The 72089-nt window shown below is 39.7% G+C and overlaps 6 protein-coding genes across 6 annotated transcripts in view; 4 read left to right on the top strand and 2 right to left on the bottom strand.

The window, feature by feature from the left end:
* The window catches only part of LOC137273576 (uncharacterized), a 4249-nt gene extending 1585 nt beyond the window's left edge, over window positions 1-2664 (top strand). The window contains exons 3-4 of the mRNA XM_067806325.1: window positions 746-866; window positions 2341-2664. Of these exons, the coding sequence (XP_067662426.1) occupies window positions 746-866; window positions 2341-2599 (380 nt within the window). The 3' untranslated portion in view covers window positions 2600-2664. The remainder of the gene's footprint in view (window positions 1-745; window positions 867-2340) is intronic.
* A 4212-nt stretch (window positions 2665-6876) lies between these two features.
* Window positions 6877-11027, top strand: LOC137272472 (beta-microseminoprotein-like). Its single transcript, XM_067804853.1, has 3 exons — window positions 6877-7067; window positions 9266-9386; window positions 10459-11027. The coding sequence occupies exons 1-3, from the start codon at window positions 6980-6982 to the stop codon at window positions 10592-10594; spliced, it is 345 nt and encodes a 114-aa protein (XP_067660954.1). The 5' UTR covers window positions 6877-6979; the 3' UTR covers window positions 10595-11027.
* Window positions 11028-12534: 1507 nt separating this feature from the next.
* LOC137271735 (uncharacterized) lies at window positions 12535-13500 on the top strand. The gene has a single exon (XM_067804145.1). It carries the CDS (start codon window positions 12535-12537, stop codon window positions 13498-13500), a length of 966 nt encoding a protein of 321 aa, XP_067660246.1.
* Window positions 13501-14960: 1460 nt separating this feature from the next.
* LOC137272471 (uncharacterized) lies at window positions 14961-17540 on the top strand. The gene is made up of 3 exons (XM_067804852.1): window positions 14961-15155; window positions 16140-16260; window positions 17333-17540. Exons 1-3 carry the CDS (start codon window positions 15068-15070, stop codon window positions 17466-17468), a joined length of 345 nt encoding a protein of 114 aa, XP_067660953.1. The 5' UTR covers window positions 14961-15067; the 3' UTR covers window positions 17469-17540.
* A 4241-nt stretch (window positions 17541-21781) lies between these two features.
* On the bottom strand, window positions 21782-48160 carry LOC137271734 (uncharacterized). Its single transcript, XM_067804144.1, has 16 exons — window positions 48021-48160; window positions 47744-47886; window positions 46674-46790; window positions 45394-45507; window positions 44209-44361; window positions 42803-43011; window positions 41747-41905; window positions 39856-40075; window positions 30034-30229; window positions 29775-29917; window positions 28704-28820; window positions 27369-27482; window positions 26194-26346; window positions 24788-24996; window positions 23731-23889; window positions 21782-22030 (listed from the first exon to the last, which is right to left on the bottom strand). The coding sequence occupies exons 1-16, from the start codon at window positions 48158-48160 to the stop codon at window positions 21782-21784; spliced, it is 2595 nt and encodes an 864-aa protein (XP_067660245.1).
* Window positions 48161-63117: 14957 nt separating this feature from the next.
* On the bottom strand, window positions 63118-70722 carry LOC137271733 (uncharacterized). The gene is made up of 8 exons (XM_067804142.1): window positions 70583-70722; window positions 70325-70467; window positions 69411-69527; window positions 67608-67721; window positions 66475-66627; window positions 65076-65284; window positions 64082-64240; window positions 63118-63297 (listed from the first exon to the last, which is right to left on the bottom strand). Exons 1-8 carry the CDS (start codon window positions 70720-70722, stop codon window positions 63118-63120), a joined length of 1215 nt encoding a protein of 404 aa, XP_067660243.1.
* Window positions 70723-72089: the final 1367 nt, after the last annotated feature.

The raw sequence follows: 72089 nt of genomic DNA, 5'->3' as shown, positions 1-72089 counted from the left end.
GTCGGCACCATAGCAGGGCCCTTAGGGTACACCATAGTGGTAAATATACTCTTAACAAAACTAGGGGAACCTGCACTTTTAAATTTCATGTATAAGCGTTAAGAAACGTTTCAAACACAGGCATCATATGAACGCAAAATCATTTCTCTTTACCACCACACTTAAACACAACGATCGGATGCACGTGCACAACGCACCAACCCTATGCACGTGCAGTGGTGTGATTCTTGGATTTGACGGTAAAACACTGTAAACGATTAATGTTTATTAATATTCTTGCATTACACTGTTGTTGGTGTTTGATTCTACCCGTTTTTATATTTGAAAATGAACGTTTCACGTGATATAAAATGATCGTTCTTGAGCGAGTACTGTACAAACAACTATAGCCATTAGGAAGTGCAAGTGATGATGCACTCTAAAAGCATTTATCATTATCACATGAACATTGATTCACCCCGATATATCACCCAATGTTTGTAATCGTAAATGAAACGTGAAGTTCACCTACCCTTTTAAAGAGTATATGTGAGAGGCCTATGCCATTTGGTTATCTTTTCGTATGTTTTTTTAGAATAAATCATTTTATCCTATACAAAAAAAAATTGAATGAAAAAGCAGTTATGATGTTTCATGTGAAAGATCGGGAGAAGGGAGATTACGTTGTGTTTTGCCAGGTGCAAATATTCAGCAAAGATGACCCCATTGTTTATGCGGCATATTAGGACGGACATTTTTCTTTCAGAGTTTGGAACGAAATTGGTCTACTGTGAATACCAGGGCGTGAACATGCTCCCTGATTCCATGTGGAGAACCGCCGACTGTGAGCAATGTGAATGCTCCAGCAGCGGACTGTTCTGCGAGGGGTAGGTAACTGAGATTTTCTAATCAAGTATCAGTTTTTATTCTGGTACTCAACAGAGACCTCAGGTTTGTAGTGAACTATATATACTACGCCTCAAAATGTTAAACTCATTTAAAGCACTCACTAGTTGTTTTTCAAATATTGTTATATCGAAGGTGAAATTCTCCACTAACTTGCGGGAACCTTGCAAATCGTATGCACGTGAACAGCATGAAGAGCAAGCATCAAATTGCAGAAAAACATATGCATATATCCTGCATGTGAACAGCTGTGTTTTGCTGCGATGTTAAGACTTTGCCTATTTTCACCAAATTTCATCATTTATTGTACTCTTGACAATCATATTTTCAGTGCTGTGAATATGGTTTACAATGCATCAGTTCATGTGTAAACAGTTCCTTTAAACATTTTGGAATATTTGGCAAGTTGACTGAAATAAGTGAAGTACGTTTCGATGGGTAGTATATACATTTGGTTTATACACGTTCAAAGAACAATACACTTTCTGTGTACAGATGGGTAAAACATTATACATGAACAGGTTTTCATTGATATTTGAACTTTAGTAGTGAAATCTTAAGCCTGTTTGGGTGGACATATATTTTTTCTTATATATTTGCTTCGAAGGTTACCATGGCCAGGGACCCGCGAAGGTCCGGGACAGAATAGACCTTAGCAATCCATGCTTGCCATAAAAGGCGACTATGCATGTCGTAAGAGGCCACTAACGGGATCGGGTGGTCAGGCTTGCTGACTTGGTTGACGCATGTCATCGGTTCTCAATTTCCCAGATCGATGCTCAGGTTGTTGGTCACTGGATTGTCTGGTTCAGACTCGATTATTTACAGACCGCTGCCATATAGCTGGAATACTGCCGAGTGCTGCGTAAAACTAAACTCACCCCTCACTCACTCACTCACCATGGTCTGGGTGCATGTGAAGAAAATGATGTTGGTCTTCAATTGCATTTGAATTACATAATTACAAATTTTATGTTCTCTGTTAATATTTACATATCTACCTTCCTCTATAAAAAGATCATGAGATGAGCATCGAAATAGTGTTAAATTTACTTCTTATTTTTTTTATACATTTAAACATGATGGACAGAATTTGGTATGGAGTTTGTTTTTTAAGCATTACGTAAGTGTCATATTTGCTGGAAACATACTGAACAGCAAAAGAAACACAAGTTTCGAAAAACTGAAATCTTATGAAAGTAATTAAGCGTTTATATTTACGTCTTTTATTTACAAACTTGACAAAAACAGAGTTGAGTTTCTTTTACTGTTCAGTATACTATACAAATCAAGGATACGAAGTTGAAATGCACCGATTGACCAAGGTTGACGATAGTAGGTTTCCCACTTTTCGCACTGCACCTACATGGCATTCCCACGTAATATATGTATCTTTTTGAAATGTGTGTATTAAATCTAAAAACGAACAAACCCCGTTGTTTCTTTTTTATTCAGATTTGGGTACAATGCGGGTGTATTCGGGGCACCAGACGGATGCGATGTCGTCAAAGATGGATGTGACATAAGGCTGGTAGTTTCGACAGATCACACCAAGGACTGCAAACCTTTCCAAGAAGGACCACCGCCTGGGTTTTTTGGGTCATTGCATGGGCCTTTTGGGCATCCTCCTGGGCCTCCTCCTCCGCCTCAGCCTTACGGGGCTCCGTCTGATGAGTTTGGACCTCCCCTTGAGCATTTTGAACCTCCCCTTTAGTATTTTGGGGATGGTGCCAGAAAATATGTGCAGTAGCTAAGCGACAAATAAACACGAAAACTTGACATGGTACTTTTACATGGTACTTTTGTTTTATTGTGAGTGAATGAGTTCAGTATACGGCGAGTGACACCAAATGGGCTTCACATATATTGAACTCATTTGGGGAATCGAACCCTGGTCTTTGGCAACCCCATCGGTCGGGTCTTTTGTAATCGCTCAGTCATCTCGTAGACAGGTGTACGAAAAACACAAGTGCCGACAGAGTTATTGATTCACTTGCCTTACCTATGTCGTCTCCATCACTTCTCGTACACCTGGCTGTTCCTCTCTTTGCGTTCCTCCCTCCTCCCTCGTAACAAACACTGAACTGTGTAAATATTTTAACTTCAGTCTGTTAAACAATTATTTTTGTCTGTAGGACGTATTCTGCAAAAGTCTCACAGAGCTGGTGTTGATTAAAAGGATACCACTTGCTGGTAGAACAGCCACGTGTGCAACTTCCACATGTGAAGATGTAGTAGGTCAACTCTTTCCACTCCGTTGTCTGAAGTGTAGCCCAATTGCTTAGATCGATGCTTATGCTTTGATCATTGGATTGTCTAGTCCAGGCTTGATTATTTACAGACTGCACCCAAATAGCTGGAATACTGCTGAGTGCGGTGTAAGTAAACTCACTCACAATTATTGATAATGATAGTACCAACCATTCGGTGTGTGGGGAGTTTTGTCTTTTTGAATTCATTTGTCCCGAAAGTAATTTTTCTCGGGTTTAAGGAAAACTTTATAAATGCACTGGTTGCCTGCACAGGATTGGCAGTGGTTGAAACACTGAGACATTTCCTTTCTCAAATATCAGCAACGTTTAATACAAAGAAAGCAGGATTAGGATTGGGACAGGGTGTATATAGCGCATGTATCCACACAACTATTGCATGCTCACGGCGCTGGTATTCTTTTCCTCGATCGTGGAATATCAATCTCAACGGCACATCGTATTGTTAATCTCAGCTCCCTGGGGAGTATACAGCTCAACCGAGTTATTGTGGCTTTCTCATCCTTACAAAGTACCCATCCACATCCGAACACATAGTCACAATACTTCGTCCAAGGTTTACTGCACGTCACAGGACCTGCAACAATGCAAATTCATGTGGCAATGAATCTTGGTCATACCAAATAATTCGTGGGTTCTTTTAAGCGCACGGAGTTGCGTACTGTACACGAATAGTTATGACAAAACTGAAAGAGTCGGCACACAAAGTTGAATCCAAGATTTTAATGTAAGTACGTCCTTGTGTACGTACCTTCCATAAGGCTGGGACGACGTTTTATAATTGCAGCTTTTTCAAAACGAGTAAATCGGCAATAAACTTCACTCACTTACCAACTTGCTCAAACTCAACAATACGCATTGTCCATATCATTTAATATAAAATGATTTCAGGCACTGAATCTCGTAGCTACTTAATTAGAAATATCCAACATGTTCACTGCGATTGTGTAAATGTATTCATACATTGCATAGACGTAAACCTATTCATAAAATTTGAAGTTGTGGAATTCTGGAGCAGACCACCATGCTAGAAACATCATTAGCACGGGTGTACATTGTGTCACGATCACGTGCATTGTCCAGCGAGCATGACCACCGCATTTCGTCTGTCGCCTCTTAACACAAAAATTGATTCCTGGAGATCAGTTCCAGCCCGCCTCTTGGAGGATAAGAGACTATGTACTAAGGGCAATTTAAAATTGGTGTTAGACTTGTGAACGTTATCTGGTACACAAAATCAGTTCTTTTTTTTTAATTATGTGTACTATTAACTTTGTAAAACATTCCAACTTTCAGCGCCAGAGAATATCCGCCGAAATAGATTTTGAAAAGGCACAATTTAAAATGCACATGAACGGATAAACAACATGTTTGTAGGCAAAAGAATGAAGATTCTTATGGATATCAGCTTCTTTATTATGGACACACAACGTTTCGGAGTTAATGCTTACTCCTTCATCTGGTGAATGAGAATGAGGTGTCTCGGCATCGTAACAGGAAAGTTAGATGATTACTGGTTTTCACAATTTTGCTATAGAACGGTTGTACCTGTTGATGGATGTAACTGCCTCAACTCCATGTTGCTGTCGTATCAAGTCTTTAAAAATCTTCATTCTTATGTATTTCACTTCTAAATGCCCTTTAAAGATGTTTGCAGGCGCCAGAAGACTTGATGCGTTTTCTTCTCCAGCGGTAGCACCTGCCAGTCATGCTCATGGCCGTGGTGTAACGAGGAAAGTCGGTTCTGAATCCCCATATAACTGCAATATGTGGAAGCCCATTGCTGGTGTAAGCCGGGATATTGTTCCAGTATTGATTAAATTGGCGTAAAACGTAACTCACTCAGTCATTTTTTTAATATTTTTTTTTCAAACATTTGTTTCAGTGTTACCTAACTCACCAGTACTCTTGTCCATCTATTACAATTACATCATAAGCATGCGGGCTTGGTGATCTTGTGACAATATATTTTGAGAAGAAAATGACACAATCCACGTCCGCGTGTGTTTACTATATACAACCCGGAGGGCACATCCTGGTGGTGGTGTGTGGAAAGAGCAGTTAGTCTGACTCTCTCATCTGTTCACTTTGCTCTTTTCATACTGAGCATTTGCCGGTAAGTTTGTTTGTTTGAGCAATGTGTGCGTAGATGAAAACGCAATTGTGCAGGTAAATTCTGTTTTGCTTTGTTTGTTGTTTGATAACAGCAGCGGTCTGTAAATAATCGAATCTTGGAAAATTCTGTCATCAGAACCAAGAGCATCACAATTAGGAAACAATGACATGTGAGGTATGTTAGCGAGCCTGATCACCCTATCCAGGTAGTCGCATGGGTTGTTGAAGTCCAGTTCTATTACGTATCTTCATATGTTTGCTGATAAGTAGAGTGATGTTGTTTTTAAAAGATTCTTTAAGGACACCCATAAACGGCGTCGACAGTAATGGATTGCCGCTTGATTTGGACAGAAACTTTAAAATGTTGAGAAAACTTCGCATGAACCTTTTTTGAAAAATAATCTGACTTAATTAAAACATTTACGACTTTAAAGAAGTCAGCAAATTCAAGCATGACACTGAGAAACTCCATTAACTCCATTGCACACAGGAGTCATTGCAATGTAAATGTAGTTTTTTAACATGACATAAAGTCACCTCCACATCGGCGTCAGTGGAGAGGCATGTCTGTTTGTCACACGTCAGCATGGAGGGGCGTTCAGACTATGTTTCTTATGACGTCAGCACATCAGTAAGTGTAAAAATAGATTTGTTTGCGTGATGACAGTAAACACAAACAAAAGTGTGAAATATAATTTCCATATTCATATTAAATCTCAGCTAAAACTATTTCGACTCTACCATAAACATACGCTTGTGATTGGTTGTGAAAATTAACTGATAGTGATTGTAGCAAATTCTAGCGCAAAGGCAGTCTCACCTTTGCAGAAATGTTTATGGGCCTGACTGTAATGTGTTTCAGGCAAAAAGATGTTGCGTTTTCACTCAACAAGACCGAAATGTCAAGCACGTGTTTCACAAATTCCTACTTGTAACGAGACCTAAGCATACATTCTTGCCTGACCGAATCCCGTTAAAACGCGCTATGTCCGATGAATGTGAACGTAGAATTGCTGGATGGTACATCCCAATCTAACCATTTTGTATGAATGGATCCTATAAGATTCCAGTGTGGTATAATACTGATTGTGCAAGAATAATACTACTAACTGTGCAATGATAACCTTTTTTCCTGTATAATGGTTCTGGCAGGATTAGCTGTATGTGTTGTATGTATATATAATACATACTGTACTGTTTTTCTTGGTTCAGAAGTATCAGTTTAATTTGATAGAGTGAAAGAATCAGAAAGAATATGACGTCCCATTGAACTATATCTATATTTTCTGATGATCGAAATTGTGATTGTATACTCTTTAAAATTCAATGATATTTCCAAGTATTAACACAAAGCTAAGCTACAACTATCTTCCTTGTGTGACTGTTGAACTTAAAATCATACGACATGCAATAATTTCCACATGCGTCTTTGAGTACCGCCATTCACGTATGGTGCTTTACTATATATTGATATATAAATCACAGACAACCTCATGTCACTAGGTTGAGCTGTTTAGTGTGCATTGGCTTTTCATTGACGTATTTTTGGAACACTTTTACACCAATGGAGTTATCTCCTTATCAGGGAATCTGTCGCTTCACATTTGTATGACCTAGCGAGGACGGCCATTTTGCTAGTTGTCAGTATAACAGTCGCCGGTTCTTTCCTTTCTGTAAAAGGTAAACGTCTCCATCGCCTCCACGACGACATGTATGTGAGCGGGTTGTTACTGCTTGGACTTGTGGTGTCAGCACAATGCTTCTGTTTCACAGATAAAGTCTACACAGACGTGTCCAGTGAGTTCCTTGACAAGTTGTTAAACGCCGCACTCAGCAATGTGTATGGTTACGGTATATCAAAATGGAGGCAATCTAGTGATCAGCTGTATGGTAAATCAATATATTGATTTATCAAAATAGTTTGTTGTACTTATTAACTTTTATCATGACAATGTCTGGTATTCTGATACCATTTATCCTGACAATATTTGGTACCTTGATATCATTTGTCAAAATTCTTCATGGCCCTCAGCAATATTCCAGGTATATGACGATGGTCTGTGAAAATTCGAGTCTGAGCTTAACACACCTAGTGGTCACACCTAGTGGTCAGCAGCATGAGAATAAATATACGTGATGACATGTGTCAGCCGAGTCAGCGAGTCTGACCACCCGATCCCATTAGTCGCCTCTTACGACAAGCATGGGTTACTGAAGTCAGTTCATTTGCCATCTACATGGAGACGTGGCAGTCAAGCATCTCTAATATAATAGAGAAGAGTCCCGCAAAGTATCATACCGTTTTTGTTTCAATACGTATTCAGCATGAACCAGGACGCTCTGGACCTTACATACAATATTGTCCTAATAGTTCCTTTATACGAAGACCAATGCTAATCCGTGTCATCTTCCGTCGATATCAAAAAGTGATCAAATGAAATGATCAAGAAAGATACTAGTATTTCATGGTATTAGCCTAATATCAGAGACTATAAGGGTATATACCCTTAAACATACTGAACAAAAAGGGGTAAGCAGGGAGATATGGTGAGGACGGTACGAATCAAATGTGGAACAATGAATCACAACCACGGCCACCTTGTTCTACAGAGATAACTTCGGGTGCTAATATTACCATATTAACTTCGTAAGTCCATGTTAAAATATGAGAGGTGAGACTGACTTGCCGCTAAGATAACCTTATGGAGGAAGCCTTAGCAGATTGTACATCCCATCTTTTGTCATCATTGGTGAAGTAGTGAAATATCACATCACAGTATCCTTCATTTCGTTTGTTAAAGACATACACGTTGCGATCATGTCATCTAGCAGTTCTCCAAAACGTATCCTCGCATTGTATGATATATGTAACATTTAAAAATTCCCATTTGATATAAGACTGCATAACCTACATTACTATTGGCCGAATTCTCAAGTCAAATCGTCATGCCACGACACTACCAATACCATTAGATATTAGCTCGCATGTCCCGCATTAGTTTTGACATTTTGACAATTAGACAAATTGCCATGCCTATTGTCACACTACCGTTAGATAATGCCATGTATAATTTTCGTGACTTTGGACTTCATTCTTTCGTAAATTTGTCATGCTCGGGCAATATCGATACCATTAGACATACGCGTGAGTGGCCTGCATTGTCCGAATTTTTACGTCAAATCGTCAAGCTACGACGCTACAAATAGCACTAGATATAAGCCTACATAACCTGCATTGCTTTTGGCCGGATTCTCACGTCGGAATGTCAGGCCACGACAATACCATTACATAATAGTCTACATAACCTGCTTTACTTTTTACCTTATTCTCTCATCAAATTGCCATGCCTATACGACCGCCGTTAGATATAAGCCTTCAAGTTTGGATCAGTTTTTGCTCCCTCCCCCATCAAAATATCATGCTTCGACAATACAAATACCATAAGATAATGCCATGCATAATTTTTGTGACATTTGACTTCATTTTTTCCTAAACGTGCCATGCTCGGAGAATATTAATACCATTGCGTATGCTCGTGAATGGCCTGCATTACTTTTGGCATCTTTCAAACATCAATTTTCACAGACCTGTGAAGATCCGGGGTAAAATAGGCCTTCAGCAACCCATGCTTGCCATGAAAGGCAAACTATGCTTGTCGTAAGAGCCGACTAACGGGATCGGGTGGTCAGGCTAGCTGCCTAGGTTCCCAAATGCTCATGCGGTTGATCACTGGAGCGCCTGGACCAGGCTCGATTATTTACAGACAGCCGCCATACAGCTGGAAAATTGCGGAGTGCGGTGTAAAACTAAAGTGCCTCACTCACTCAAATTGTCACGACACTACGAATGCCATTAGGTATCAGCGTGCATGACCTGCATTACTTTTGATCGAATTCCGACATCAAAGTGCCGAGACACCTGTAACTTTCGATTTGTTTCGTCTTCTTCCTTTGTTGAAATACCGTGATTGTCAAATATTAGTTGTGTTTTTCAGAATATGGTTCAGTTACGAAGTATTGCATGTACAAAGGATTAAAGATGCAGGTTGGATCACATATCAAGACAGCCGACTGTATTGAATGCACCTGCCACGACACTTCTCTGAGCTGCTGTGGGCAAGTATATTTGACACTTCGTTACGCAGTTACTGACAGATCATGGTGTCACATGCATTATGTTTATACAAAAAAGCAAATCTACGCATTCAAATGAATATAGCATTATAAGTCAGGTTTAGCGTTACGCAGTATCCTTTCAAGCAGAACACTTTGCAGTGGCATTGCTTCTCAACCATCTTCAACCACCTAAAACATTTGTTGAACAACAGTAATTACCATAACATGTACGGACGAGTATGTGCATATATTCTAAGGTCACAACATTACATCACCAATGCTTCGACATGAACAACAATCTAAGGCACCGGTATGTATTCTGAGGTCATGAACTACGTTCTAATAACAATGTGATGACACGGATACGTGATCTGAAACTTATGTATGGTCAGCAATCGGAAACACGAATATATGTCTAAGGTTCTCTTATGCAAAGCGATCTTTGTGCAAAGGTGATCGTCACTCCCATGTTCCAGTAGAGACTTAAGACGGATTTAGCCAAGAACTGACTTAAACCAGCTATGATTTCACAGTCACAATAGGATGCATCAGTTCTGGGATACTGGTATATGCCGTTAGTCTATTTCACATCCCAATGCTTAGAGTCAAGGTTGTGTTCTGACATTAACACCTGTTCTCATCTCCCCGAATAACATCGAATAGCAATATGTAGACATGATTATATCTTCCAAAACTGACGTTGACCTGAATATATTGAGAAATAAGCATGTATGTTAACGTCCTGACGTCATCTCTAGAACTCACCCATAAGGTTCGGGTTAGAATATGATCTGCAGCAAAGGATGCTTGTTGGAGGAGCTGACTAACGAGATCGAGTTGTCAGGCTCGCTGATTTGGTAGAGGCATATCAGACCATATGGTCGATGGTTGATGCTCATGATGTTGGTCACTTGATTTTATGGTCCAGACTCGATCTCGTCTGGTCCAGACCGCCTTAATATAACTGGAATATTGTTGATTGACATGTTAAACAACAAGCAAACTGAGCAGGAATAATCACACTATTCATACTGAAATCAGTCTTCAGAACGCGTTGTCTTATTCTCTGCAGATTTGGCATCAACGCTGGGGTTGTAGCTCCGCCACCGGGATGTAAGGTCGTCGCTGATGGATGCAAGATGCTGCTGGTGAAAGTTGACGACGACACCAAAGACTGCCTCTCTGGAGATTCTCTCGTTAAACCGTAGATCAATAGACCAATACCTGTGAATTAATGTGTATCATGGCGTTTGTGTTCCTTCTTGTGAATGTACATTACGTACAACGAGTCAGTAATCAGTAATTATTATATGGTGACACATATTTCATTAAAAGGGCCTATAATTTTCGTTTTAAAATGAAGACACTATTTAACACAGTGCGTAGAGTTCTTGTCGTAACGATCACGATATCACGCACTTTTCTCTTCAGAACATGCACACCTATTGGCATAGCATATTTCTCGTCAAACAATCGAAACAATATAACATCCACCGACTACATACAGTTCATTGACTTTTGTCAAAACACAGCGTTTCTTCTGCCCATTCGTAACAGCAATTCCGTAAACCAATTGTTTAGCAATCAGCTACGCGGGTATATGAGAAAGCATGCATCTGAGAAAAAAAGCGTCACGACGAATTGGTATTGTTTTTTTTTGTTTGTTTGTTTGTTTGTTGTTTTCTCCGATGTTTGCAAAACATGGCATTACCACGATGTTTGACTTTTTGCATACCTAATGTGCCACATATGTGTGCTCTTCATATATTCAGCTTCCTCTTAGTAGAAGATGGTTCATTCATCATAAAACTGGTTTATTAACAAAACATGTATCGGTGAAATGTCGTTTGATTTGGTAGTTTAACACCGCACTGAGCAATATTCCAGCTATATGGTGGCGGTCTGTAAAAGACAGGCAATCCAGGGATCAACATCATGAACATCTATCTACACAATTGGGATATTATGACGTGTCAACCAGATCAGCTAGCCTGATCACCCCCTTAGTCACCACTTACGACAAGCATGCTGACGACCAGTTCGAGGGAAACCGGCTCTTCGGGTAAACCACAGTTTGATTAAAGGGGGAAATCGTGTGACTTTTGATTTGTTTGATTGGCATTACTAGAAGCTGGTAAGTGATAAGAGGGTAAGATTCTTTATGGATAACAACTTCTTTATTGCATATGATGCGACGTTTCGGTATGGATCCTTATACCGTTGTCAAGCAAGAGTGGAGTAATACATCACAGAACAGACATATACATGGACAGGGATAAAGTAATAATAACACGTAGGTATGAATCAAAGGCGGGGGATTAACAACAACAACAATGGGTGGTAGTAATGATGAGACAATAAGAGGAAGCCAATAGTGTCTGTAGCTGTGGCAAAGTATACATTGCTGATAGGGTAATTAGTAACGGTGGCTGGTGAGCTCTAATCTGTTATTTTATGAGTTCATTGTATGCAGTTGGGATGAGATATCCCTGATCTCTGTTGATTGAGGGCTTGTGTCTCCTGATTTGAACTGCTTCTGCCAGTTTTCTTTGGGTGAAGTCCTTGTGGTTTTTGGATAATATCTCTACACTGTCCCAAATTATGCTATGATTGGGACATTTGATGATGTGGTCGGATATAGCAGATTTCCGATCTGATTTGGTTGTAGATGATAAGTGTTCTTTGATTCTGATGTTTATGGGCCGGGAGGTTTCACCTACATATGCCTCGCCACAGTCGCAGTTGATTTTGTAGACGACACCTTTCGGTGGCTGTTGTTGTTTAGAGGTGTTTCTGCCATTCGCTTTGAGCATGGTTTTCAGCGTTGTAGAACTGGTAAAGTAGGTTTCAATGCCTGCTTGTTGTTGGGGACAGAGGGGAGCCCATGGGCAGGCCGTGGATTTGTTCATAGTAGTCGTCTCCCCAGGTGAAGTATGTCGAGGTGATGCAGGCAGAGGTCAAGGCGATGGTGGAGTCAATGGTGAGGTTGGTGTCAAGGGGTGTTTCCAATTCAGATATGCGACGGCGGAGGATTTGTAGGGTTTCATCTATTTGGACACTTGTGAAGAGGTCCACAACGTCTTAGCTTAGGATTTGGTCAGCTTCGGTAATTTTGAGGAGTTTGTCCCCATTACTCACAGAAATCTATATGACCGCCTTTGAAAAGCAAGCCCTCAGCACCTCGACCATCAAACCCACTTGCTGGTACAGAAAGGTTGACGACACCTTTGTCATCCTACGTCAAGACCAAGACCCAGCTACCCTCCTGCAACACCTCAACCAACAGCACCCCCGCGTCCAGTTCACCTTTGAAACTGAAACAAATGGCCAGCTTCCCTTTCTAGATGTCCTTGTAACTAGGTCCCCAGACAACAAGATAGAAACCAGTGTCTACAGAAAGCCAACCCACTCCGACCAATACATTCATTTCGACTCCAACCATCCCCTGAAAACCAAAACTGGGATCATCTCTACCCTCACCAGACGGGCCATAAACCTCTCCTCCAACAATCCAAGTGCAGAAATAGAACACCTCAGCCATGTTTTCACCAAGTTCAACCACTACCCACCAAAGTTAGTTGATAAAATCATCAGATCCACGCTCCACCCGACAAGAAAAGAGCCCACCAACAAACCTGAACCAGCACCTATCCGCATCGCTTTACCCTTCATTGGAAAAACCTCCTACCACATCAGCCGTGTCCTAAAACAACAAGCAGGCATTGAAACCTACTTTACCAGTTCTACAACGCTGAAAACCATGCTCAAAGCGAATGGCAGGAACACCTCTAAACAACAACAGCCACCGAAAGGTGTCGTCTACAAAATCAACTGCGACTGTGGCGAGGCATATGTAGGTGAAACCTCCCGGCCCATAAACATCAGAATCAAAGAACACTTATCATCTACAACCAAATCAGATCGGAAATCTGCTATATCCGACCACATCATCAAATGTCCCAATCATAGCATAATTTGGGACAGTGTAGAGATATTATCCACAAGGACTTCACCCAAAGAAAACTGGCAGAAGCAGTTCAAATCAGGAGACACAAGCCCTCAATCAACAGAGATCAGGGATATCTCATCCCAACTGCATACAATGAACTCATAAAATAACAGATTAGAGCTCACCAGCCACCGTTACTAATTACCCTATCAGCAATGTATACTTTGCCACAGCTACAGCCATTATTGGCTTCCTCTTATTGTCTCATCATTACTACCACCCATTGTTGTTGTTGTTAATCCCCCGCCTTTGATCATACCTACGTGTTATTATTACTTTATCCCTGTCCATGTATATAAGTCTGTTCTGTGATGTATTACTCCACTCTTGCTTGACAACGGTATAAGGATCCATACCGAAACGTCGCATCATATGCAATAAAGAAGTTGTTATCCATAAAGAATATTACCCTCTTATCGTGTGACCTTTGTACCCTGATTTGTATTTGATGGCTTAAAGTTCCAATATGGAGTCTGTTGAACAATGACACAAAATTACTGTCATCAAGTTATCGTGGACTTTCTTGATTAATAACATCAGCTTACCAGGAACTGTCTTCGCCGATAGTATGAAAACGGAATCAGCTTTATGCATTGTATAATAATATTATTATGTGAATGAGTGAGTGAATGTGGTATAGCGCCTCTTTGAATAGAATGTATATCGCTTTGTTTTCTGATGAACGAAATGCGGTTCAAAGAAGATGAGGGGTCATAGCAATGTTTCTCAGCACAAAGAAAGTAAACGCTACCTTCCATGGAATGAAACTTCCTGTCTGTTAAACATAGCACCACAAGGAATGCCACGATTAATTCACTGGACCGATGGTTCTTTTGTTGGCGGACAGAAGTCCCATCAAGTGCAGAATAAAGTATGTTGATATGGTGAGTCAACTGCAAAAGACATATTTGAGAGTAGAAATAAAAATAGACCCAAACCGACCACACACCCTCACACATGTGGAATTATTTCCTAATATTCTGTATTTGCTTGTACTTTGCATATTTTCTTATTTGGTTTTGGAATCGCTGGTCTTCTGCACAGCAGTCATGAATCAAAATTACATAGCTAGATTTTCTTGTAATCTGCAGTGTGTTTAGAGACAGTCTTTGCATATGGTAGAACTGTTGTGCAACATCAGGCAACGATACACATTTTGTGAATTGAGGAGGTCGATGATCATGATGTCAATCACTGTGCAGCATCAGGCAGATAATATAATACCAGTTTTGTGAATGGCAGATACCACCGGTTGGACGCAACATCTTACTCTTAACGAGAACACCTGATGTCATCATTGTTTTTCCGCGATCCTTTAAAAAAATCACAGCTATGTTTTCATATACAACAAACTGAAAGCTGGGAATATTGAAGAATGTGTAATACTATTCATTTGCAAAACTGTTCTATATAATATTACTTCATTATGATATATAAATTACATAAAACATATGTTACTGGCTTGAGCTGTTTGGTGTCTAATATCTTTCCACTGTGTTATTCTTGGAACGATATATTTTTGTATATGGAGTTCTTCTTTTGAAAGCATCTGTTGGTTCACATACATTTGTATGACCCAGCGAGGACGACCATTTTGTTAGTTGTCAGTATAACAGTCGCCGGCTCGTTCCTTTCTGTAAAAGATAAACGTCTCCATCGCCTCCAGAACGACATGTACGTGAGCGGACTGTTACTGCTTGGACTTGTGGTGTCAGCACAGTGCTTCTGTTTCATAGGACAGGTCTACACAGACGTGTCCAGTGAGTTCGTTAACCACTTGTTGTTACCACCGCGCTCAGCAATGTATATGGCGGCGATGGTTCCAGAGTTACTTATTACAGTTTTGTAATAATATTACTTGAATATTCTTGCATACTGTCTGGATACCAAACAATCTGTTTGTTTGGTTTGGTTAACGCTGTATTCCGCCTACGCTGTTGTGTCAACTACGACTGGTTCCGTTAATTCCTGCCTAAAATTGGCACTATATACAAGACTGCGTAACCTGAACTACCTCCCAGATTAAATTGTCATGCCACTACCAATACCATTTGATATCAGCGTGTTTGACCTTCTTTATGTTTGACCGCCTTCTCATCTCAAATTGTCATGCCACGACAATACTAAATCTGCATATCGGCTTGCCTTGACTGCATTACATTGAGCTTAACTCTTTCATCGAATTGTCATGTCTCGTCAATACCTGTACCTTTAGACATATTAGATATGAGCCTACATGACCTGGATTTTTTATGGGTCCTTTCCACATCAAATGTTCGTGCTATGACAATACCTTAACATTTGATATACTAGTATATGTTTAGCCTCCCGTTCAGATCTAACTGACATGCCATCAAAATGCCATTATGCATAAGCGAGAATAGCCTGCGTTTTTTTCTGAAATCCGTTCCTTGTGAAATTATCATGTCACTGTATGTACTGGTCAAACATTAAATCGCTAGACCCGTGAAGTCCGGAGTAGAATAGGCCTTCAGCAACCCATGCTTGCCATAAACGGCGACTATGCTTGTCGTGAGAGGCGATCACTGGGATCGGGTGGTCAGGCTAACCAACTTGGTTGACACATATCACCAGTTCCAAGTTGCGAAGGTCGATGCTCATGCCGTTGATCACGAGATGGCCTGCTCGATTATTTACATACCGCTGCTATGTAGCTGGAATATTGCTGAGTGCGGCGTAGAACTAAACTCACTCGCTCACTCACTTATATCGCTATGTTTCAGAATATGGAACAGTTACAAAGTACTGCATGTACAAAGGATTGAAGATGCAGGTTGGATCTGAAATCAAGACAACCGATTGTATTGGATGCACATGCAGTGACTCGGGTCTGCATTGCTGTGGGCAAGTATATTTGTTACAAACAGAACGTGGTGTCAGGTATATTATGTTCATACAAACATTTCCACACATTCAAGTAGGCACAGTGTGATAAGTCAAGGTTAGCGTTACAGAAAGACTCTGTAATCATTCCAAGCCGTACACTGGTATTGCTTCGTACAGGTCTTCAACCACCTAAAACACCTGTCGAATGTGTGTGTGTGTGTGTGTGTGTGTGTGTGCGTGTGTGTGTGTATGTGTTACATGATCTGACAAACTGCAGCAAAAAGCAATACTGAGACACAAATATATGTATATGTACGTGTTCAAACTGATCATAGCGCAAAGACGATCGTAGCTTTCATACCAAAGACACGTTTAGCACGTTTAGCACGTTTGTGCATCGGGCCAAGAACCTGCTTCAGACAGCTATGTTACATGGTCTGATACTGACTCCACAGTACCAACTTTCATACATGTTCAAACATCAATTCAAATACCAGAGACTAACATTAAGTAGACATGATTAATTCAGTCCATCTAAAGTTGGCCTGACCATACTGACAAATGAGTGTGTGTGTTTACGTGCAGTGGTTGAACAAAGGTTGAACAATACCGTACACATTTAGGAACCAAACTGACATGGAAGCACATGTTTTGCAGTATCTATAGAAATTACCCGTGAAGTTCGGGTTTGAATTGATCTTCAACCAATGCTTGTCACAGGAGGTCGACTATGTGGATCGGGTGGTCAGGCTAACTGACTTGACACGTGTCATCGTGTCCCAGATCGATGCTCATGCTGTTGACCCCAGGATAAAACCGAAACAAAATTAAATGAATAACTCAGTTTGTATTAATTTAACTTAAAGAACAAAAAAGAACCCAGACTCATTCGTCCGCAACTCTCAGGATCAAGCGTATTGATCGATTGTTTTTTTACAGACCGCCGTCTGTGGAGTATTGCTGAGAGCAGATTTTAACAACATTTTAGAGAGTATCACAATATTTGTACAACAACATTAACATTAAAGTAAAACAATGGTTGTGTTTAATTCAATCTTCTGAACTTTTCATCTGGTGTTGTTCTTTGTAGATTCGGCATCAAGGGTGCTGTTTATGGACCGCCACCAGGATGTAAGGTTGTCGCTGATGGATGCAATATGTTGCTGGTGAAAGCTGACGACGACACCAAAGACTGCAACTCTGGGGATTCTCTCATTAAACCGTAGCAAAATCATTCTGCCTAATTTCCTATATCATGCACGTGTATCTTGTACATAAATGTGAATCACGGCGTATCATAATGTTGTCTTTTCCTGAATGCCAATGTAGATTATATTTTCAAAGCCATCGATAGAACATAACTGTCATTACGATATGCTGAACATACTTTTTTTTTAAAACTATTAACTGAATGCCATACGATTGCGCATTGTTTGACACACTATGTACAGTTCCTATTGTTACATGCATTCCTATAAGCAAAACATGCATATTTTCTTCATAGCTCTCATGCCTATGTTATAACACATTTCTCACCATAGCACACACAAACTATTTACATCAGACAGCTTGATCCTGCGGATGACTAACGTTTGTCAAAAAATACTGTTATGAACTACAGAATCGTACGAGTGAAAACGTAAATGAATTGTTTAACAATCGCCTACATGGACAGTCATCTGGACCAATCGGTATGCTTTTTGAAAATATTTCATAACAAACAAAAGCTGATCAAGCTGATGTTTGGATGTTGACACACACACTACCCCACAGTTGTGTGGGCTTACATCATTGTAGTATGTTGTTACTTTCTTGATGGCTTCAGGGTACCAGGAATTGTCTTCACCTATAGTATGAAGTTAGAATGGAAATTCTTGATCTATGGCGTAATACAATCACTGATTCTGATAATAAATATCGTCAACATAATACATAAATGCCTTACTACATAAAAGCTATTAAGTACCACGAACAGTCTGGGCAAATGCCACCAACACACTATACACTGTGTTAAAGGTCCACACCCGCGAAGATCCGGATTAAACTTGGTCTTCACTAACACATGCTTGTCGTAAGAAGCGAATAAAGAGATTGGGTGGTCAGCCTTGCTGACCTGGTTGACACGTTATGGTATCCCAACTGCGTGGATTGATGCTCATGCTGTTGACCGCTGAACTGTCTGGTACAGACTGCCTTCATGTAGCTAGACTATTGCCGAGTGCAAGGCTTAGTGTAATTGTTCCACACTGTTAATGCAAAAGCCTGGGTTACTTTAACCCAACAACGTGAAGTTATCTTTTAACAGTCAATATTATACTTGGTTAACATTAGATAGCAAAGCGTACCCATCTAATCATAAGAGAGCGTCTGCTGGTTCACACTCCTGTCTAGAAGACAGACAGTTTGTCTGTTATCTGACCTTAGATTTGTTGTCTGAGATTGACTGACGTCTTCATCTACTGCAACATGTACGTGTACACATTCTACTTCGTGGGTAGGTGGCATTAATCACGGAATGCTGTGTGATTGGGAGATCCATAGCAAAGATCTGAAGTAAGTTCCCTCCCGGCCACAACTTGTTCTATCATCATGAATGTTTGAGAAAGTATATTTAAGTTGGTTCTGTTTAGGTTTAGTTACCAGGCTAACTGTTCCTATCAACCACCCGCACCCCGCACCCCGCACCCCCACCCCCAACAGAAAAGCCTACATTGCCAGAAGGCTTGCACATGTTGTTGAAACATCTGTGGGCATGTCCTCTATGGGAATTTTTAACAGCCATCTCCCACATCTGTCCTTTTAAGTGAATAGAAGGGATATTCATGAACCTTCTGAAAAACACGAAAAAGTGACTCCAGAGACCACATTATATGGTCTCTGGTGAAACTGAAGATTGTCCGGGATGCAGTTAGTATAGGCCCGTTATTTAACTACGCACTCAGCAATATTCCAGACGGTTTGTATATAATCGAATCTAGACCAGACAACCCAGTGACCAACAGTATGAGCATCATTCTACATAATGTGGGTACGGTGACGTATCAACAAAGTCAGCGAGTCTGACCACCCGACCTCATTAGTCGCCTCCCAAGACAAAAATGGGCTGCTGAAGACCAGTTTTCACTCGGATGTAAAAGAGTCTCAAATAATTCAAAACAAACAACGTGTTTGCAAGTGGAGTGTGTTTGCAACTTCGCAACACATGTACAATTGCTGATGATCATTTGAATCTTTGTAATACTTTGTGCAGGGGTTTGATGTCTGCTTCTTAGTGAGATGGATTTTCTTTTGTTTTTCTCGTAATATCCCTCAAATCTTATACAATCTCACATCCTCGTACCCACGGGCATCATCATAATAACGTCCCTCTGCCCTGGAACTTTCATTATTCTATTTGTTTTGAAGACTGATGCGACTTTGTCTTGCCATCACTGAATATGATAATAGATATGACATACTTGTCAATTTAGAAAGTTTAGTGTCTTCGCTTACTAGCTTGGTGGTTTTATCTACTAGACATTATCGTGTTTGTCTGCTTAGACACTACCTTAGCAGACACTACCTTAGCAGACACTACCTTAGCAGAGCAAACAAATGTGGCAAAGATTCGTGCGTATCAAAATCGGAATTTGTGCTCCGTATCCAGAGATCAAACAGCCAGTTCCTTCCATTGACAATGTCTCCTGAACTAGAACTAAACGAGGTCTAGAAACGCTCTTGTAAGCGCTATGGGACAACGTTTGATAGAGGTTGGTATTAGAGATCAAGGCCATCAAAATCACCAACTAAACATCGATGGATGAGCGATACAATATTATAGTAACTCACTAATGCCGCATATAGTCTGAAAGAAATCAAACATTTCACATCAAAGGTGAGTTGTGACCTGTTCATGGTTGGATTACGAGCAATTCACCCCCTGAATATACTTTAAAAGCAGCCCATTAATAACGAATTAAGCGGCCCATTTAAATTTATTCATAATGCGTGTATTGTCTATTTCAATTTTATCACAACAGTTTCTCTCGATAGTATAGAGTTTTCATATCGATAATCGTTCTAATTTTCCTCATCGACAATGTTTCCGGTTATCGATCATTTTCCTCAGCCACAGTTGAGATCTTTAAGAGCGTAATGCGAAAACATTCTAGAATATAATCATAGCTCATGATAACATTTCCTCTTTAAGTTCACAAGGCTGATACATACTCCCACATACACTGTGCCAAATATCATAACCGTGGCAGGACAATGCATACAGCATGGTCTATTGCATGGTCTGACAGGAGATTTCATTCAGGTATCCCTGCAACAAAATATACAGACCAACGGATTGTCATAGCATAAACGGGGCGAAAATGAACATTTATGTATATTTCTATACATATTTATATTTATGCAACAAAGTAGCTCCTTAAAGGTGTTTAGCCAATTAAACGTTGAAACATACCGCACACGGGCAGAATGTCATGGCAAACGGGTAGAATGTCAATGACGGAACAAACAGCCTTGCAAGATCCCACAATACAATATCGGGATAGAGTCTTGTAGTAAGGTGAAAGTCTGCACTCGCGCAGAATGTCATGGTAAACATGTCGTTTGTCTGAGTATCAACAGACCTGTCGAACCCTGTCGAATAGTCTTGTCAGAGGTATGTGGCAGAACAGTTTTTTCAGCGACCTTAAAGGTGACGAGAGGAGTCAAGCTGTCTTTTGACGTCAGGCGTGTGCAATGGCACTGGACAGAGCATAGAGGTCAGTGGTATGATGGCGTGTCCGACGACAACGCTGTCCCATTATAACGTGGGGCGGCGTATGGAACTGCAACTCTTGAGTAAAAGTGTTAACCCACAACAAACGTATTTGTGATGCAAATAGTGTACTAAGGTAGAGAGATATATGTCACCATGCAGAACAACGATCCCTCCTCGACACAATGCTTTGGACGTAAGTATGACAACATTAAGCTTTTGGATATGAAATGCGATACTGACGGACATTATCGAAGAATAGGATGTATTGGTAACGGCTGTAAGGTTCGGAATGTAAAACATGTTGGTGAAAATAGAGGTTGCTTCTGCAGAAATCTGCTTGTGAAACAGTAGAAGATCAAAAGAAAGAGACACAAAACACATTACTACAAAACGGGACTTTTTTCGAAAACATATTGTAATGATCACAGTTGTTATTTAGAACTGTTGTCTGGTTTTGATATTCAAACCGCCTAAAACCGGAATCACATTTTCAATAAATATTTACAAAAACAAGAAGGTGCCAAACTGTTTTATTCTCAAAATGCAGCCTGTGAAGATCCGGGTTACAATTGCTCTTAAGCAAACCATGCTTGTCGTAAGTGAACGTCGGGTGGTTAGGCTCACTGTCTAGGTTGACATGCCATCGTGTCCTAATTGCATGAGTCGATGGACATAATGTTGACTATTTCGATTATTTACAGACCGCCACCATATAGCTGCAGCATTGTGGGTGCTGAAGGAAGCAACAACCAAGCCAAACGCATCCAAAGCTGAAGATGCAACTCCTCAAATCGTTTGAACATTACTGAAATTACACGTGGTATGTTCGGACTTGTGAGGCCATAACTGGTTCGTATAGGGATTTCTGCTACTTTGAATGACTTCCAGGAGACAGTCTGCCAGTCGCTTGTACTCCTCCATGGTGTTGTACACCTGGGTACTGATGCGGAGATACAGATGATCCTGGATCAATACGATGGCACACTGGATGTTGTACTTGTTGCGCATGTCAGTGTGAAATGCGATAGATCCTTCCTGTAATGTAGATGACATGACGTTTATGCTTTTTTTGGACATCAGTTAATGCTGAATTTGTAATTCGACCACTAAGGCGCGGGAGATAACGGGCTCCGAACCCAGAGAAACGGCCAGTCTGCCTAGAGAAAAAGGCCTATGTGTCTAGAGAAAACGGCCTATGTGCCTAGAGAAAACGGTCTATGTCCCTAGAGAAAACGGCAAATTGTGCAACATAGTTGTATCAAAGGAGATGATATGATCATATACATCCTAAACAATAACTCCTGATAATGTTTTACTAACTGATTGTTTCTTGTTTTCTTTGTTTTATTTGGGTTTTTTTTTGTTTGGTTTTTTTGTTTGTTTTTTTTTGGTTTTTTTTTTGGGGGGGGGGTTGTTTTTTTGTTGTTGTTTTTCTTTGTTTGGTTGGTTGGTAGGTTTTTTGTTTTATCTTCGATCTCCATAACATTAAATTCTAAATTCGGCCACTAAGACCTGAGATGATCAGGGTTAGAAACGGTCTTCAGCGACCTATGCTTGTCGTAGTAGACGACTAACGGGATCGGATGGTCATCCTCGTTGACATGGTTGACACGAGTCATCGGACCACAAATCGATGTTCACGATGTTGATCACTTGACTGTCTGTACCAAACCCATCTATGTAGCTGGAATACTGCTGAGTGTGATGTTAAGCAACATCCAGCCAACCAGCTTAACGATTAAGATGAAGAATGGCTTCGGTTGACTTTATTGAATCGGTAGTTTCATCCTTCGTTTATCAAATCAAAGCGACATAGCGTCCAATATAAACGGAATATAACCACAAAATAAATTTAGAAGGACTACATATGTTTCTTTTGCAAGAGCGCCCACATACAGGTAAAAAAAATTTCTGACATAAACACAGCTTATGTCATTACACCTTTCTCATTTGTTGTCTTATCTTGCCTGTGGCATCCAAACATACCTGACAGAGTGTTAAATCGAGATTTTCAGTCTATTTTACGAAAACATTTTGTAGGTAACAAGTTGAATTCACGTTGACTGCGACATGCTTACTTAGTGTCTCACCTTCTTCACGGCAGAAACAGCGGTCATATTAACAACTCGTAATATGTTCAAGAAAGTCCAAGATATCAGTAATTTATCATATTTTCTGAAAACGTCCCTTGTCTTCGGGCTATTAAAAGCTTATTATCCAGTAAACCTCCACTTTTAATCGAAATAAGTGAATTGCTTTGTGATTTTGCCCTGGTCAATTCGACATCGTCCTCTGTTGGTTAACCATCCATGACAAAATGGCCGATTCTGCTGATAAGGCAGCACTAAAGAACTCTGTGACACCTTTTCTGATCCCATGCTCAGAATACAAGTCGTGATTAGGTCTAATGCGAAAGAAGTGTGACACTCAAGTAAGCATCAGTAAATTATACGCAATTAAACCAAACATCGCTTACGTCTATTTGGCTTGTCAGTCCAGATTTGAGGGTGATTCAGAGTTTTCTAATACAGAAATGAGTGTCCTCTCTAGACAATTTACCGAAATTACGAGAGAGTGATCAAAGTTTAAGTACTAGTCAAAATCAAGGTGCACATGTAAAACGATTTAACTGAAACCAGTCTGTCATTTCAATGAACACACGATACAGGGTTCATACCTCTCATCTACGTTTACTTGCAACCCTGTCATGTAAGTGACGAATACTTGGTACATACCTTTGTGCAGGGGTACTGAGGCAAGTCTGGCAGTCGGATCACCCTCATTGTGGGAGACTCCATACTTTGAGGTATCTGTAATGGCTCTGCTTGGAGCTTCTTCAGAATATACTGATGTGCCTCTGTGACGAGATTGGATGAGTAGCCGATGATCTTATCCTATAACAATCAGCCTGTTTGCAATCAATCTTTGATAAACTCTGTAAAACATGATAGTCTGTCATATACTTTTACAGATTAAGAAAAAAACTGCAGCTGAGAGTGTTGCAGTCAGGCTGGTGAGGCCCATCATTATGTCAGTGTCCTTGCCCCCTCTACTCGCAGTCCAGACAGCGAATGGGACCTCTCCCAGGAAACACTGCCTAGTAGAACCCACCAAGAACTTCCCGGAGAATGTGCAGCCTTCTGGATAACCCGGTATGCCTAGTCTTGGAAATACAATTCCCCTTCTTGGCCCACTATAGAGAGGCGGACATCATCATCATCATCCATATTATTATTACGTACTAAGTATTCAACACATTTACATACATGCAATTCATCCAAATCAAGAAGCAAGTATTCCGTTTACATTGGTTCGGTCTTTATCATAAAAGTTCTGTCATCTGCTATATCTCCACACTTCACATTTCAAATACCCTGGCCATTCCCGTGGTTCTCCCAATACGTTACTCACCCTTGACTTAACCGACCAGTTTGATGCTTCTCAACACCAGAATGCATGACACCAGGACAAATGTTGGGTTGCCGATCTCAACAACCTGGTGATCTGTCTCACTGAATATGACGATGATTCTGACAAATGCAATCTTTAATATTTCCTGACGAGCCGAAAAATCCTAAAATTAATTATTATTGTTTTTCGCTCATCAGTTCTCTTTTCCTGATTCCTTTGACTGGTAAAACGTTTATGGAAGTCAAGGGCGGGTAATGTTAGAAACATTTGAAGGACGTGTCGGAGGGTTTGGATAGTCAGAAGCGAGCTATTGAGTTCTACATGATGTCATTCTGGAAACAAAACTCTACAACATTCAGCCACCCAGCTGCTGTTAGTTACCATTCCTCCAATCCGCTGGTAGAATTCAAGTGCATATTTGGCAGATGTAAATGGCGTGTGGTCTGCAGTAGCAGTTAGGAAGAATTGCTTCTCTAGAGACTGTCCGTGGAACCAGGATGTTACAAGCGGGCGAACCCAGATATGATGTTCTCGCTTCACGTGTAACATTGCACACCCCCTGGGAGTGAACAGCCATTTGTGGAAACTGCCTGTATAAGAAATAAACATTATATCTCCCAAGAGTGCAGAAATGGGCATTACTGAAGATCCTGTTTAGAACTGGTCTTCAGCATCCCATGTTTGCCGTAAAAAGATTCCAACGGGATCGGGCGACATGTATTCCAGATCGATAATCACTAGATTGTGTGGTCCAGACTCGATTATTTACACGTTATCTTCATCAAACTTTGTACAATTGTCAAGACTGATCCCTAGATGGTGCTTATGGGTTTCAGACCGAGATACAAATCGTAATTTTGCGTTTTCCAAAATGTAAACGTTTCGAAACGTAACTTATCGGCTGTGGCTATGAAGGTGTCTATTGTCCGGAGTAGATCTCCTGAACTATTCATACAAGTTTTATCAGTCTTGAGACACATATCAAGCATGACCCAAATGTGCCATTTGATGGTTAGACCCAGATATGAATTATATTTTTTTACCTTTCTATCATGGAAACATAACTTAGGCTGTGACTATAGGATGTCATCTTGTCCGGAACAGATCTTCCAAACTATACCTGCTAAATGCATCAAATTAGGTACTTATGTCAAGCCTGACCCACAGATGTGCCTTTAGGGGGTAGACTCAGATGTGAATCTTATTATCATTTTAATATCTCTGATATTGCAACTCCATGGGAACATGTTTTCAAAAATATAGATGTAAAAATGATACTAAATTACAGACAGTGAAATTAGTGTGTAATGAACTTTGCTCATTTTCCAATTTAATGTCAGAAGATTTGATATACGTGTTTTAGGAATGTGAATATGTGAAAACATTGTGGTTGAAACTGAAAGAGCCTATTCAAGATAAATCATCAGAAAATTTTACCCTGACAAAATATACAATCTTAACATGAGGACATAATACCGACCTAATGAACCATATATTGGTAAAACTTACATCCGTGTATCAGGTATTGCGTTAAACTTTCAGAAGTTTAATGCCAATCTGAACAAAAATATATCACAATTTGAGAGAAAACGGTCACCACTCCCGGCGTAATATAAATAAAATTTCCAGTATGTGTACATGTAATGCCTACTCATGTGCACTTCTGTTCTATTGTGTACTAATCCTGCTGCATTGAGCATTGTGTATATTTGTATCTACTGACTTTAACGAATACAAAAAAACAAATAATAAAAATTCTCAATCGTAATATGTGACATACTAATTACCAGTAAATACGTCGGCGCCGAGTTTGGTGAGATTGACGGGAAGGGTACCAACAGCATGTGAACCGTCTACAAGTGCCATAACGCCATACTTGTGACACAGATCGACGAGACGCTTCAACGGCATTACTACAGCTGAGGGACTGGTGATGGCATCTGACATATAATAGGTTTGAGATCAGTACAAACATAAAACGATATCTGCGTTATCCAACAAAATGTGGATATTAAGAAGATACTGAAAAGATGCAAAGATGCTAAACAGGTTCCTGTTCCAAGAATAGTCGTAGAGCTAACACTCTCATAACTGTTTCATAGTAGTTTTACCAGCGGTTCGTAACACGGAGCCCTAGATTTTCTTTGCATTATGTGTGTGGTAGAATCGAAATGTGTTCACTATTAAACGAGTGGAGCATTTCGCCGCACTCCGATATTTCAGGTGGTTGCGGTTAGTGCTGCGGTTCGGCCAAACCAGTTTTTTGGGGGCGGCCAACTGCTCACAATGTCTATATACAGTGAACCACTGAGACAGTATGGCTTTATATCATGACGGCGATTTGAGATTACGCTAGTACACGTCAACACATCGTTATTCACAGTTTAAAGTGCGTTGCTATGGGGCTGTGGAACATGTGCCTCTGAAGCAGACATTACTAGGTTTTGTCATCGAGACACACTCATATTATACTGAGGACTATCATTTGTTATAGGTACACTAGTTGGTTAGTTGGTTGGTGTTGTACGCCGCACTCAGCAGTAGTCCAGCTACATGCCAGCAGTCCGTAAATAACGGAGTTTGGACCAGGCAATTAACAGCGTACGAATGATATACACAATTTGGGTATGATGATAAGTGTCAGCTAAGCCAATGAATCTGACGACAAATATATGGGTTACCGATTCTAATCTGGATCTTCACGGGCTCAGGACGGAAAGGATTTTAATACTGGTACATGGTTCATATATGGTGTCACATTCCTTACAAACATTAAGTATTGAAAAATTGTTTCTGAGTCCCGGAACACTCGGTAAACAAATGTTTAAAACTTGTTGATGTCATTTAATTAAATCCAACAAGAAGTTGTCACAAAAGCTGTTTCCCGTGGGTTGAATGGGTTGTAGAAAACAAATGCTACTCCCGGTCGGAACGGTTATTGGTATGCTGAACAAATACTCACCTATGATTGCAATTTTGGTGCTGGGGTGGGATTTGAAAAAGTCTTCATATTTCTCGCAAATCTCATCCTCACTAGATATCGGAAATTTTATCTCCATCTCAATTATTTGAACTCCTGGGAATAAAAATAATCCAATCAATGAAAGTGGGTTTGCTTCTCCGACTTCTCCATGTCACCTACTGTTAGCACATTCACTTTTCTACAAGACGTCTCCATAGAATTATTTCTGAAATCGTTCTGTTGTATATTTTCACACGCAGCATTGTGTGTGTTTTGCTTTACAGGTTGCGAATTGTTTTTCTCACAAACACTCAAGTCACTACATAAATATAACAACTCACACACACACACACACACACAGAGAGAGAGAGAGAGAGAGAGAGAGAGAGAGAGACAATATATATATTGTGTCTGTGTGTGTGTCTCTGTGTGTGTGTCTGTGTGTGTGTCTCTGTTGGCTCATGAGTACGTATAATTCCATATTGACATGGCTAACTCAAATAAACTTGTTTTCTCCACGCATGTACAATTGCATTCCTAAATTAATCGCTTATTAATCACTAAAGAAGCAAACCCAACGAGCACCATATCAATATCATAAAATTCTCGCTTTGTTGGACGGTCCTAGCTCTATATTGGGAAAGAGAGATGCTCATTGTGGGATCTGACATGATTGTTTATTTGTTTGTTTGTTGTTTAGCCAATTTATTAAACAATACATTTAATAAAGAAATAATATGAGTATCGGCACCACATGAACAGGTTGTGCATCCACGTTCCAATACCACCTCACTCAGTGTTACGAAAAGCAAGATTCATGGTTATCTACTTCTTTGTGGTGAACAACACGACGTTTTGAGGTATTGAGAAAGGAGAAAATGATGAAGGACCAAGCATACACTCCGTGTTATTCACAGTAAAGAAGCTAACATCCCTAAATCTTGATTTTTTAAAATATATACTACGAGTAAAAACTATGGGAACACCCTAAAATTTCCTGGTCTTGTATAAACTTAAACGTTGTGAGGTCGTTTATACCCTAAGGTAAATGTAACTTTTGTGTACATAATGGGCACGTTCAGCACCCGTGTTTTTCGCTGTTTTTGACAATGTGCATTTTCAAACTCAACAACTATGGAATCATTTGCCTTAATGCATGTTCTAACATGTCGTTTGTAGTGTCCATTAAGCACACAAAAAGTTGCATTTACCTTAGGGTATATAAATGGCCTCACCACGTTTAAGTTTATAAAATTTTAAGGTGTTCCCAAACCTTTTGTTTGTAGTATATATGGTCCACTTATAAATGCCCGTCAAAGATTTTAACTGACTCACCCTTAAAGAGATCCGCTGTGACTTGGCAGCCATAGGCGACTGACCTAAATGTCAGAGTTGTGTACATCAGAATATCCCCTGGTTTGTAAGGACAACACTTCAGCACCGTGTTTATACCTGTCATAAAATGTAGCATGTTGTCATGAAGCATTGAATTTGCATTTACAAAATTCCACTTATGTCAAAATGTGCCTATATTTTTCAAATAATTTCTGCAAGATTTCTGTGTTTGCTGAATTGCAGGTCGTGACCTACGTTTAAAAGGTGAACAGCCACTTTACTGTATCACTTTATTGGATAAACATTAACTGCACGGGGAACAAGGTGGACATTTAGATAAATGTCCTTTGTCCAAGCAGATACCACATGGTTAAGAATCGCTGAGGAATGCAGAAGGATGGGGGACTAAAAATACTCAAAACCCAGGCTGGGGAACCCAATCACTATCCCAGACGTCACGTCCGGATACCCAGAGTAATCAATGTTTAAGCATGCTCTACATGGGCCACCCATCCAAGAACCTCCCAAACCGCCCACACCTGCGAAACAACATTAAATAAAAGCCAAACTGAAACCGTAATGATTTTATCGGATCATGATGAAGAATTAACTTCAGTGAAACAAACATGGTGCTGAAAAACCTTGAAACATGCTGGGTGTGGTCATGGACTCGAGCCCACTCTCTACGAGAATCTAAATTACCCACAAGTGAGATAGTTCAGAAACAGAAATCCCTGAAACACACCCAATCTGTCTGATAAATAGCCTATATTTCGATTGACATACAGGCCACTGACTCATTACAAAGTAGAAAAAAAAACACCATATTACTTCCTTTGCTCGTGTGCTTCCATCAGTTCAACCATGTACAACAATCAGTTTCTAGGTAGGTACTGGTTTCTAAATTAAAATGGATGGTATATATGCATAATTATCAGCGATGTTGTATCAGCGATGTAACTGGACATTAAAAGTGCAACTTGTTGCCTTGACGAATGTTGTATATTTTTTGGCTCTGTATTTCCTGTTACATGCCATCTTGCTCATTTGCAAATTCATTACAACTGCTACCTGTGGTCGTATTCTCCACAAACACCAGATCCTGCTGCTCACAATGCAAGAAGTCTGCTGCTGCCTTCTGTGATTCCTGCCAATACGTGTAGACATTCCTCCTGTACCAGTCATCCGGGTGTCTCTCCATCTCATCCAGGAACCTGCAGTCATCAAAGCACTGATCACAATTTTCAGTTATGTTAATAAACAAAATTGAGTAACATGGTGCCTGGTCACACTCCTGGCACTCCACAAACAGTAATCCGCTGCAGTTTACCTTCGTCGCACTTGTTGGACACACTTAGGAACAGCACCAAATGATCCATGGTTGAGAAATGTCTCGCCTTTCTGCAGGGGAAATTCATTTCGTATGTCTGCCCCGTATCCTACAGCTTCATTTACACCTTCCAGTTCCATTCTGTGGACATAAACATTACTATCATTAGGCTGTGAGTTGACCTTCCAGTTCCATGCTGTGGACATAAACATGACCATCATCAAGCTGTGAGTTGACCATCCAGTTTCATGCTGTGGAGACAACATTAGGTTGTGACTTGACCATCCAGTTTCATTATATGGCTACAGACAAAGCCAATTTCTTTCTGTGGAGGTACGGTAGGTAAACATTCAATGTAATTTAAAACTCTCCACTTTGGAAATAGTACAATATTGTAGATTTTATGTATGGCTCGGTTTATATATACACACACACACATTCATACATGCATTCATACATACATATTATATATATATATATATATATATCCAGCAGGATCATTGCAGGAAGTAAATAGTCCTTACTGTGATGATCTACCTTCAGTTGTTGGCAATCAAGAGCCTGTTTTCATGCTGTATTGTTGTTAATAGTTAAAAGCTTTTAGAGTTAATGTTAAATTACTAGTCATAGTTTAAATTCGTATCGGTGATACTCTAGTTGTTTTACTGTCCTTCGGTGACAGATTCTTATAATTAACCATTAGTTTATGTTGTATAACAATTAACTGTTCTCGTGCGTGGCTGTAAATACAGCCGATGTGACGATAAATTTAAACTCACTCATTCACAGTGGAGATACACGTGGACATCATTAGACTGTGAGTTGACCTTCCAGTCTGATTCATAGATGTATACACAGATTTCATTAGGGTGTGTGTTGACCTTCCAGCCTGATTCATAGATGTATACACAGATTTCATTAGGGTGTGTGTTGACCCTCCAGTTTAATGCTGTGGAGATCAACGTGGATATACACTGGTTGTCCGTTGACCTTCCAGTTCTAGAGTCTCTACTTTCTCCTCCAAACTAGATAGAAACGTTTCAATAGCTGGTTTTCGTGCAGCAGTGAGCCGAGACACTCTTGAAAATCTCTTGTCACCGTATCAACGAACGTCTATTACTTGGATTCCAACTGGTAGATTTTACGTTTTTCAAAATGACCATAAGCTTAGTGGCTTTACTTTCAGTTGTCAATGTCTGTATCGATCCAGTTTCAGGCCCGGTCACCGGTTGACTGATTTCGATTCGTGTGTTGTGCAGGATCCAGATGAACCTGGGTTTGTCTCGACACAATCATCTTCTCCAAGTACCAGATGAAGACGGATCAGAAGTCACCGTCACACCTTTTCCTTATTTTTCGCCTTTTACGCTTCTTCTTGTCTGGTTTGTCCTGTTTTAACTCTATACTGGGAGAGACAGAGCCCTTGGGTTGGCGCTGAGAAGATAGTTTACTTGTTTGTTGTTTACATCCACCCTATTTCAATGAACACATACGCATTGTATTTATCTCGTAACACAAACGTTGGAGGCATATATTAAATAGACTATTTCATACTACCATCTCGTGATGAAATAGGTTTTCACTACTTCTATACGAGTGCATATATCTCAGTTTATCTGCATATATTTCAACAGACACGTGAAATATCCTAGAAGTAAACTGTAGGGGAAAATCATTTCCACATCTAGAAAAATAAATAAGCAGTCAGTTGTTACAATTCTGACAATAACATCACCATTTATAAATGATGAAAAATATTCTGATCCACACAAAACACACGTCATAAACACATGTAAAGCTTGTCATTTGTTCACCTAGAAGAAAAAGCACTCGGATTAGAGAATAAAGATTTGAATCGGCAATAACTGTGACTCGGATGCATCCAGTTTTCATATTATGAAAAAGAACTCGACCTGCCTCCAAAGGGAAGTTTTCCAACAGTGTGGTTTCCTTCTGGTTATCTGCAATGCCAGTCTAAAATTCCCAACAGCCAGCTCGAAGTCCTGAATCTCCTGTTTGTGTGGAAGCAGGTGTTAAGTGCTCTGTTTTATCATTTTCACATTTACACATCCACTTAATATTCATACGCGCGTATCTGTAACGGAGTGAACGGCACAAAGCATAATCCGTTAAAAACACAATTAACCTATACGATTGTAGCATTATGAACAATAGAATTACATGAATACTGCATTAGTCAAACCCAGATGAAAAAAACTCAACAGGAGATATTATCAAAAACGTTCCTCATTTGTGAGAACTCACGTCCAGTTGACTATACCTTGGGCCCTGCATGTTGTGCACGAATGCATTCTTTATATATTCTGTAATAGAAAATGAAACTATCGATTCATTTTATTTGTTCTGTCTTTCGGTTTTATCATGGGTTGAGAAGCGTATTCGCGTTTGTTGTTTAAAGCCGCACTTGGCAATATTCCAGCTATATGGCAGCGGTCTGTAAATAATCGAATCTGAACGAGACACCCTGTGATCAACAGCAAGTGGTTTTACGATAACGTGTCAACCACGTCAGCGAGCCTGACCACCCGATCCCGTTAGTTGCCTCTTACGACAAACATGGGTTGCTAAGGAACAGTTCAGATCTGGTGACCAGAAGACAGTGACAGGTTTATCTGCTTAGATTCTGCCTTAGCATGTGCCAAACAAACACAGGCAAAATGTGACCTGTAAATAGTTTTGTTCCAAATAGTGTTTTGGTCTTTCCAGTATCCTTCCACTGACAACCCCACGATAATGAAACACAACACCACACGTGTTTCTGAAAGTGTAATAGAATAATGCAATAGGACGATATACAAACAAATGTGTTCAAATACAATATCGTATAATGAAGTAATCAGAAACATATTGCACAAAAGTATGGATGGATAAGCACATTTTTATGATCATACCAAACCAATGTATAGCGCCCAGAGCTCAACACGGGCAGTCTTATACCTCTTACAACAAATTTAGGCTGTGTGGTAAATAATTAGCGGTGTCTTATCAAATATATGCTCGATTTAAAAGATTCCCCACATTTCCTCCCTCCACTTCCACGTATACTTGACAAGCAGAGACAGGTGTGAATGAGGTTAGTCTTACGCCGCACACTACCAATATTCCACCAAAATATTGTAAATAATCTAGTCTGGGCCAGACAATCCCGTGATGTATTGCATAAGCATCAATTTATACAATTCGAATACCATGGTACATGTTAACCAGGCCAGCATCCCTGACCACCCGTTAGTGGCCTCTTACGAACTGATCCACGCAAACGAAGCTGATTCTAACTCCTTCATCTCATCTGACAAGTAAGACTGCATTTGCCTGATGCTAATGTGAATACAACACCTTTCGAAGCATAGTAACTCAACTGACGAGCATCTGTTACGACAAGCAGAAACGTTATACCTAAACCATTTGATATTCATCAGTTCGAATAATTGTTTTTAGTTTATGTAACTTTAATAGCATGTGCAGGTTACAAATGTTAACGCCTGGACGCTGTTCATGTCAGATGATGACACAGTGCTGCTGACGCCATTTGTCTTTGTGGAATATTTCATTGGTCACTGACGTTTTACAAGTTAATACCCTGGTTATAATGTCAAAGAGGATACAATGCCACTTGTCAACAGTTTTTGGAACAAGGTTTTTTTTTCACCTGGTTATAAGAAAAACCTGGAAACAAAGTACCGTGAGATATTATGAGACCGACACTAATATCGGCACATAGAATCGTGTGAAATGTAGCAAACCAATCAGTCGATATTCGTTAGTCGATATAGACCATCGAACATATTGTCCATACACTGGTACTGTTTACAGTATGTTGAGAGCTGACTCTTGTGCGACCATTCAGTATTTCGCTCGAAACATCGCATCATGCATGAATAAGTGAAAACATTAAAATAAATCCTGTCGATTACGTTATCTGAAAATGAGTGTGGGTAGTTTCTTCAATATTAGCTCTGTCAGTAAGCATCCTTGAGCAGCCACTTTAAAAAGCGATTGTAGTTTGACATTGCATTTTTATGCACTTTAATTTCTACGTTTGATTCTAGAGGACTTCTGCTTATCTCAAACACACATGTTTCTTTCATGTGTTTCCTGAAGTTAGCGATGCATTTATTGCCGATTTTGCCCCTTTTAGGGGTACCAAGATAAAAGGTCAAACAAAATGGGGATCGTGAGACTGGAACATGGAAAAAGAATTTGCTTGAACTTGACAGATAATATGTAGAAACTTAAAACATAAAAACAGTTTCATTTTTATAATTGTCCAGGTGAGACCGACCACATTTGGGACACCACCCGTACGTCAGTGCTATTTCATTAAAAGTTTTGCTCACTGATGTAGAATGAAATTATATCTATACAATCACCAACCTTTAGCGACCACATCGGAAGTATTTCAAGCAAATATGTTGAGCACGGCGAAACCCTTGATCAGTGTTCGGTCCGACTTGGCTCAGGATGTCAAAAGCATCTTAAACGCTACGAATGTTTCATGGAGGGTATAGATTCTTATTACATCTACCTATCTACAACTTTTTAACCTCACAATACTTCACATTTCCGGTAATATTGCTGCAATGTTGGTAAAGGCGGCGTAAAACCATGCAGACTCACTCATTCACTCCACGCAGAATGCAGGCGTGGACTGGTAAAGCAATCGCATTAGAAAATATTTTAAGAAATAACGAATATCATTCATATGCTGAACTTTCGATATGGCACCGAGTGAAATATGTATATCATCCCCGTGCATGTACCCAGATGCGCAGCTTTCGTTTCAATATTTTGCAATCCATTTTTAGTATTACCCGGTCTGGTCCGACCTTTCTTGACTGGGATTTCGTTGATGTGGCAGCAGATTGCACTCAAACATTTCTGCAGTACGTCACGTCAAAAATTAGAGGTAGGTAGAAAATTACATTCACCGAAGCTTTTGCTCAGCCTGCACAAGTGTATGGTACATATTTCATCCGATGACATAATTCTATCACAGCACTAATGACAAAGCAAACGTGCTATCAGCTGTGAAGTGAGTGCTTCTGCACTTGTTATGTTGGATTGGCCGACTATGCTCGTCTATGTTTCCGGGTGTGGTCGAGGCCGGGTGTGCTGGCACAGGATCAACCTACCCGCCAAATCTGACAGGTAACAACTGCCAGGTCTAGACCGACAAGACAACTGAATTACACAGACCTCATCGAACGAACCGAAAAGTACTTCCTGATGATAAACGTATATGTCACTTGGCTTTCGCAACATATACTAACACATGTAATCACAGGGACCCGTTAATGGCGATATTTGTAGGTTAAACACAGACATATCTACACCCAAGCCTATGGATATATATATGATATGCATGTGGATCTATAGTCTAGCTATGTTTAACCTACAGAGCGATAACGGGTTCCTGTGCATATAACTGGAATATTGTAGACGTTGAATATGGTGTTAACTCACTCTCACACTCACTTTGTTCATGACGGAAAGAATTGTAAAGATCAAAAATATTAAATCACACTCTCATATATCCCCAAGTGTCAAACTGATGACTTTGTGGGAACACATATCACAGCATGTAACAAGAACATCAAATCACAGTCCGTTTGTGTTCAAATGAGAATGAGCAATAAAATAACTCGAAGTAGGGTTAATAAAGCGCAAAAACCATAAATACCACACATGGTTCTAAAACCTATGTACCAAACAGGATCTGAAACCAATTTTATGATGATCAGTTAAATGTTGTTTAAGAAACTATCATGTAATATTCAATCTTAATTTCACCCTTCACATCAGGACTGAATTCTGCTGTTGGGCAGTGGAATTGAAAACTTAAGATGTGTTGACATGTGCTACTTGGGGAACTATACGTGACTCTCTTGGCTGAATGGGTGAACTAATTTGAAAAACAATTATACATGGGGAACGAAACTTGAATCTCTTATAAAGAATATTAATGGGGTAAGAAACTTACTGTGAAACCTTAACTTGTATTTTCTATACTATCTACTAGTATTGCAATATTGCTGCTCTGTTACAGCTAGCTGTATGTCTTTCTAAAATGTTTCATTACAAACAAACCATGGAATCAAGCTGATGTTTTGGTGTTGATTAACGCAGTACGCCACAGAAGTGTGGACTTAAATCATTGTAGTATGTTGTTACTTTCTTGATTATGGCTTCAGGGTACCAGGAACTATCTTCACCTACAGTATGAAGTTAGAATGGAAATTCTTGATGGATGGCATAAGAAAATCACTGATTGTGATAACAAATATCTTCAACGTATTACATAAATACCGTACTACATCAATGTTATTAAGTACCACGAACAGTTTGGGTAAATGCCACAACACATTTACTATACATTTCTTAATTGTGTTAAAGCTACACACCTCCAGATCCGGATTAAAATTGGTCTTCACTAACTCATGCTTGTCGTAAGAAGCGAATAAAGGTCTGACCTGGTTGACACGTTATGGTATCCCAGCTGCGTGGATCAATGATCATGCTGTTGACCGCTGAACTGTCTGGTACAGACAGCATTCATGTAGCTCGACTATTGCCGAGTGCGAGAATCAGTGTCTGTAATTGTCCCACGCTGTTAATGCAAAAGCCTGGGTTACTTTAACCCAACAACATGAAGTTATCTTTAACAATCAACATTATATTTGGTTAACATTAGAAATCACAGTGTAGCCATCCAATCATAAGAGAGCGTCTGTTGGTTCATACTCCTGTCTAGAAGACGGACAGTTTGTCTGTTATCTGACATTAGATTGGTTGTCTGAGGTAGTTTGACGTCTTCATTGACTGCAACGTACGTATACGGCGTTCTACTTCTTGGGTATGTGGCATTGCATTTCAACGTGTTGTTGAAAAATCTGTGGACATGGCCTCTATGGACCAACAGTATGAGCATCACTCTAGATAATGGGGATACCACCCGATCCCATTAATCCGCTCCTAAGACAAACATGGACTGCTGAAGACCAATTCTCATTTGGGTCTGAGATCTGAGGGTCTCAAACATTCAAAATAAACAACGTGCTCGCAAGTGGAGCGTGTTTGCAACCTGGCAACGCATGTACAGTTGTTGATGATCCCTTGAATCTTTGGAATTCTTTGTGCAGGTGTTTGATGTCCCGTTCTTAGTACGACGGGTTTTCTTTTGTTTGCTTTTTATTTTGTTTGTTTGTTTGTTTTGTGTGCTACTTTACGCCTTTCAGTGGAGGACTATCTCATTTTCCATTACCACCTTTTAAACACTGTTAAAACGTTGAGATGGCATTGTCTGAACAATAGTGACGTTTCCAGTCGACCACTTGCATAACGTCCACGCGCTACAACGCCAGAAGGATAAGAGTGACCCATCTCCGGAACAGGACTCAGACTACTGTGATCACTCAGACCATTCAACATTTACAGACCGACTCAACATAGCATAATCCTCCAATTACACTTCATGTTTTACTTGCTTCCTAAAATCTGGAACAATCACTCAGCACTGCATATACAAAAAGGACTAATGATGCAGGTCGAATCACATATTATACACGGACAGTGACGTCACTATTGGTCTTAAGGGACACTGTTTCTGGTAATATCCCTCAAATCTGATACAATCTCAGAGTGTTCTGCGCTTGGATTTTAATCATTTTATTTGTTTTGAAGATTGATACGACTTTGTCTTGCCATCACTGAATATGATAATAAAATATGACATAACTGTCAATTTGGAACGTGTAGTGTCTTCGCTTACTAGCTTGGCGGTTTTATGTACTAGACAGTAACGTGTTCGTCTGCTTAGACGCTACCTTAGGACAGCAAACAAATGTGGCAAAGATTCATGTGTATCAAAATCGGAATTTGTGTTCAGTATCCACAGGTCAAATAGTCATTTTCCTTCCACTGACAACGTTTCCTGAATTAGAACTGAACGAGACCTGGAAATGCCATTGAAAGCACCGAGAATACGTTTGATAGAGGTTTATTTTAGAGATCAAGGACATCAAAATCATGAACTAAACATCGATGGATTTGCGACGAATATAAAAGTACCTGACAAATACCGCAAATAATCTGAAAGAAATCAAACATTTCACATCACAGGCCTGTTTGGATTACGAGCAACTCACGTCCTGAATATACTTTAAAAGCAGCCCATTAATAACAAAAAAACAACCCCAGCCCATTAAAATTTATTCATTATGCGTGTATTGTCTATTTGAATTTTATCACAATAGTTTCTCTCGATAGTATAGAGTTTTCATATCGGTAATCATTCTAATTTTCCTCATCGACCATGTTTCCGGTTATCGATCATTTTCCTCAGCCACAGTTGAGATCTTTAAGAGCGTAATGCGAAAACATTCTAGAATATAATCATAGCTCATGATAACATTTCCTCTTTAAGTTCACAAGGCTGATACATACTCCCACATACACTGTACCAAATATCATAACCGTGGCAGGACAATGCATACAGCATGGTCTATTGCATGGTCTGACAGGAGATTTCATTCAGGTATCCCTGCAACAAAATATACAGACCAACGGATTGTCATAGCATAAACGGGGCGAAAATGAACATTTATGTATATTTCTATACATATTTATATTTATGCAACAAAGTAGCTCCTTAAAGGTGTTTAGCCAATTAAACGTTGAAACATACCGCACACGGGCAGAATGTCATGGCAAACGGGTAGAATGTCAATGACGGAACAAACAGCCTTGCAAGATCCCACAATACAATATCGGGATAGAGTCTTGTAGTAAGGTGAAAGTCTGCACTCGCGCAGAATGTCATGGTAAACATGTCGTTTGTCTGAGTATCAACAGACCTGTCGAACCCTGTCAAATAGTCTTGTCAGAGGTATGTGGCAGAACAGTTTTTTCAGCGACCTTAAAGGTGACGAGAGGAGTCAAGCTGTCTTTTGACGTCAGGCGTGTGCAATGGCACTGGACAGAGCATAGAGGTCAGTGGTATGATGGCGTGTCCGACGACAACGCTGTCCCATTATAACGTGGGGCGGTGTATGGAACTGCAACTCTTGAGTAAAAGTGTTAACCCACAACAAACGTATTTGTGATGCAAATCGTGTACTAAGGTAGAGAGATATATGTCACCATGCAGCACAACGATCCCTCCTGGACACAATGCTTTGGACGTAAGTATGACAACATTAAGCTTTTGGATATGAAATGCGATACTGACGGACATTATCGAAGAATAGGATGTATCGGTAACGGCTGTAAGGTTCGGAATGTAAAACTTGTTGATGAAAATAGAGGTTGCTTCTGCAGAAATCTGCTTGTGAAACAGTAGAAGATCAAAAGAAAGAGACACAAAACACATTACTACAAAACGGGACTTTTTTCGAAAACATATTGTAATGATCACAGTTGTTATTTAGAACTGTTGTCTGGTTTTGATATTCAAACCGCCTAAAACCGGAATCACATTTTCAATAAATATTTACAAAAACAAGAAGGTGCCAAACTGTTTTATTCTCAAAATGCAGCCTGTGAAGATCCGGGTTACAATTGCTCTTAAGCAAACCATGCTTGTCGTAAGTGAACGTCGGGTGGTTAGGCTCACTGTCTAGGTTGACATGCCATCGTGTCCTAATTGCATGAGTCGATGGACATAATGTTGACTATTTCGATTATTTACAGACCGCCACCATATAGCTGCAGCATTGTGGGTGCTGAAGGAAGCAACAACCAAGCCAAACGCATCCAAAGCTGAAGATGCAACTCCTCAAATCGTTTGAACATTACTGAAATTACACGTGGTATGTTCGGACTTGTGAGGCCATAACTGGTTCGTATAGGGATTTCTGCTACTTTGAATGACTTCCAGGAGACAGTCTGCCAGTCGCTTGTACTCCTCCATGGTGTTGTACACCTGGGTACTGATGCGGAGATACAGATGATCCTGGATCAATACGATGGCACACTGGATGTTGTACTTGTTGCGCATGTCAGTGTGAAATGCGATAGATCCTTCCTGTAATGTAGATGACATGACGTTTATGCTTTTTTTGGACATCAGTTAATGCTGAATTTGTAATTCGACCACTAAGGCGCGGGAGATAACGGGCTCCGAACCCAGAGAAACGGCCAGTCTGCCTAGAGAAAAAGGCCTATGTGTCTAGAGAAAACGGCCTATGTGCCTAGAGAAAACGGTCTATGTCCCTAGAGAAAACGGCAAATTGTGCAACATAGTTGTATCAAAGGAGATGATATGATCATATACATCCTAAACAATAACTCCTGATAATGTTTTACTAACTGATTGTTTCTTGTTTTCTTTGTTTTATTTGGGTTTTTTTTGTTTGGTTTTTTTGTTTGTTTTTTTTTTTTTTTTTTTTTTGGGGGGGTTGTTTTTTTGTTGTTGTTTTTCTTTGTTTGGTTGGTTGGTAGGTTTTTTGTTTTATCTTCGATCTCCATAACATTAAATTCTAAATTCGGCCACTAAGACCTGAGATGATCAGGGTTAGAAACGGTCTTCAGCGACCTATGCTTGTCGTAGTAGACGACTAACGGGATCGGATGGTCATCCTCGTTGACATGGTTGACACGAGTCATCGGACCACAAATCGATGTTCACGATGTTGATCACTTGACTGTCTGTACCAAACCCATCTATGTAGCTGGAATACTGCTGAGTGTGATGTTAAGCAACATCCAGCCAACCAGCTTAACGATTAAGATGAAGAATGGCTTCGGTTGACTTTATTGAATCGGTAGTTTCATCCTTCGTTTATCAAATCAAAGCGACATAGCGTCCAATATAAACGGAATATAACCACAAAATAAATTTAGAAGGACTACATATGTTTCTTTTGCAAGAGCGCCCACATACAGGTAAAAAAACTTTCTGACACAAACACAGCTTATGTCATTAAACCTGTGGCATCCAAACATACCTGGCAGAGTGTTAAATCGAGATTATCCGTCTATTTTACGAAAACATTTTGTAGGTAACAAGTTGAATTCACGTTGACTGCGACATGCTTACTTAGTCTCTCACCTTCTTCACGGCAGAAACAGCGGTCATATTAACAACTCGTAATATGTTCAAGAAAGTCCAAGATATCAGTAATTTATCATATTTTCTGAAAACCTCCCTTGTCGTCAGGCTATTAAAAGCTTATTATCCAGTAAACCTCCACTTTTAATCGAAATAATTGAATTGCTTTGTGATCTGGCCCTGGTCAATTCGACATCGTCCTCTGTTGGTTAACCATCCATGACAAAATGGCCGATTCTGCTGATAAGGCAGCACTAAAGAACTCTGTGACACCTTTTCTGATCCCATGCTCAGAATACAAGTCGTGGTTAGGTCTAATGCGAAAGAAGTGTGACACTCAAGTAAGCATCAGTAAATTATACGCAATTAAACCAAACATCGCTTACGTCTATTTGGCTTGTCAGTCCAGATTTGAGGGTGATTCAGAGTTTTCTAATACAGAAATGAGTGTCCTCTCTAGACAATTCACCGAAATCACGAGAGAGTGATCAAAGTTTAAGTACTAGTCAGAATCAAGGTGCAGATGTAAAACGATTTAACTGAAACCAGTCTGTCATTTCAATGAACACACGATACAGGGTTCATACCTCTCATCTACGTTTACTTGCAACTCTGTCATGTAAGTGACGAATACTTGGTACATACCTTTGTGCAGGGGTACTGAGGCAAGTCTGGCAGTCGGATCACCCTCATTGTGGGAGACTCCATACTTTGAGGTATCTGTAATGGCTCTGCTTGGAGCTTCTTCAGAATATACTGATGTGCCTCTGTGACGAGATTGGATGAGTAGCTGATGATCTTATCCTGAAACAATCAGCCTGTTGCAAGCAATCTTTGAGAAACTCTGTAAAACATGATAGTCTGTCATATGCTTTTACAGATTAAGATAAAAACTGCAGCTGAGAGTGTTACAGTCAGGCTGGTGAGGTCCATCATTAGGTCAGTGTCCTTATTCCCTCTACTCGCAGCCCAGACAGCGAATGGGACCTCTCCCAGGAAACGCCGCCTAGTACAACCCACCAAGAACTTCCCGGAGAATGTGCAGCCTTCTGGATAACCCGGTATGCCTAGTCTTGGAAATACAATTCCTCTTCTTGGCCCACTATAGAGAGGCGGACATCATCATCATCATCCATATTATTATTACGTACTAAGTATTCAACACATTTACATACATGCAGTTCATCCAAATCAAGAAGCAAGTATTCCGTTTATATTGGTTCGGTCTTTATCATAAAAGTTCTGTCATCTGCTATATCTCCACACTTCACATTTCAAATACCCTGGTCATTCTCGTGGTTCTCCCAATAGGTCACTCACCCTTGACTTAACCAACCAGTTTGATGCTTCTCAACACCAGAATGCATGACACCAGGAAAGATGTTGGGTTTCCGATCTCAACAACTTGGTGATCTGTCTCACTGAATATGACGATGATTCTGACAAATGCAATCTTTAATATTTCCTGACGAGCCGAAAAATCCTAAAATTAATTATTATTGTTTTTCGCTCATCAGTTCTCTTTTCCTGATTCCTTTGACTGGTAAAACGTTTATGGAAGTCAAGGGCGGGTAATGTTAGAAACATTTGAAGGACGTGTCGGAGGGTTTGGATAGTCAGAAGCGAGCTATTGAGTTCTACATGATGTCATTCTGGAAACAAAACTCTACAACATTCAGCCACCCAGCTGCTGTTAGTTACCATTCCTCCAATCCGCTGGTAGAATTCAAGTGCATATTTGGCAGATGTAAATGGCGTGTGGTCTGCAGTAGCAGTTAGGAAGAATTGCTTCTCTAGAGACTGTCCGTGGAACCAGGATGTTACAAGCGGGCGAACCCAGGTATGATGTTCTCGCTTCACGTATAACATTGCACACCCCCTGGGAGTGAACAGCCATTTGTGGAAACTGCCTGTATAAGAAATAAACATTATATCTCCCAAGAGTGCAGAAATGGGCATTACTGAAGATCCTGTTTAGAACTGGTCTTCAGCATCCCATGTTTGCCGTAAAAAGATTCCAACGGGATCGGGCGACATGTATTCCAGATCGATAATCACTAGATTGTGTGGTCCAGACTCGATTATTTACACGTTATCTTCATCAAACTTTGTACAATTGTCAAGACTGATCCCTAGATGGTGCTTATGGGTTTCAGACCGAGATACAAATCGTAATTTTGCGTTTTCCAAAATGTAAACGTTTCGAAACGTAACTTATCGGCTGTGGCTATGAAGGTGTCTATTGTCCGGAGTAGATCTCCTGAACTATTCATACAAGTTTTATCAGTCTTGAGACACGTATCAAGCATGACCCAAATGTGCCATTTGATGGTTAGACCCAGATATGAATTATATTTTTTTACCTTTCTATCATGGAAACATAACTTAGGCTGTGACTATAGGATGTCATCTTGTCCGGAACAGATCTTCCAAACTATACCTGCTAAATGCATCAAATTAGGTACATATGTCAAGCCTGACCCACAGATGTGCCTTTAGTGGGTAGACTCAGATGTGATTCTTATTATCATTTTAATATCTCTGATGTTGCAACTCCATGGGAACATATTTTCAAAAATATAGATGTAAAAATGATACTAAATTACAGACAGTGAAATTAGTGTGTAATGAACTTTGCTCATTTTCCAATTTAATGTCAGAAGATTTGATATACGTGTTTTAGGAATGTGAATATGTGAAAACATTGTGGTTGAAACTGAAAGAGCCTATTCAAGATAAATCATCAGAAAATTTTACCCTGACAAAATATACAATCTTAACATGAGGACATAATACCGACCTAATGAACCATATATTGGTAAAACTTACATCCGTGTATCAGGTATTGCGTTAAACTTTCAAAAGTTTAATGCCAATCTGAACAAAAATATATCACAATTTGAGAGAAAACGGTCACCACTCCCGGCGTAATATAAATAAAATTTCCAGTATGTGTACATGTAATGCCTACTCATGTGCACTTCTGTTCTATTGTGTACTAATCCTGCTGCATTGAGCATTGTGTATATTTGTATCTACTGACTTTAACGAATACAAAAAAACAAATAATAAAAATTCTCAATCGTAATATGTGACATACTAATTACCAGTAAATACGTCGGCGCCGAGTTTGGTGAGATTGACGGGAAGGGTACCAACAGCATGTGAACCGTCTACAACTGCCATAACGCCATACTTGTGACACAGATCGACGAGACGCTTCAACGGCATTACTACAGCTGAGGGACTGGTGATGGCATCTGACATATAATAGGTTTGAGATCAGTACAAACATAAAACGATATCTGCGTTATCCAACAAAATGTGGATATTAAGAAGATACTGAAAAGATGCAAAGATGCTAAACAGGTTCCTGTTCCAAGAATAGTCGTAGAGCTAACACTCTCATAACTGTTTCATAGTAGTTTTACCAGCGGTTCGTAACACGGAGCCCTAGATTTTCTTTGCATTATGTGTGTGGTAGAATCGAAATGTGTTCACTATTAAACGAGTGGAGCATTTCGCCGCACTCCGATATTTCAGGTGGTTGCGGTTAGTGCTGCGGTTCGGCCAAACCAGTTTTTTGGGGGCGGCCAACTGCTCACAATGTCTATATACAGTGAAACACTGAGACAGTATGGCTTTATATCATGACGGCGATTTGAGATTACGCTAGTACACGTCAACACATCGTTATTCACAGTTTAAAGTGCGTTGCTATGGGGGCTGTGGAACATGTGCCTCTGAAGCAGACATTCCTAGGTTTTGTCATCGAGACACACTCATATTATACTGAGGACTATTATTTGTTATAGGTACACTAGTTGGTTAGTTGGTTAGTGTTTTACGCCGCACTCAGCAATAGTCCAGCTACGTGACAGCAGTCCGTAAATAACGGAGTTTGGACCAGGCAATTAACAGCGTACGAATGATATACACAATTTGGGTATGATGATAAGTGTCAGCTAAGCCAATGAATCTGACGACAAATATGGGTTACCGATTCTAATCTGGATCTTCACGGGCTCAGGACGGAATGCATTTTAATACTGGTACATGGTTCATATATGGTGTCACATTCCTTTCACACATAAAGTATTGAAAAATTGTTTCTGAGTCCCGGAATACTGGGTAAACAAATGTTTAAAAATTTTAAAAATCTTGTTGATGTCATTAAATTAAATCCAACGAGAATTTGTCACAAAAGCTGTTTCCCGTGGGTTCAATGGGTTGTAGAAAACAAATTCTACTCCCGGTCGGAACGGTTATTGGTATGCTGAACAAATACTCACCTATGATTGCAATTTTGGTGCTGGGGTGGGATTTGAAAAAGTCTTCATATTTCTCGCAAATCTCATCCTCACTAGATATCGGAAATTTTATCTCCATCTCAATTATTTGAACTCCTGGGAATCAAAATAATCCAATCAATGTCACCTACTGTTAGCACATTCACTTTTCTACAAGACGTCTCCATAGAATTATTTCTGAAATCGTTCTGCTGTATATTTTCACACGCAGCATTGTGTGTGTTTTGCTTTACAGGTTGCGAATTGTTTTTCTCACAATTCGGAATTACACCTACACTCAAGCCACTACATAAATATAACAACTCACACACACACACACACACACACACACACACACACACACACACACACATACATACATACATACATACATACATACATATATATATATATATATATATATATATATATATATATATATATATATATATATATATATATATATATATATAGTGTCTCTGTGTGTGTGTGTGTGTGTGTGTGTGTGTGTGTGTGTGTGTGTGTTGGCTCGTGAGTACGTATAATTCCATATTGACATGGCTAACTCAAATAAACTTGTTTTCTCCACGCATGTACAATTGCATTCCTGACATGATTGTTTATTTGTTTGTTTGTTGTTTAGCCAATTTATTAAACAATACATTTAATAAAGGAATAATATGAGTATCGGCACCACATCAACAAGTTGTGCATCCACGTTCCAATACCACCTCACTCAGTGTTACGAAAAGCAAGATTCATGGTTATCTACTTCTTTGTGGTGAACAACACGACGTTTTGAGGTATTGAGAAAGGAGAAAATGATGAAGGACCAAGCATACTCTCCGTGTTATTCACAGTAAAGAAGCTGACATCCCTTAGGCTAAATCTTGATTTTTTTAATATATACTGCGAGTAAAAACTATGGGAACACCCTAACATTTTCTGGTCTTGTATAAACTTAAACGTTGTGAGGTCGTTTATACCCTAAAGTAAATGTAACTTTTGTGTACTTAATGGGCACGTTCAGCACCCTTGTTTTTCGCTGTTTTTGACAATGTGCATTTTCAAACTCAACAACTATGGAATCATTTGCCTTAATGCATGTTCTAACATGTCGTTTGTAGTGTCCATTTAGCACACCAAAAGTTGCATTTACCTTAGGGTATATAAATGGCCTCACCACGTTTAAGTTTATAAAATTTTAAGGTGTTCCCAAACCTTTTGTTTGTAGTATATATGGTCCACTTATAAATGCCCGTCAAAGATTTTAACTGACTCACCCTTAAAGAGATCCGCTGTGACTTGGCAGCCATAGGCGACTGACCTAAATGTCAGAGTTGTGTACATCAGAATATCCCCTGGTTTGTAAGGACAACACTTCAGCACCGTGTTTATACCTGTCATAAAATGTAGCATGTTGTCATGAAGCATTGAATTTGCATTTACAAAATTCCACTTATGTCCAAATGTGCCTATATTTTTAAAATAATTTCTGCAAGATTTCCGTGTTTGCTGAATTGCAGGTCGTGACCTACGTTTAAAAGGTGAACAGCCACTTTACTGTATCGCTTTACTGGATAAACATTAACTGCACGGGGAACAAGGTGGACATTTAGATAAATGTCCTTTGTCCAAGCAGATACCACGTGGTTTAGAATCGCTGAGGAATGCAGAAGGATGGGTGACTAAAAATACTCAAAACCCAGGCTGGGGAACCCAATCACTATCCCAGACGTCACGTCCGGATACCCAGAGTAAACAACGTTTAAGCATGCTCTACATGGGCCACCCATCCAAGAACCTCCCAAACCGCCCACACCTGCGAAACAACATTAACTAAAAGCCAAACTGAAACCGTAATGATTTTATCGGATCATGATGAAGAATTAACTTCAGTGAAACAAACATGGTGCTGAAAAACCTTGAAACATGCTGGGTGTGGTCATGGACTCGAGCCCACTCTCTACGAGAATCTAAATTACCCACAAGTGAGATAGTTCAGAAACAGAAATCCCTGAAACACACCCAATCTGTCTGATAAATAGCCTATATTTCGGTTGACATACAGGCCACTGACTCATTACAAAATAGAAAAAAAACACAATATTACTTCCTTTGCTCGTGTGCTTCATCAGTTCAACCATGTACACCAATCAGTTTCTAGGTAGGTACTGGTTTCTAAATTAAAATGGATGGTATATATGCATAGTTATATTTTGTGTTGTATCAGCGTTGTAACTGGACATTAAAAGTGCAACTTGTTGCCTTGACGAATGTTGTATATTTTTTTGGCTCTGTATTTCCTGTTACATGCCATCTTGCTCATTTGCAAATTCATTACAACTGCTACCTGTGGTCGTATTCTCCACAAACACCAGATCCTGCTGCTCACAATGCAAGAAGTCTGCTGCTGCCTTCTGTGATTCCTGCCAATACGTGTAGACATTCCTCCTGTACCAGTCATCCGGGTGTCTCTCCATCTCATCGAGGAACCTGCAGTCATCAAAAGATGACTGGGAGTTTGCAACACTGATCATATTTTCATTCATGTTAATAAACAAAATTGAGTAACATGGTGCCTGGTCACACTCCTGGCATTCCACAAACAGTAATCCGCTGCGGTTTACCTTCGTCGCACTTGTTGGACACACTTAGGAACAGCACCAAATGATCCATGGTTGAGAAATGTCTCGCCTTTCTGCAGGGAAAATTCATCTCGTATGTCTGCCCCGTATCCTACAGCTCCATTTACACCTTCCAGTTCCATTCTGTGGACATAAACATGACTATCATTAGGCTGAGAGTTGACCTTCCAGTTCCATGCTGTGGACATAAACATGACTATCATTAGGCTGTGAGCTGAACTTCCAGTTCCATTCTGTGGAGATAAACATGACTATCATTAAGCTGTGAGTTGACCATCCAGTTTCATGCTGTGGAGACAACATTAGGTTGTGACTTGACCATCCAGTTTCATTATATGGCTATATACAAAGCCAATTTCTTTCTGTGGAGGTACGGTAGGTAAACATTCAATGTAATTTAAAACTCTCCACTTTGGAAATAGTACAATATTGTAGATTTTATGTATGGCTGGGTTTATATATATACACACACACACATTATATATATATATATATATATATATATATATATATATATATATATATATATATATATATATATATATATATATATATATATATATATATATATATATATATATATATATATATATATATCCAGCAGGATCATTGCAGGAAGTAAATAGTCCTTACTGTGATGATCTACCTTCAGTTGTTGGCAATCTATAGCCTGTTTTCATGTTGTATTGTTGTTAATAGTTAAAAGCTTTTAGAGTTAATGTTAAATTACTAGTCATAGTTTAAATTCGTATCGGTGATACTCTAGTTGTTTTACTGTCCTTCGTTGACAGATTCTTATAATTAACCATTAGTTTATGTTGCATAACAATTAACTGTTCTCGTGCGTGGCTGTAAATACAGCCGATGTGACGATAAATTTAAACTCACTCATTCACAGTGGAGATACACATGGACATCATTAGACTGTGAGTTGACCTTCCAGCCTGATTCATAGATGTATACACAGATTTCATTAGACTGTGAGTTGACCTTCCAGTCTCATTCATAGATGTATACACAGATTTCATTAGACTGTGAGTTGACCTTCCAGCCTGATTCATAGATGTATACACAGATTTCATTAGGGTGTGTGTTGACCCTCCAGTTTAATGCTGTGGAGATCAACGTGGATATACACTGGTTGTCCGTTGACCTTCCAGTTCTAGAGTCTTTAATTTCTCCTCTAAACTAGATAGAAAAGTTTCAATAGCTTGTTTTCGTGCAGCAGTGAGGTGAGACACTCTTGAAAATCTCTTGTCACCGTATCAACGAACGTCTATTACTTGGATTCCAACTGGTACATTTTACGTTTTTCAAAATGACCATAAGCTTAGTGGCTTTACTTTCAGTTGTCAATGTCTGTATCGATCCAGTTTCAGGCCCGGTCACCGGTTGACTGATTTCGATTCGTGTGTTGTGCAGGATCCAGATGAACCTGGGTTTGTCTCGACACAATCATCTGCTCCAAGTACCAGATGAAGACGGATCAGAAGTCACCGTCACACCTTTTCCTTATTTCTCGCCTTTTATGCTTCTTCTTGTCTGGTTTGTCCTGTTTTAACTCTATACTGGGAGAGACAGAGCCCTTGGGTTGGCGCTGAGAAGATAGTTTACTTGTTTGTTGTTTACATCCACCCTATTTCAATGAACACATACTCATTGTATTTATCTAGTTACACAAACGTTGGAGGCATATATTAAATAGACTATTTCATACTACCATCTCGTGATGAAATAGGTTTTCACTACTTCTATACGACTGCATATATCTCAATTTATCTGCATATATTTCAACAGACGCAATAAGTATCCTAGAAGTAAACTGTAGGGGAAAATCCTTTCCACATCCAGAAAAATAAAAGCAGTCAGTTGTTACAGTTCTGACAGTAACATCACCATTTATAAATGATAGAAAAGAAGAAATGAAAAATATTCTGATCCACACAAAACACACGTCATAAACACATGTAAAGCTTGTCATTTGTTCACCTAGAAGAAAAAGCACTCGGATTAGAGAATAAAGATTTGAAGTGGCAATAACTGTGACTCGGATGCATCCAGTTTTCATATTATGAAAAGGAACTCGACCTGCCTCCAAAGGGAAGTTTTCCAACAGTGTGGTTTCCTTCTGGTTATCTGCAATGCCAATCTAAAATTCCCAACAGCCAGCTCGAAGTCCTGAATCTCCTGTTTGTGTGGAAGCAGGTGTTAAGTGCTCTGTTTTATCATTTTCACATTTACACATCCACTTAATATTCATACGCGCGTATCTGTAACGGAGTGAACGGCACAAAGCATAATCCGTTAAAAACACACTTAACCTATACGATTGTAGCATTATGAACAATAGAATTACATGAATAGCATTAGTCAAACCCAGATGAAAAAACTCAACAGGAGATATTATCAAAAACGTTCCTCATTTGTGAGAACTCACGTCCAGTTGACTATACCTTGGGCCCTGCATGTTGAGCACGAATGCATTCTTTATATATTCTGTAATAGAAAATGAAACTATCGATTCATTTTATTTGTTCTGTCTTTCGGTTTTATCATGGGTTGAGAAGCGTATTCGCGTTTGTTGTTTAAAGCCGCACTTGGCAATATTCCAGCTATATGGCAGCGGTCTGTAAATAATCGAATCTGAACGAGACACCCTGTGATCAACAGCAAGTGGTTTTACGATAACGTGTCAACCACGTCAGCGAGCCTGACCACCCGATCCCGTTAGTTGCCTCTTACGACAAACATGGGTTGCTAAGGAACAGTTCAGATCTGGTGACCAAAAGACAGTGACAGGTTTATCTGCTTAGATTCTGCCTTAGCATGTACCAAAAAAAACACAGGCAAAATGTGACCTGTAAATAGTTTTGTTCCAAATAGTGTTTTGGTCTTTCCAGTATCCTTCCACTGACAACCCCACGATAATGAAACACAACACCACACGTGTTTCTGAACGTGTAATAGAATAATGCAATAGGACGATATACAAACAAATGTGTTCAAATACAATATCGTATAATGAAGTAATCAGAAACATATTGCACAAAAGTATGGATGGATAAGCACATTTTTATGATCATACCAAACCAACGTATGGCGCCCAGAGCTTAACACAGGCAGTCTTATACCTCTTACAATAAATTTAGGCTGTGTGGTAAATAATTAGCGGTGTCTTATCAAATATATGCTCGATTTAAGAGATTCCCCACATTTCCTCCCTCCACTTCCACGTATACTTGACAAGCAGAGACAGGTGTGAATGAGGTTAGTCTTACGCCGCACACTACCAATATTCCACCAAAATATTGTAAATAATCTAGTCTGGGCCAGACAATCCCGTGATGTATTGCATAAGCATCAATTTATGCAATTCGAATACCATGGTACATGTTAACCAGGCCAGCATCCCTGACCACCCGTTAGTGGCCTCTTACGAACCGATCCATGCAAACGAAGCTGATTCTAACTCCTTCATCTCATCTGACAAGTAAGACTGCATTTGTCTGATGCTAATGTGAATACAACACCTTTCGAAGCATAGTAACTCAACTGACGAGCATCTGTTACGACAAGCAGAAACGTTATACCTAAACCACCTGATATTCATCATTTCGAATAACTGTTTTTAGTTTATGTAAATTTAATAGCATGTGCAGGTAACAAACGTTAACGCCTGGACGCTGTTCATGTCAGATGATGACACAGTGCTGCTGACGCCATTTGTCTTTGTGGCATCACTTTTGAACACGGTGCAATGGAAAATTTCATTGGTCACTGACGTTTTACAAGTTAATACCCTGGTTATAATGTCAAAGTGGATATAATGCCACTTGTCAACAGGTTTTGGAACAAAGGGTTTTTTTCACCTGGTTATAAGAAAAACCTGGAAACAAAGTACCGTGAGATATTATGAGACCGACACTAATATCGGCACATAGAATCGTGTGAGATGTAGCAAACCAATCAGTCGATATTCGTTAGTCGATATAGACCATCGAACACGTTGTACTATGTAACAAATGGGATGTAACATTTTATGATTCATGTTTAATTTTGTCACGCGTCTGAGCGTTGTGAGCGTTTGTGCTACCATTTGTAAGTTCCACGGGCAGTATCATTTAGCAACCCTTGCGGATCCGAGTGGGAATTTAAGGCCTTTTGTATAGTAGTAATACCCCATTAGGGACAATATGTACCTTGATGGCAGTTTTTAGAGTTACAAGCCCCTGTGCCTCATTTTAATCTTTCAATAGCATATTGTCCATACACTGGTACTGTTTACAGTATGTTGAGAGCTGACTCTTGTGCTGAGAGCTGACTCTTCAGTATTTCGCTCGAACCATCGCATCATGCATGAATAAGTGAAAACATTAAAATAAATCCTGTCGATTACGTTATCTGAAAATGAGTGTGGGTAGTTTCTTCAATATTAGCTCTGTCAGTAAGCATCCTTGAGGAGCCACTTTAAAAAGCGATTGTAGTTTGACATTGCATTTTTATGCACTTTAATTTCTACGTTTGATTCTAGAGGACTTCTGCTTATCTCAAACACACATGTTTCTTTCATGTGTTTCCTGAAGTTAGCGATGCATTTATTGCCGATTTTGCCCCTTTTAGGGGTACCAAGATAAAAGGTCCAACAAAATGGGGATCGTGAGACTGGAACATGGAAAAAGAATTTGCTTGAACTTGACAGATAATATGTAGAAACTTAAAACATAAAAACAGTTTCATTTTTATAATTGTCCAGGTGAGACCGACCACATTTGGGACACCACCCGTACGTCAGAGCTATTTCATTAAAAGTTTTGCTCACGGATGTAGAATGAAATTATATCTATACAATCACCAACCTTTAGCGACCACATCGGAAGTATTTCAAGCAAATATGTTGAGCACGGCGAAGCCCTTGATCAGTGTTCGGTCCGACTTGGCTCAGGATGTCAAAAGCATCTTAAACGCTACGAATGTTTCATGGAGGGTATAGATTCTTATTACATCTACCTATCTACAACTTTTTAACCTCACAATACTTCACATTTCCGGTAATATTGCTGGAATGTTGGTAAAGGCGGCGTAAAACCATGCAGACTCACTCATTCACTCCACGCAGAATGCAGGCGTGGACTGGTAAAGCAATCGCATTAGAAAATATTTTAAGAAATAACGAATATCATTCATATGCTGAACTTTCGATATGGCACCGAGTGAAATATGTATATCATCCCCGTGCATGTACCCAGATGCGCAGCTTTCGTTTCAATATTTTGCAATCCATTTTTAGTATTACCCGGTCTGGTCCGACCTTTCTTGACTGGGATTTCGTTGATGTGGCAGCAGATTGCACTCAAACATTTCTGCAGTACGTCACGTCAAAAATTAGAGGTAGGTAGAAAATTACATTCACCGAAGCTTTTGCTCAGCCTGCACAAGTGTATGGTACATATTTCATCCGATGACATAATTCTATCACAGCACTAATGACAAAGCAAACGTGCTATCAGCTGTGAAGTGAGTGCTTCTGCACTTGTTATGTTGGATTGGCCGACTATGCTCGTCTATGTTTCCGGGTGTGGTCGAGGCCGGGTGTGCTGGCACAGGATCAACTTACCCGCCAAATCTGACAGGTAACAACTGCCAGGTCTAGACCGACAAGACAACTGAATTACACAGACCTCATCGAACGAACCGAAAAGTACTTCCTGATGATAAACGTATATGTCACTTGGCTTTCGCAACATATACTAACACATGTAATCACAGGGTCCCGTTAATGGCGATATTTGTAGGTTAAACACAGCCATATCTACACCCAAGCCTATGGATATATATATGATATGCATGTGGATCTATAGTCTAGCTATGTTTAACCTACAGAGCGATAACGGGTTCCTGTGCATATAACTGGAATATTGTAGACGTTGAATATGGTGTTAACTCACTCTCACACTCACTTTGTTCATGACGGAAAGAATTGTAAAGATCAAAAATATTAAATCACACTCTCATATATCCCCAAGTTTCAAACTGATGACTTTGTGGGAACACATATCACAGCATGTAACAAGAACATCAATTCACAGTCCGTTTGTGTTCAAATGAGAATGAGCAATAAAATAACTCGAAGTAGGGTTAATAAAGCGCAAAAACCATAAATACCACACATGGTTCTAAAACCTATGTACCAAACAGGATCTGAAACCAATTTTATGATGATCAGTTAAATGTTGTTTAAGAAACTATCATGTAATATTCAATCTTAATTTCACCCTTCACATCAGGACTGAATTCTGCTGTTGGGCAGTGGAATTGAAAACTTACGATGTGTTGACATGTGCTACTTGGGGAACTATACGTGACTCTCTTGGCTGAATGGGTGAAATAATTTGAAAAACAATTATACATGGGGAACGAAACTTGAATCTCTTATAAAGAATATTAATGGGGTAAGAAACTTACTGTGAAACCTTAACTTGTATTTTCTATACTATCTACTAGTATTGCAATATTGCTGCTCTGTTACAGCTAGCTGTATGTCTTTCTAAAATGTTTCATTACAAACAAACCATGGAATCAAGCTGATGTTTTGGTGTTGATTAACGCAGTACGCCACAGAAGTGTGGACTTAAATCATTGTAGTATGTTGTTACTTTCTTGATTATGGCTTCAGGGTACCAGGAACTATCTTCACCTACAGTATGAAGTTAGAATGGAAATTCTTGATGGATGGCATAAGAAAATCACTGATTGTGATAACAAATATCATCAACGTATTACATAAATACCGTACTACATCAATGTTATTAAGTACCACGAACAGTTTGGGTAAATGCCACAACACATTTACTATACATTTCTTAATTGTGTTAAAGCTACACACCTCCAGATCCGGATTAAAATTGGTCTTCACTAACTCATGCTTGTCGTAAGAAGCGAATAAAGGTCTGACCTGGTTGACACGTTATGGTATCCCAACTGCGTGGATCAATGATCATGCTGTTGACCGCTGAACTGTCTGGTACAGACAGCATTCATGTAGCTCGACAATTGCCGAGTGCGAGAATCAGTGTCTGTAATTGTCCCACGCTGTTAATGCAAAAGCCTGGGTTACTTTAACCCAACAACATGAAGTTATCTTTAACAATCAACATTATATTTGGTTAACATTAGAAATCACAGTGTAGCCATCCAATCATAAGAGAGCGTCTGTTCTTCATACTCCTGTCTAGAAGACGGACAGTTTGTCTGTTATCTGACATTAGATTGGTTGTCTGAGGTAGTTTGACGTCTTCATTGACTGCAACGTACGTGTACGGCGTTCTACTTCTTGGGTATGTGGCATTGCATTTCAACGTGTTGTTGAAAAATCTGTGGACATGGCCTCTATGGACCAACAGTATGAGCATCACTCTAGATAATGGGGATACCACCCGATCCCATTAATCCGCTCCTAAGACAAACATGGACTGCTGAAGACCAATTCTCATTTGGGTCTGAGATCTGAGGGTCTCAAACATTCAAAATAAACAACGTGCTCGCAAGTGGAGCGTGTTTGCAACCTGGCAACGCATGTACAGTTGTTGATGATCCCTTGAATCTTTGGAATTCTTTGTGCAGGTGTTTGATGTCCCGTTCTTAGTACGACGGGTTTTCTTTTGTTTGCTTTTTATTTTGTTTGTTTGTTTGTTTTGTGTGCTACTTTACGCCTTTCAGTGGAGGACTATCTCATTTTCCATTGCCACCTTTTAAACACTGTTAAAACGTTGAGATGGCATTGTCTGAACAATAGTGACGTTTCCAGTCGACCACTTGCATAACGTCCACGCGCTACAACGCCAGAAGGATAAGAGTGACCCATCTCCGGAACAGGACTCAGACTACTGTGATCACTCAGACCATTCAACATTTACAGACCGACTCAACATAGCATAATCCTCCAATTACACTTCATGTTTTACTTGCTTCCTAAAATCTGGAACAATCACTCAGCACTGCATATACAAAAAGGACTAATGATGCAGGTCGAATCACATATTATACACGGACAGTGACGTCACTATTGGTCTTAAGGGACACTGTTTCTGGTAATATCCCTCAAATCTGATACAATCTCAGAGTGTTCTGCGCTTGGATTTTAATCATTTTATTTGTTTTGAAGACTGATACGACTTTGTCTTGCCATCACTGAATATGATAATAAAGTATGACATAACTGTCAATTTGGAACGTGTAGTGTCTTCGCTTACTAGCTTGGCGGTTTTATGTACTAGACAGTAACGTGTTCGTCTGCTTAGACGCTACCTTAGGACAGCAAACAAATGTGGCAAAGATTCATGTGTATCAAAATCGGAATTTGTGTTCAGTATCCACAGGTCAAATAGTCATTTTCCTTCCACTGACAACGTCTCCTGAATTAGAACTGAAATCACAGTGTAGCCATCCAATCATAAGAGAGCGTCTGTTCTTCATACTCCTGTCTAGAAGACGGACAGTTTGTCTGTTATCTGACATTAGATTGGTTGTCTGAGGTAGTTTGACGTCTTCATTGACTGCAACGTACGTGTACGGCGTTCTACTTCTTGGGTATGTGGCATTGCATTTCAACGTGTTGTTGAAAAATCTGTGGACATGGCCTCTATGGACCAACAGTATGAGCATCACTCTAGATAATGGGGATACCACCCGATCCCATTAATCCGCTCCTAAGACAAACATGGACTGCTGAAGACCAATTCTCATTTGGGTCTGAGATCTGAGGGTCTCAAACATTCAAAATAAACAACGTGCTCGCAAGTGGAGCGTGTTTGCAACCTGGCAACGCATGTACAGTTGTTGATGATCCCTTGAATCTTTGGAATTCTTTGTGCAGGTGTTTGATGTCCCGTTCTTAGTACGACGGGTTTTCTTTTGTTTGCTTTTTATTTTGTTTGTTTGTTTGTTTTGTGTGCTACTTTACGCCTTTCAGTGGAGGACTATCTCATTTTCCATTGCCACCTTTTAAACACTGTTAAAACGTTGAGATGGCATTGTCTGAACAATAGTGACGTTTCCAGTCGACCACTTGCATAACGTCCACGCGCTACAACGCCAGAAGGATAAGAGTGACCCATCTCCGGAACAGGACTCAGACTACTGTGATCACTCAGACCATTCAACATTTACAGACCGACTCAACATAGCATAATCCTCCAATTACACTTCATGTTTTACTTGCTTCCTAAAATCTGGAACAATCACTCAGCACTGCATATACAAAAAGGACTAATGATGCAGGTCGAATCACATATTATACACGGACAGTGACGTCACTATTGGTCTTAAGGGACACTGTTTCTGGTAATATCCCTCAAATCTGATACAATCTCAGAGTGTTCTGCGCTTGGATTTTAATCATTTTATTTGTTTTGAAGACTGATACGACTTTGTCTTGCCATCACTGAATATGATAATAAAGTATGACATAACTGTCAATTTGGAACGTGTAGTGTCTTCGCTTACTAGCTTGGCGGTTTTATGTACTAGACAGTAACGTGTTCGTCTGCTTAGACGCTACCTTAGGACAGCAAACAAATGTGGCAAAGATTCATGTGTATCAAAATCGGAATTTGTGTTCAGTATCCACAGGTCAAATAGTCATTTTCCTTCCACTGACAACGTCTCCTGAATTAGAACTGAAATCACAGTGTAGCCATCCAATCATAAGAGAGCGTCTGTTCTTCATACTCCTGTCTAGAAGACGGACAGTTTGTCTGTTATCTGACATTAGATTGGTTGTCTGAGGTAGTTTGACGTCTTCATTGACTGCAACGTACGTGTACGGCGTTCTACTTCTTGGGTATGTGGCATTGCATTTCAACGTGTTGTTGAAAAATCTGTGGACATGGCCTCTATGGACCAACAGTATGAGCATCACTCTAGATAATGGGGATACCACCCGATCCCATTAATCCGCTCCTAAGACAAACATGGACTGCTGAAGACCAATTCTCATTTGGGTCTGAGATCTGAGGGTCTCAAACATTCAAAATAAACAACGTGCTCGCAAGTGGAGCGTGTTTGCAACCTGGCAACGCATGTACAGTTGTTGATGATCCCTTGAATCTTTGGAATTCTTTGTGCAGGTGTTTGATGTCCCGTTCTTAGTACGACGGGTTTTCTTTTGTTTGCTTTTTATTTTGTTTGTTTGTTTGTTTTGTGTGCTACTTTACGCCTTTCAGTGGAGGACTATCTCATTTTCCATTGCCACCTTTTAAACACTGTTAAAACGTTGAGATGGCATTGTCTGAACAATAGTGACGTTTCCAGTCGACCACTTGCATAACGTCCACGCGCTACAACGCCAGAAGGATAAGAGTGACCCATCTCCGGAACAGGACTCAGACTACTGTGATCACTCAGACCATTCAACATTTACAGACCGACTCAACATAGCATAATCCTCCAATTACACTTCATGTTTTACTTGCTTCCTAAAATCTGGAACAATCACTCAGCACTGCATATACAAAAAGGACTAATGATGCAGGTCGAATCACATATTATACACGGACAGTGACGTCACTATTGGTCTTAAGGGACACTGTTTCTGGTAATATCCCTCAAATCTGATACAATCTCAGAGTGTTCTGCGCTTGGATTTTAATCATTTTATTTGTTTTGAAGACTGATACGACTTTGTCTTGCCATCACTGAATATGATAATAAAATATGACATAACTGTCAATTTGGAACGTGTAGTGTCTTCGCTTACTAGCTTGGCGGTTTTATGTACTAGACAGTAACGTGTTCGTCTGCTTAGACGCTACCTTAGGACAGCAAACAAATGTGGCAAAGATTCATGTGTATCAAAATCGGAATTTGTGTTCAGTATCCACAGGTCAAATAGTCATTTTCCTTCCACTGACAACGTCTCCTGAATTAGAACTGAACGAGACCTGGAAATGCCATTGAAAGCACCGAGAATACGTTTGATAGAGGTTTATTTTAGAGATCAAGGACATCAAAATCATGAACTAAACATCGATGGATTTGCGACGAATATAAAAGTACCTGACAAATACCGCAAATAATCTGAAAGAAATCAAACATTTCACATCACAAGCCTGTTTGGATTACGAGCAACTCACGTCCTGAATATACTTTAAAAGCAGCCCATTAATAACAAAAAAAAACCCAGCCCATTAAAATTTATTCATTATGCGTGTATTGTCTATTTGAATTTTATCACAATAGTTTCTCTCGATAGTATAGAGTTTTCATATCGGTAATCATTCTAATTTTCCTCATCGACCATGTTTCCGGTTATCGATCATTTTCCTCAGCCACAGTTGAGATCTTTAAGAGCGTAATGCGAAAACATTCTAGAATATAATCATAGCTCATGATAACATTTCCTCTTTAAGTTCACAAGGCTGATACATACTCCCACATACACTGTGCCAAATATCATAACCGTGGCAGGACAATGCATACAGCATGGTCTATTGCATGGTCTGACAGGAGATTTTATTCATGTATCCCTGCAACAAAATACACAGACCAACGGATTGTCATAGCATGAACGGAGCGAAAATGAACATTTATGTATATTTCTATACATATTTATATCTATGTAACAAAGTATTGTTACATTTCACGACAATGAAGCATCGCACGTGTTTTGTGTAAATATATTAGAATAACTTAATAGGGCGAAATGAAAATGAATATGTTCAAGAAGCGATTTGTGTAACTGCGTAGCTTTACCAATAAACTTTGTTAGCTCCTTAATGGTAATTAGCCATTAAAACAATAAAACATACCGCACACGGGCAGAAAATCATGGCAAACGGGCAAACGAATGACAATGACGGAGCACACAGCCTTGCAAGATCCCACAGTAGAATCTTGGGATGGAGTGTTGTAGTAAAGTGAAAGTCCGCGCTCGGGCAGAATGTCATGGCAAACATGTCGTTAATCAGAGTATCAACAGACCCTGTCGAACTATGCTGTTAAAGGTATGAACAGTTTTATCAGCGACCGTAAAGGTCATGAGAGGAATCATGCTGTCTTGTGACGTGCAATGTCACTGCCCAGAGTATAGAGGTCAGTAGTATGGTGGCGGGTCCGATGACAACGCTGTCCCATTATAACGTGGGCCGGCTTATGGAACTGCAACTCTTGAGTGAAAGTGTTAACCCACAACAACTGTATTTGTGATGTAAATAGTGCACTGTGGTAGAGAGATATATGTCACCATGCAGAACAACGACCTCTTCTGGGCACAATGCTATGGAGGTAAGTATGACAACATTAAGCTTATAAATAGATATGAAATACGATACGGACAATATCGAAGAATAGGATGTATCAGTAATTATTCAAATGATACTCGTTGCATTTGTGATGTGTAAATGGCATAAAGTTATACACGTACACGCACACGCACACGCACACGCACACGCACACGTACACGTACTAAGACCTAGAAAGCATGGGCGTAAAGTGTAATCGTAGATATGAGTAAGTTATAATGTATAGTCACATCGGCCATATCGTGACTAAAATCGGCTATGCATTGGCAACAGATAATATTTGAATATAACATCTGTAGACAAAGGACAGTAAAACAACTAGAATATCATAGTACAGTTTGAAATGTTAAAACTAGCATTTAAGTTAAAATTTCGATGAGTATTTGGTTCAATACAGTTCAATATATTTATTATATAATTTAAGGGTTGTACATCGCCAACAACTGAAGGGAGATCACTATACTAGAGACATATGGACTTGCATCAGTAATCGGCGAAGAGAACATATAAGCACTTAAGACACAACATTCAGTAAACGTTTTGTGGTGTAAAAAGAAAACAGAATATATAAATACTTGAGGGATTGAGGACATACATTGAAACACTGAGGAAAATGAATCCTAGAGTGTAACATTGAGGAGAGGCAACTAGAGAACAATGTAATGTAAGTAATGCATAATTTGTGAGACAGCAGTCGGAATTTAAGTAGCATCCCTATAGCAGTGTACTACAATATTGCTGTAAGAATTGAATATTAACATATGACAGAAAATGTCTCTGGTGACTCAGTAGTTATAACAGAGGTAAAACATGACCGTATTTCATATGCAAACAGAACAAGGTATTTACATAACTTGAGAACATGCATCATTTAACGCATATGAAATCATCTATGAAATTCTAAACCATTATTTTGTATCAAGTGTTTATAGCACTGACAAATGACTGGTCGTTACCAAGTTGTTGAACTTCATGACAGTATGAAATATGACGTACAGAAATATCAAGACGGGCAAGGAATATGTCTCTATATCTAGACTCAAATGATAAAGACGTTTTAATATGAGGGATGAGGGATGGGATGCTTCCTGCGATATGGATTTTCCCAGAGGTAACAGATAAGATGCTCCACAATGTTGGAGGACCATAAACCACTTTGGCTAGTAGGAAGAAAGCTTTGAACCAACTGATATATATCTTCTTTGAAACATGTATACTCTTCAGAAAAGTAGGGGAACTGTGCTTTCAATGTACGAGGTACGTGGGATTGAATGAATGTTGATACAATAATAATGGATGTTTTGAGAATGCATCACTACATGGATTTCATTTTAAATAAAGCTGTTCGTTCAGTTATCCCTCTTGTTAGGTGACTGGAGTATGAGATGAACATTTCAGGTTTACATTTTTTCAGTCTGTAGTGTGTGATTTGACCCTGAAAACCCTGACCATGCACAGATGCAAGAACATTATCGGAAACATAGGTCTATAGTGATTTATCGACCTGCCTAAAACACGTTAAGATTCACAATGACATGCATGTGTAGGAAGTTCCCACGCTGTGCACGTACACAAGATGAATGACGCTGTAACGTTCCTCAATGGAACGGACGAGATACGTTCATTTGTTGTAGACACATAAGACGACTTATGAAGAACTTGTACTTTAAAAGCACGAGACCTATTGGTCACGTACGACGACAATTGTTTAACAGGGATACGGAGAAAACGGACGCCAGCGAATACGGACCCCTCAAAAAATAAATCGCGAAAACGGACAACATGCGGCAGATACGAGTGTGCCTTGAGCCCTTGACACAACGGCCAACATAGTTGCATCAAAGGAGATTATATGATTTTATATATCCTAAATGATAGCGATTACCTTCACTGCGGATAAACTTTTACACATTGAAAAAAAAGTTAATTCGCGATGAACAGAAGCCAAACAGTTAGTGATAGATGATGAACAAATGATAGCTCAAGCCTCATACCTGATGAGGGAATAAGAATATTATCCGGGCCATTGTGTTCCTCACAACAAAGAAGTTCACAGTCATAAATAACTCTTTTCAGTATGTGTAAAACTTTGAATGCCAGCAAACGTACATAATGGAATTAACCTTCAGAGCTTTTGTTTTCTTCGTTTACTGGAGACTGGGTATCATGGTGGGCGTGATGCAAGCCCCCAGTGGAAGTACGATTGTGGATGACGGCTGCAAGGTGCGGATTGTAAAACTTGTTGATGAAACTAAAGATTGCTTCTGCTGTGAAAGTCTGCTTGTGAAACATCAGAAGACCAAACGAAAAAGACACAAAACACATTGCTACAGAACGGGACGTTTTTTTTCGAAAACATATCGTAATGCTCACAGTTAACCTGATGTCTGGTTTTGATACCCAAACCGTAGAGTCTATTCTCAGGGTATAATGCTCATTTTCCAGAATCACATTTTCAATAAATATTTACAAAAACAAGAAGAACTGTTTTACTCTTAAAATGCACCCCGTGAAGATCCTTGTTAGAGTTGCTTGTCGTAAGTGAATAACTGTGTCGGGTGGTTAGACTCACTGTCTTGGTTGGCATGTCATCGTGTCCCAGTTGCGTAGATCGATGGACATAATGTTGACCATTTCGAATATTTACAGACCGCCACCATATAGCTGCAACATTGCTGCGTGCGGAGGTAAGCAGCAATCAAAGCAAACTTATCCTCAAACCGTTTGAATAGTACAGAATGACAGGTGGTACGTTTGGATTTATGAGGCCATAACTGTTTCGTCTAGGGATTTCTGCTAGTTTGAATGACTTCCATGAGACAGTCAGCCAGCCGCTTGTACTCCTCCATGGTGTTGTATACTTGGGTACTGATGCGGAGACACAGATGACCCTGGATCAACTCGATGGCACAATGGATGCTGTACTTGTTGCGCATGTCAGTGTGGAATGCAATAGATCCTTCCTGTAATGTAGATGACATGACGTTTAGACTTTATTTTTGGATATCAATTAATTTGAATCTGATCTGGGTTAGAATTGGTCTTCAGCGACCCATGCTTGTCGTAAGAGGTGACAAACGGGATCGGATGGTCCTTCTCGCTGACATGGTTGACGATGTTCACGATGTTAATCACTTGATTGTCTGTCCATAACCCAGTTATTTACAGACCGCCGCTATATAGCTGGAATACGTCAAACAACACCCAACCATCCAGCTTAACCATTCAGATGACGAATGGCTTCCGTTCTCTTCATGGCGTTTAATCCAGAGGTGTTAATTTGAAGGAATATGAATCTTTACTGTCACCTTTATCAAATCAAAGAGGCACAGGGTCCAATATGAGCGGAATATAACCACAAAATCGAAGAACTACATGAGTTTCTCTTGACTGAGCGCCCACATAATGGTAAGTAAAATGGTCTAATGGAAAAGAAGTGGGACACACAAGTAAGTATCAATAAATTACACGCAATTAAACCAACTATCACTTACATCTGTTTGGGTTGTCAGTTCAGATTTAAGGGTGATTCAGAGTTTTCGAATACAGAAAAATGTGTCCTTTTTAGACAGTTTACCGAAATCACGAGAGAGACCAAAATGCCAGCAGTCAAAGACAAGGTGCATATGTAAAGGAATGAACTGAGACCAGTCTACCATTTCGATGAACACACGATACAGGGTTCATACCTCGCATCTACGTTTTCTTGCAACTGTATGATGTAAGTGACGAATACTTGGTACATACCATTGTACAGGGGTACTGAGGCAAGTCTGGCAGTCGGATCACCCTCATTGTGGGAGACTCCATACTTTGAGGTATCTGTAATGGCTCTGCTTGGAGCTTCTTCAGAATATACTGATGTGCCTCTGTGACGAGATTGGATGAGTAGCTGATGATCTCATCCTAAAACAATCAGCCTGTTGCGATCAAAGTCTGAGAAGCTGTGTAAAACATGATAGTCTGTCATATTTTTTACAGATTAAGATAAAAACTGCAGCTGAGAGTGTTACAGTCAGGCTGGTGAAGCCCATCATCAGCTCAGCGTCATTGCCCCCTCTACTCGCACCCCAGACAGTGAATGGGACCTCTCCCAGGAAACGCTGCCTAGCAGAACCCACCAAGAACTTTCCAGAGAATGTGTAGACAGCCCAACACTGCAGCCTTCTGCATTACCCAGTATACTAAGTCTTTGGAAATACAGTTCCCCTTCTTGGTCCACAACAGAGAGGCGAACATCATCATTTGCCTTATGATTATTATAACGTATTAAGTATTCAAAACACTTTATGTGCATGCAATCCATCCAAATCAAGAAGAAAAGATTCCGTCTATATTTTGGGACGGTCTTTATCATAAAAGTTCTGTCATCTGTTATATCTCCATGCTTCGAATTTCAATAAACCGTGGCCATTCCCGTGGTTCTCCCAATAAGTTACCCACCCTTGACGTAACCAACCAGTTTGATGCTTCGCAACACTAGAATACATGACACCAGGAAAGATGTTGGGCTGACGATCTCAACAACCTGGAGGTCTGTCTCGCTGTATATGCAAAGGATTCATTTCCTGATTCCTTTGACTGGTAAAACGTTTATGAAAGTCAAGGGCGGGTAATGTTAGAAACATAACAGGGACGTATCGGAGGGTTTGGATAGTCAGAAGCGAGCTATTGAGTTCTACATGATGCCATTCTCGAAAAGAACCCTACAACATTCAGCCACCCAGCTGCTGTTAGTTACCATTCCTCCAATCCGCTGGTAGAATTCAAGTGCATATTTGGCAGTTGTAAATGGCGTGTGGTCTGCAGTAGCAGTTAGGAAGAATTGCTTCTCCAGAGACTGTCCGTGGAACCAGGATGTCACAAGCGGGCGAACCCAGGTATGATGTTCTCGCTTCACGTGTAACATTGCACATCCCCTGGGAGTGAACAGCCATTTGTGGAAACTGCCTGTATAAGAAATAAACATTAACGCTCCAAAAAGTACAGAATTCAGCATCCCTGAAGATCTTGTTTAGAACTGGTCTTCAGCATCCCACGTTTGTCGTAAGAGGCGATCAGACTCGCTGACATGGTTGAAACCTGTCATTGTATTCCATATCAATAATCACTGGACTGTGTGATCCCGACTCGATTATTTACATGTTAGCTTCATCAAACTTTGTACAACGTCAAGCATGATCCATAGATGGTGCTTATGGGGTTCAAAACCAGCTAAAAATCTGTTGGTTTTTTGCGGTTTCCATGGCACTTAGGCTGTGGCTGTGACGGTGTCATCTTGTCCCGAGTAGCGCTGCTCAACTATACATGACAGCTTTATCAAACTTGTGACACATATGTCAAGCATGATGTGCAATTTGATGGTTAGACCCAGATATGAATTATATCTTTTTGCGCTTTCTATGGAGACATGACTGTGGTTGTGACTGGTTGTGATCTTCCAAACTATACCCGCTAGCTTCATCAAATTAGGTACATATGTCAAGCATGATCTATAGATGTGCCTTTTGAAGGTAGAACCAGATGTGAATCTTACTATCATTTTAATATCTCTGATATTGCAACTCCATGGGTACATATTTTCAAAAAATACAGAAGTTCTACAAAAGATACTAAATTACAGAGAATGAAATTAGTGTAGAATGCACGTTGCTCAGTTTGCAATTTAATGTCAGAAAATTTGAGACCTGTTTATTGGAAATGTGAATATGTGAAAACATTCGGGTTGAAATTGAAAGGGCCTATTCAAGATAAATCTTCAGAAAATTTGACCCTGACAAAATACACAATCTTAACAAGCGGACATAATACCGACCTAATGAATCACATATTGGTAAATCTTACATCCGCTATCAAGTATTGAGATAAACTTTCAAATTTTATTGCCAATATGAACAAAAATATCACAATTTGACGGAAATCTCTTACCACTATTGCATATATTCCCGGCGTAATATAAATTAAATTTCCAGTATGTGTACATGTAATGCCTACCCATATGAACTTCTGTTTTATTGTGTACTAAGTCTGGTGCATTGAGCATTTTGTAGATTTGTAGCTACTGACTTGAATGAATAAAAAAACTAATAATATAAATTCTTACTAATATATAATATACTAATATATAAAATAATAATTACCGGTAAAGACGTCGGCGCCAAGTTCGGTGAGATCGACTGGAAGTGTACCAAGAGCATGTGAACCGTCTACAACTGCCATAACTCCATACTTGTGACACAGATCGACGAGACGTTTCAAAGGCATCACAACAGCTGATGGACTGGTGATAGCATCTGACACACAATCACAAGTTCAGGTCAATGCAAACATATAACAATATTGACGTTATCCACAACCATGGAGATACTAAGATGCCCAAGAAGATGCAGAGATGACCAAGAAGCTAAACAGGTTCATATTCCAAGAATAGTCATACAGCTAAGACTGACACAGTATTTTTACCATCGGTTCGTGAAGCGGAGCCCTAGTTTTCTATGCAGTATGTGTCTGGTAGAATCGAAATGTGTTCACTAATTAACGAGTGAATGGAGGTTTTCGCTGCACTCCGATATTTCAGGTGGTTGCGGTTAGTTCGGCCAAACCTGTTTTTGTGGGCGGCCAACTGCTCACAATGTCTATATACAGTGAAATACTGTGACAGTATGGCTTTATATTATGACGGCGATTTGAGATTACGCTAGGACACGTCAACACATCGTTATTCACAGTTTAAAGTGCGTTGCTATGGGGGCTGTGGAACTTGTGCTTCTAAAGCAGACATTATCAGGTTTGTCATCGACACACACTCATATTATGCTGAGGACTAATATTTGTTACAGGTACACTAATTGGATAGTTAGTTGGACCAGGCATTCAACAGCGTATGAATGATATGCACAATTTGGATACGATTATATGTGTCAGCTAAGCCAATGAGTCTGATCACCTGATCCCGCTAGTTCCCTATGACGACAAACGTGTTACTGAAGACCTATTATAATCTGCATCTTCACGGGCTCAGGGCCGAATGTATGTTAATACTGGTACATGGTTCATATATGGTGTCACATTCCTTTCTAACAGTAAGTATTGAAAAATTGTTTCTGAGTCCCGGAACACTCGGTAAACAAATGTTTAAAACTTGTTGATGTCATTTAATTAAATCCAACAAGAATTTGTCACAAATGATGTGTCCCGTGGGTTGAATGGATTGTAGAAAACATATTCTACTCCGGGTCGGAACGGGTTATTGGTATGCTGAACAAATACTCACCTATGACTGCAATTTTGGTGTTGGGGTTGGATTTGAAGAAGTCTTCATATTTCTCGCAAATCTCATCCTCACTCGATATCGGAAATTTGATCTCCATCTCAATTATTTGAACTCCTGGGAATCAAAATAATCCAATCAATGAAAGTGGGTTTGTTTCCCCGACTTCCCCTTGTCACCTAATATTAACACATCCACTTTCCTTCTTGACGTCTCCATAGAATACTTTCTGAAGTCATTATGTTGTCGATATTTTCTCTAGCAGGAACACACACAAGTGTATCATGCTTTACAGGTTGCGAATTGTTTTCTCATAAATTGGAATGTATAAAACACATACACACAAGCCAACACACACACACACACACACACACACACACACACACACACACACCAACTGACATACATCCACACCAACACAATGAAACAGAGAAACATACATACATATATGTACATTTACATATCTAAAATAATCGGTTAGTAATCGCTTGAGATACAAAGCCATATCAATAACACATGTATCTTTCAGATTTCATAAAATTCTCGCTTTGTTTGACGGTCCTATTCTACCTCTGTACTGGGAAAGAGAGATGCCCATTGTGGGATCTGAGCAGGTTGTTTATTTGTTTGTTTGTTGTTTAGCCAATTTATTCAGCATTACATTTAATAAAGAAATGAATGAGTGTCGGCACCACAGTAGCAGGTTGTGCATCCGCTTTAGTATGCCCCCTCACTCAATGTAAAGAAAACCAAGCTTTATCGATGTCAGCTTCTTTATGGTGAATAACACGGCGTTTTGGAGTATTGGGAAAGGGGAACTTAATGAAAGACCAAGCATATACACTCTGTCGTGTTATTCACAATAAAGAAGTTGACATCCATAAATCTTGATTCTTAATATATACTACAAGCAAAAAATATGGGAACACCCTAAAATGTTATAGTCATATTTAAACTTAAACGTGGCGAGGTCATGTATGCTGTAAGGTAAATGTAACTTTTGTGTGCTTAATGGACACTTTCAACGACATGATAGAACAGGCAGTGAAGCAACTGATTCAATATTCGTTGGGTTAGATTGAAATGAAACATTGTCGAAAACAGCGAAACACAAGGGTGCGGAAACACACGAGCACCATGTTTCATTCCAACGCCCAAACATAAAAGCCTATTGAAGACATGCAGCAATTGTGAAACGGTTCCGAAGGGTTAGGACCACAACATATCGGTTATCTCCCCCTTGATGTTTTTTTTCTTCTGTGTCTTCCAGGGCGAAGTCTGTCCTGTACTCTACCAGTGACCTGTTCCTCAGTGAATGACAGGAGGGAGACACCTGTAAACAGTGAGAAACACTTCCTGCTTCGCTTGTGGGCGCTTACCGTCTGCGTTGGTCGGTCTGTGACATGGTGAAGAACTTCTTTTAAAGGAAACGTTGCCACAAATGCAAGGGAAGTCTGTCCTCAAAATGCACTAGTCTGATGTGCTTAGGGCTTTGAATCATCAAACATGGTGCTCAAGTGTTTAAGCATGCTTGTTTACGCAGTTTTTGACAATGTTTCTTTTCAATGACTACTCAACGATTATTGAATCAGTTGCTTCAGTGCATGTTCTCAGATACCGTTTAAAGTGTCCATTAAACATACAAAAAGTTGTCTTTATCTTAGAGCATACATGACCTCGCCACGTTTAAGTTTCTATAACTCTATAAATTTTCAGGATCTTTCCAAACTAGCATATGTTCCACTTGCCTGTCAAAGATTTTAACTGAGTATTAATGTTATTTTGTAATATTTTCCACTTCCTCACCCTTAAAGAGATCCGCTGTGACTTGGCAACCATAGGCGACTGACCTAAATGTCAGACTTGTGTACATCAGAATATCCCCTGGCTTGTAAGGACAACACTTCAGCACCGTGTTTATACCTGTGATAAAATGTATCATGTTGTCATGAAGCATTGAATTTGCATTTACACGTAAAAGGTGAGCAACCACTGTACTATATGACTTTACTGGATAAACATTAACTGCACTGATAACAAAGTGAACATTTAGATAAATGTCCTTTGTCCAAGCAGATACCACATGGGTGGGGAACGCAGCTGGCGAACCCAGTCTCTATCCCAATCATCACGTCCGGGTACCCTGAGTAAACAAAGGCATGTTTAAGCATGAGCTGCATGGGCTACCCATCCAATGACCTCCCAAACCACCCACTCCTGCGAAACATTTAATAAAAGCCAAACTGAAACCGTGATGATGGTATCGGATCTTATTGAGGAGTTAACTTCAGTGAAACAAACATGGAGCTGACAAACCATGAAACACGCTGGGCCTGGTCATGGACTCGAACCCACTCTCTACGAGAATCGAAATTATCAAGTGAGATAGTTCAGAAAAAGGAATCACTGAAGCACCCGAAATCTGTCTGATACATATCCTATATTATAGATGAAATACATTCTACCGACCCATTACAGAATAGATAAACAAATGCATTAATTTCTTAGCTCATGCTGCTCGTACATGCATCAGTTTCGAAGTAGGTACTGATTTCTAAATTTGAAGGGATGGTATATATGCAAAGCTACATTTTGCATTGCACCAATTGTAACTGGACATTAGAAGTGCAGCTTCTTGCTTGACGAATGTATATATTTTTGACTCTGTATGTGTTTCTACATGTTATCTTGCTCGTTTCCAAATTGAGTACAACTGCTACCCGTGGCCGTATTCTCCACAAACACCAGATCCTGCTGCTCACAATGCAAGAAGTCTGCTGCTGCCTTCTGTGATTCCTGCCAATACGTGTAGACATTCCTCCTGTACCAGTCATCCGGGTGTCTCTCCATCTCATCCAGGAACCTGCAGTCATCAAAGCACTGATCATATTTTCAGTTATGTTAATAAACAAAATTGAGTAACATGATGCCAGGTCGCACACCTGGCATTCCACAAACAGTAATCCGCTGCAGTTTACCTTCGTCGCACTTGTTGGACACACTTAGGAACAGCGCCAAATGATCCATGGTTGAGAAATGTCTCGCCTTTCTGCAGGGAAAATTCCTCTCGTATGTCTGCCCCGTATGCTACAGCTCCATTTACACCTTCCAGTTCCATTCTGTGGACATAAACATGACTATCATTAGGCAGTGAGTTTACCTTCCAGTTCCATGCTGTGGACATAAACATGACTATCATTAGGCTGTGAGCTGAACTTCCAGTTCCATTCTGTGGAGATAAACATGACTATCATTAAGCTGTGAGTTGACCTTCCAGTTCCATTCTGTGGAGATAAACATGACTATCAGTAGGCTCTGAGTTGACCTTCCATTTCCATGCTGTGGAGATAAACATGACTATCATTAATCTGTGAGTAGACCTTCTAGTTTCATGCTGTGGAGATAAACATGACTATCAGTAGGCTCTGAGTTGACCTTCCATTTCCATGCTGTGGAGATAAACATGACTATCATTAATCTGTGAGTTGACCTTCCAGTTCCATGCTGTGGAGATAAACATGACTATCATTAATCTGTGAGTAGACCTTCTAGTTTCATGCTGTGGAGATAAACACGACTACCATTAATCTGTGAGTTGACCTTCTAGTTTCAAGCTGTGGAGGTAAACATGACTACTATTAATCTGTGAGTTGACCTTCTAGTTTCAAGCTGTGGAGACACAGATGGCTTTTATTAAATTATGGGTTGACCTTCCAGTTCCATGCTGTGGAGATAAACATGACTATCATTAATCTGTGAGTAGACCTTCTAGTTTCATGCTGTGGAGATAAACATGACTACCATTAATCTGTGAGTAGACCTTCTAGTTTCAAGCTGTGGAGATAAACATGACTACCATTAATCTGTGAGTTGACCTTCTAGTTTCAAGCTGTGGAGATAAACATGGCTTTTATTAGATTGTGAGTTTACCTTCCAGTTCCATGCTGTGAACATAAACATGACTATCATTAGGCTGTGAGCTGAACTTCCAGTTCCATTCTGTGGAGATAAACACGACTACCATTAATCTGTTAGTTGACCTTCTAGTTTCAAGCTGTGGAGGTAAACATGACTACTATTAATCTGTGAGTTGACCTTCTAGTTTCAAGCTGTGGAGATACACATGGCTTTTATTAGATTGTGGGTTGACCTTCCAGTTCCATGCTGTGGAGATAAACATGACTATCATTAGGTTGTGAGTTGACCATCTAGTTTTATTCTGTGACGATGCTGTACGTAAAAATGCAATTTTTAATGATTGAAACTCTACTTTGGCTGGGTTTGTCTCAATTGCTAACGGCTGGAGGCATATATATCCAGCTGGGATCCATGCAGGAAGCAAATGATCCCTAATGTGGTGATCTACCTTCAGTTGTTGGCAATTTATAGCCTGCTTTCATTTTGTATTGTTATTAATAGTTAAAAGCTTTTAGAGTTAAATGCGTTAAATTACTAGTTTAAATCCATACCTGCGATACTCTAGTT

This window comes from Haliotis asinina, chromosome 2 (genome assembly GCF_037392515.1).
Source record: "Haliotis asinina isolate JCU_RB_2024 chromosome 2, JCU_Hal_asi_v2, whole genome shotgun sequence".
Taxonomy (NCBI): domain Eukaryota; kingdom Metazoa; phylum Mollusca; class Gastropoda; order Lepetellida; family Haliotidae; genus Haliotis; species Haliotis asinina.
Note: the sequence above shows the minus strand (reverse complement) of the source record. Positions and strands in the feature narration are given on the sequence as shown.

What these genes read in the sequence shown, in the direction of transcription:
- LOC137272472 (XM_067804853.1), top strand. Translation starts at nt 6,980, where the DNA reads ATGTATGTGAGCGGGTTGTTACTGCTTGGACTTGTGGTGTCAGCACAA. An exon ending in AGTCTACACAGACGTGTCCA is followed by an intron (nt 7,068 to 9,265) that starts GTGAGTTCCTTG and finishes TGTGTTTTTCAG; the next exon opens with AATATGGTTCAGTTACGAAG. An exon ending in ACTTCTCTGAGCTGCTGTGG is followed by an intron (nt 9,387 to 10,458) that starts GCAAGTATATTT and finishes TATTCTCTGCAG; the next exon opens with ATTTGGCATCAACGCTGGGG.
- LOC137271735 (XM_067804145.1), top strand. Translation starts at nt 12,535, where the DNA reads ATGACCGCCTTTGAAAAGCAAGCCCTCAGCACCTCGACCATCAAACCC.
- LOC137272471 (XM_067804852.1), top strand. Translation starts at nt 15,068, where the DNA reads ATGTACGTGAGCGGACTGTTACTGCTTGGACTTGTGGTGTCAGCACAG. An exon ending in GGTCTACACAGACGTGTCCA is followed by an intron (nt 15,156 to 16,139) that starts GTGAGTTCGTTA and finishes GCTATGTTTCAG; the next exon opens with AATATGGAACAGTTACAAAG. An exon ending in TCGGGTCTGCATTGCTGTGG is followed by an intron (nt 16,261 to 17,332) that starts GCAAGTATATTT and finishes TGTTCTTTGTAG; the next exon opens with ATTCGGCATCAAGGGTGCTG.
- LOC137271734 (XM_067804144.1), bottom strand. Translation starts at nt 48,160, where the DNA reads ATGGAACTGGAAGGTGTAAATGGAGCTGTAGGATACGGGGCAGACATA. An exon ending in TGTGGAGAATACGACCACAG is followed by an intron (nt 46,791 to 47,743) that starts GTAGCAGTTGTA and finishes ATTTTATGACAG; the next exon opens with GTATAAACACGGTGCTGAAG. An exon ending in ACCAGCGGATTGGAGGAATG is followed by an intron (nt 41,906 to 42,802) that starts GTAACTAACAGC and finishes TGATTGTTTCAG; the next exon opens with GATAAGATCATCAGCTACTC.
- LOC137271733 (XM_067804142.1), bottom strand. Translation starts at nt 70,722, where the DNA reads ATGGAACTGGAAGGTGTAAATGGAGCTGTAGCATACGGGGCAGACATA. An exon ending in TGGCGCCGACGTCTTTACCG is followed by an intron (nt 65,285 to 66,474) that starts GTAATTATTATT and finishes TTTCTTATACAG; the next exon opens with GCAGTTTCCACAAATGGCTG. An exon ending in ACCAGCGGATTGGAGGAATG is followed by an intron (nt 64,241 to 65,075) that starts GTAACTAACAGC and finishes TGATTGTTTTAG; the next exon opens with GATGAGATCATCAGCTACTC.